The sequence below is a fragment of the Pinus tabuliformis genome, chromosome Q, assembly GCF_031772625.1.
Source record: "Pinus tabuliformis cultivar Carrire ecotype Pingquan chromosome Q, CPIR1, whole genome shotgun sequence".
Taxonomy (NCBI): domain Eukaryota; kingdom Viridiplantae; phylum Streptophyta; class Pinopsida; order Pinales; family Pinaceae; genus Pinus; species Pinus tabuliformis.
In genome coordinates this window covers 1,104,683,048-1,104,755,136 of record NC_142296.1, presented here as the reverse complement: position 1 = coordinate 1,104,755,136, position 72,089 = coordinate 1,104,683,048, and the positions used below count along the sequence as shown (strand labels likewise).

The 72,089-nt window shown below is 33.2% G+C and overlaps 2 pseudogenes; both read right to left on the bottom strand.

Moving 5' to 3' along the window:
* Positions 1 to 25,565: 25,565 nt before the first annotated feature.
* On the bottom strand, positions 25,566 to 26,435 carry LOC149223364 (glucan endo-1,3-beta-glucosidase-like; annotated as a pseudogene).
* Positions 26,436 to 41,128: 14,693 nt separating this feature from the next.
* LOC149223363 (glucan endo-1,3-beta-glucosidase 12-like) lies at positions 41,129 to 55,519 on the bottom strand (annotated as a pseudogene).
* Positions 55,520 to 72,089: the final 16,570 nt, after the last annotated feature.

Below are 72,089 nucleotides of genomic sequence, written 5' to 3'. Positions count from 1 at the left end.
TTCCCTGGACTCTTTCTTTTGCTATCTGGCTTCCCAGGATGCTCTGATGGATTTGAAACCCCCCCATTGTTCTAGAATTCGTTCTGAGGAGGCCAGGCCTGAGTTATTTTCTACAGAGGTATGGTTTATTAATCTCCTTCCGCTTAACTGTTACTCTATTCAGATGTAAAAACAAGTGTTTATTCCTGTCTCTGTATTGTTTTTATTTTGCATGCTCTAATGTCGTTCTTGTTGTGATGGAAGGTTGGCCCCTTGGAATGGAAGATTCGCCTTGACATTGAGGCAAACCCTCCTCCTGGTTTCATCATCCTCAACTAGTTCCAGGTAATCTGAATCTTTCTATTTCTATTTAGAATGAGGTTTTTGTTTGTAGGAATGGACCTTCCAGTTATTAAGACTGTTAAGGAGATCTTTTAAGTGTTTCTCTGAGACCACGGGAGTCATATCTCCTCTAATAGCTTGTTTGTTTGGTTCCAGAAGTTAATATGATGCATTTTGGTATTGTGAGGTGATCTACAACTTCAGTTGAGTGTGGAGTTTTCTATTTGAAATGTATTAGCTCCTGCGTTACCAAACCTGATAATGGAAAGCCTAATACCATGCTTTAAATTTCATAAGTTGTTTTGTATTATATTACCACGCTATTTTTGACTTCTATTCTGAGTTTTTAACTGAGCACAAAGTTCTTTCTTTTAAAAGTCGAGGGTCGTCCTTCCTCAATTCATCCAAGGGTTTACTCCATACTCTATTTGGAAATATTGTGGCTTGAATTATGTAAGGTTTTTACATAGTTTTAGCTCCTTGAATGGTAAATGCTCAGTGTTTTATATTACGAATATACTGCTTAAATGCCCTCTATTGAGGCTCGTATTACTATCTTAACGATGCCTGTATTACAGTAAAAAAAAACTCGCAGAGGTTTCTACCTCTGCTTTACATAATCAAGTTTGTTTGCTTATTAAGTTTTGTTGTTCTTATGTCGTATCTATTCGGAATTAGTTATATGTCTGCTCTATTCACAAAGTTCATATGTATGTCTATTTTCATGGAGTAAAGTTGCTGGAACAGTTTATTGTCTACTGTTAGCTATGAATGCTCAACTATTTCATAATGTTTACCAATTCTTTTATTCAATAGATGAATTTAAAAGTTGATCTTGAATTGGAAAAAAAATAGGAAAACTATCTTTCTAGTTACTGTGATATTTCTTCTTTTTACAGAACATTTCTATCTTCTTGTGATCAGTTTTTTTTTTTTACATTAAATATCTATCATAACCTTTCTATTTAGAGAGAGTACTTATCCTATCCTTTCTCAAGGTTTACTTGTCTTCTAGTTTACTTCTGAAATCTTCTGATATTTGTATTACAATTTCTTCCTAGGAAAATAGTAAGGGTTTTTTTTTCTCAGAATCTTTATTTTCTTTAGTCCATTATAAAGAATTCTAATGACATATTATAAAGAACTCTAATAACATTTTTCAGAAGTAAGAGACATTCCTATACTTTTGCATATTAAATGACCATTATATCCTTTTAGCCAATTCCCTAGCTACATATTCTTAGATTCAGTGCATAATTTATATAATAACTCTGTACTTATCTGGATTACGCTACCTAGAACCAAATGATATAATATTAGCACTTGATTTCCTCCCTGCCGTGAGATTACCTACTCTGGTAAATCTTCCCCTTCGTGCTACTCCTTACCGTCGGAGTTCTCTGTCTCCTAGAGACTTCAAAGTTTACTGGCTATCTAGTCTTAACCAGACATAGCCATTCAAGACTGTCTGACCTTTCAGCACAACTCTCTTCTTCTTGATCTCAGATCCCCATCCTCTTGATCATTTTTTGTAAAAATACTCTAGGATTTAGTTTTGGAACAGATAACTGTTTCCATAACTAATTACCTAGTAAAAGAATAATATTTACCATAACTGAAAAATGTTATCCTTCAATAACTGAATTCCAAAATAGTTTATAATTCAAATAACAATAGTTTGTTTGGTTGCAGTAAAATTAAAATAAATATTTACATTAATGGGGGATATTACACTAGTACTATGGCTCATCAATACCACATGCCCAAAAACCATCTCTCATTTCACAATCAAAATATTTTATAAATATTTTTTATTTATTTATTTTTATTACATTTTTGTGTGGAGAGACACTCTCGAACCAAGTATAGAGGATATGTTGTAATGCCTCTCCAACTAAGTATGGAATATATTTTGTAATGAATCTTCAACTATGTATGGAAGAGATGTTGTAATGTCTTGTATGTTATGTTATCTAACATTTTGACTTGGTCAAATTACATAATAATAATTTTTATTATTATTTATAATTATTAATTAAAAAAATTGACTCACTAAAAAATTATTAATTATTAATAATTAAACCAACCTAGATCCATCATAACCCCAGATCAAGCTCCCAGAGGGATCAAAACTCTTGAGGTGCAAACCTTTCCTCAAGTTTTGCACTCCGAAAAGTGGGATCAAACCTCTCTAGGTGCAAACCTTTCCTCAAGTTTTGCACTCAAAAAATAAGTTTGCACCTCGAGAGATTTGATACCTCGACACTTGATAGATCCAGAATTAAGATGGATCTAGGATGGTATATTAAATATAATGAAAATGGAATTGGTGAATAGAGGATAATTGTTATGCAACATACTAGAATATTGTAAGTGGAAACATACCTTGGTATATTAAATATAATGAAAATGGAACTGGTTTTTGTACAACATATTTGATTACATTTGTGAATAGAGGATAATTGTTATACAATATACTAGAATATTGTAAGTGGAAGCATACCTTGTTTCATACTGAATAAATGCTATATAATTGTAGTCTAATTATGTTATATTTTGGAGGTTTCTTGGGCATGTTTTCTTGGGCATAATTGAGACACGTATATCGATTGGTCATATTTGTATATAAATTGTTGAATGCTTCAGATTTTCCTTGTAAGTTAATTTTCATACCCTAGATCTACCTATGTTGTTTTCATAACTACAAGTAACCCCCTATTTGTACAATTTTAAGCTCCAATTTCTTTCTCTAAAAGTTGTTAATACTTTGGAAAATTTTGTTTCACTGCTTTCTTTCCTTTTTTAAAGCAGCAATGTTGCATAGAACTATTATATCCAACTTCTTCTTATAGCAAAAACTTTTCATCATTGTTTATCTCCTGCTCTATCTCTTAGATTAGTCCCTTTTTTTACCTTGGGTTTCTTAGATTTGGGATTTAAGTTAAGGTATCTTTGAATCTTCTTCAATCGCTCTTAAAGGAGCATTATCAATGGGTAATATTGATAAGTATCTCACAAACCAAAGTATATAACTTTTATCTACCATTGTTTTGTAATACTCCTTTATACTACTTTAATAGATCCACATGATTTTTTTTTTTTTATTGTAAACATAGTTTGCATCACTTTGGAGGTGTTTTTTCTGAGGTATTTCAAAAGCAAGACCTTGGCACTTTGGACTGTGGTGAGAGGCTCAAGCCTTGATAGATCTTCAATAGTTTGTGAATTCTCTTTCTTTATCTAGGTAGCTTCTTTCTATCCATCAACTCTTTCCTTTTGTATTTCAATTTGTGTTTCTTCTTTCATAGTTATACTTCCATTTTTTCATTAAATTTTTTAGCTATAAAAAAACCTTGAGAGCTAAGAGAAGTATTTGTAGAAGTAACCAATTCTAAGGAAACATTAAACAAGAGCTCATAAACATCTTAAGTGATTTCCTTATTTCCTCACTATTTCCATTTTTGGTTTGAGGTTTCATTCAAGAACATAGTGGTGACTCCAATCTCTTTCCACTCCCTTATGGTGGTGGTTGGATCAATTATGTTATATTCTACCCTTGGATTTTACTATATTTCCCCTTTTGCTATAAAAATATGAGAAACTTGGGACATGCATGCTTTAAATGAATTATAACATGTTAGGCATGATGCTAGAAAACTTTATTCTCATAGTTGAATTGTTTAATCTAATCAGAGCCATTGCATTTTGGTATGATTAAAAAAAAAAAAAAAACTATTTTTCTAATTTAACTTTACATAAAGGAAATCACCATTATATATACCCTTTTTGGTGTACTTGACATTATATTTAAAAATTTTCATCAAAGAAAACTCAATGCATAAGATCATGTGCAGTCCATAAATAAAGGGGTAAATTAGATAAATGCACCCATACAACAATGGTAGTTATAGTCATGGTTGTTGGATTGGATTATGTGAACATAGGTGTGATGAAAATTATGACTTTTCGCATAAACCATGGCACCTCTAGTAAGGAAATATGACATAGGGCCATTAAAATTCATTATGAAAAAAACCTTTAAAACATAGAAAATGGTTAAAATTTATGGACCATATGAAGAACTATGATGAAAGGCTACAACCCATTATTTGTGTAGATGCAAGCATAAGTTTTGTAATGAATAATGTATTCAATAAACCCCTATACCTATAATTTTAGCACTTAATTAACATTGAAAACCCCCATATATGGAGCCCAAGGAAAGGAAGAATTCCAAAAGAGGGAATTAAGTTAATTTCAAAAGGGATTTCCTTATTTACTCACTCATTCATGATGTATTGTCTTATCCAGAAGTATGTATCTAGTTGGTTTCCAATAAATAAGAGATGTTATTAATGAACAAGAATCCCCTCCTTAAACCTAGGTTTGTAGTTGTGAACCAATAATAGGCTAAATTAGTAATAGAAAAGCGATAGTGTTTTGATTTGGCATTCTACAAATATTGAAAAATATGTGGCCCATCGAAACTTGAGTTTGGACATTGTTAATCAAATAAACAAATGTGTGCCTTCACCCTTGTGAGGTCCACCCACATTCCCACCCCTACCACAACAAGGGTGGAAGTGCGAGTGAAGATATTCATTTAATGATGATGACGATGAGGGTGGATAGTGAAGGAGAGGGTGAGAGATGGATATATACAATGTCCTTACATATGCTAATTACAACTATCATTTTAATATAATTTTTTAAGTTTGTACATGGATAGAAAAGGCAACTCAGGTCTATGATTGATGGAGAAAATGGTACGATTTGAGAGATCAATTCACATATTAACTGGCCTAAATCCATCTTAACTTCGGATCTATTAAGCACAGAGAGGGATCAAATCTCTTGAGGTGCAAACTTCTTTTTTTAGTGCAAAACTTGAGGAAAAATTTGCACCTTGAGAAATTTGATACCTCTTGAAGCTTGATAAATCTAGAGTTAAGATGGATCTAGGATTGTTTAATTATTAATAATTAATAATTATAATTCTTAATGTTCTTTTTCTAATTTTAATTTTATTTTTATGTAATTTCCCTGAGTTAATTTTTTTAATTGATAATTATAATTATAATTAACAAATTTTTATCTTTATTTTTATGTAACTCAACCCACTCAAAATGTTTAGATAACATAACATGTAAGACATCACAACATCTCTTCCATACTAGGCTTAGAGTGTCTCTTGACAAAAAAAATGTAATAAAACCAAATTAAAAAAATATCTATAAAATATTTTGATTGTGAAATGAGAGAGCTTTTGGGCATGTGGTATTGACGAACCATAGTATTGGCCCATGTTATTATAACAAAGCTTATTTACAAGTTAATAATATCCATGGTAAAGTTAAGATGAATATCCATGGTTAAAAATCTTGTTATATTGTAAGTATTAAGTTTTTACGTGCTAATTAATGAAATTTAAATATTGCTACAAAATTATTGTTTTAATTTATATGGTAAAATGGATAGTAATTTATAGTTACTATTTATATCTTTTATATTCTAATGTAATAGAGGGATTTGTGAAAGGAAGACACATTCTCGACAATGTCATTCAAGTCCAGGAAGCTCTACACTCCAGCCGCTCATGCAAAGAACAAGGTATGCTCATAAAACTTGACATGTGCAATGCATTTGACAGAGTTAAATGTTCCTTGTTGTACAGGGTCCTTTTATCCTTTGGTTTCAGTCAGGACTTCATCAATCTTATCAAGGCATGTCTGGAGAAGATTGGATTGCACCCATGATAAATGGTAGACCTGCTAATTTCTTTTTAGCCACCAGGGGCTTGAGACAAGGCTGTCCCCTTTCACCCTATCTTTACATTCTGATGGCAGACTCCTTGAGCAGAAAACTGACTTTGGAAAAACAAAAGGGTTGTCTACTAGGGATCAGAATTGTGAAAGGCATAAACCCTGTGAACCATGCACTTTTCGCCGATGATTCACTATTGCTTGGAGGGGCCTCCCCAAGAGTAGCTAAATCCTTCAGAACCATACTCCAGAAATATTGCAACATCTCGGGAGCACTGGTAAGTGAGAGGAAAAGTGTTGTGTATGGGTGGAACACAAAGCAACATAAGATTGAGACAAGTGCAAATGATCTGGGGTACACAGGACATGCAGAATGGGAAAAAATAAAATATTTGGGCCTTCTAATAACACTTGGCTCCAACAGAAATTACCTGTGGGAGGAAGTTATCTCAAAATTTAAAAGGAAGATCATTGCATGGGGAGGATTCTGGCTAACCTCAGGGAGAAAATTAACGCTCATCAAATCAATCCTCTCGGCTCTACCCACATTCCAAGCGTCTCTCATGCTGGCTCCAAAACTAATCTCAGATCAAATCTCCAGACTCATGCGCAATTTCTTGTGGAATGGTGGGAGAGGAAACACCAACAGATTTCACTTAGTAAGCTGGGATATGGTGAAACATCCGCTGGCAGAAGGTGGACTTCAAATCCGTGACCCTTTCCATGCAAATTTAGCTCTAGGCTGTAAGTTACTATGGCAGATGTAGAGCCTTCTCATCCAGTTAGTCAGATCTTCAAATTGAAATATCTTAAAAATCAGTCATTAAAAACATACAGCATGGAGAAATCCCAAAAAGGAACGCAGGTCTGGAAACTGTGTAACAGAGGTATTGATTTTTTTAGATCCCACTTGTATCGAATCCCCGGTAATGGCAAAAATACAAAGCTATGGAGAGATAGTGTTATGGGACATCGCCCTCTAGCAGAAAACCATGAGATTACAGAGGTAAGAGTCTGGCTACAGTCAAAAGGTATAAGGAAAATCGAGGACATCTATAGCTGGGACAAAAAAGGGAACTGGCAATATTGGACTTTCCCCAGAATCCCTGAACATTTAAACGCTTAGCTAGACGTTCTTCAAGCCGCAATCTCTCACTTTGCCCCGGTTAACACAGAAGACGAAGACGTTTGGGGCTGGGGTAAGAACGAGGTATACACAGCTAGCCAAGGATATTATCAGATGCAGAGCAAAAAGGATTCACCACACCCAGAATCTGTGTGGAAGCAGATTTGGGACAGCTTCGGCATTCCCAAAATCAACTTCTTCTTCTGGACACTGTTCCACAACAAAATTCTGACTGGAGACAATTTGTGTAAGAAGAACATAGCTGGACCACATAGATGCGTCCTCTGCAAAAGAGCCTCGGAAACTGCAAATCATCTGTTTTTAACTTGCGAATTTGCAAAGGCGGTCTGGACTTTCTTCCTCACCGGGCTGAATGTGTCTCCTCCAACTCAAAGCATGATTGACACCATGTTCTCCTCTTGGAATGACAGATATCCCTTCAGCATAGTCAACACCTCAATTTGGGAAAAGGTGTGGATAGTTGTTCCAAAGTATGTCTGCTGGAAACTTTGGTTAGCTCGGAACGAAATAATATTTAACAACACAGAATTTCCCGCAGCAAAAGTGGCGGAACAAGTAAAGAACCTCCTCTTAGAAACTCTGAACCACTCCTCAGTCAAAGACAACAACTCCTTGCGAACCGAAGAAAGGGTGTGGTTGGATGCTTATACAGGAGAGGCCAGTCTTCCAGCACTCAACCGCCCAATGCACAAAGGAAAATGGCAGATCTGAGAATTAGAGGATAGCTTCCAGCAGTGGTGGAAATCACAGGGCAAGTGCACCATTTTTTTCGATGGAGCCTCAAAAGGCAATCTAGGGAGGTCTCGAGCAGGAGGGGCGATCTTCTTTCAGAATGGGAAAAAAGACAACTTCAGTTGGGGTCTTGGAATGAAAACCAACAATCAAGCTGAAATTCTCAGCCTCTTGAAAGCCTGCCAAATGGCCAGAAAAGGAAATCCATAAGAAATTCTAATCTTTGGTGACTGAGAACTGCTGATAAAAACGATGGTAAACAAGAAAAGGCTCAAGGATTTGGTGCTAAACAAACAACTTTGAAGAGTGACCAGAATTCTTAAAGATTTTCCATCGGTTCAATTCTTCCACATTCTCATAGGATTAAACAAGGAAGCAGACAGATTGGCGAATATTGGATGCACTTTACAGGACGGAATGATCAGCATAAATGCAGAAACAACGACCATGGCAATCATCCCCTAAGCAGAAGGAGAGCCAATGTAAATTCTAAAAATTGTAATGGTTGTTTAGGCTCTACCCAACCTGTTATCTATCAATAAAACATAACCGTTTCAGTTATATATATATATATATATATATATATATATATATATATATATATATATATATTTATAAAATATTTTGATTTTGAGGTGAGAGACAATTGTGGTATTTATGAGTCATGGTATTGGCCCATAGTATTGCAATACAATCTATTTACAAGTTAATAATATCTATGGTAACATAGGTGTGAATATCCATGATTAAAAATATTATTATATTTTATATGATTATTAATTAAATTTAAATATGGCTACATAATTATTATTTTAATTTATAATAATTATTATTTTAATTTATAGAGTAAAATGGATCTTAACTTATAGCTACAACTTGTATGTTATATATTTTAATGTGATATGCATATTATTATTTTCTTTTACCTAAAAATTTATTCATAATTTTATTAATAAAAAAACTTACAATATAACAAATTGAATTTTATTATTTTTATTACATTTAGTATTTTACAAATACTACAACATCTAGCCATACTCAGTTTTATATTACTTTTAACTTTTTATTATTATTTAGTTTAGTGGACATGTACAAATATTTACATGCTTACATTACACTTACACATTTCTCTTACACCTACACATCTCCCTATAAAGTATCTCTCAACTCAAAAACACATTTTAATAACAAGTAAACTTTATAAAATTTAAAATTATAAACGATAACATTACCATGAGGTTACACCTTCCAATTATACAAACTTTAATTTTGGAATGCCACAATTTTATAAAATAATAACTATTGTAGTTCAACACTAGATATATAGAAAATATAAAACAGTAAAACAACATAAATTGACATAATTATACGAATATTAATAAATTTTTTTTCCCTTAATGACACTTTCTTATTCCACTTATTCTTATTAGCATACTACATCGTATAAAAGGAACAAAAGATAGTGTCCAAAACAAAGGGATTTGATAGAGAAATCCTATTTGTAACGTAAGAACAAAGAATTTCCCAATAAAATTGTAATCATGATAAGCAAGTTAGAAAAAAAATAAAATGAAATCCCACCTCTAACCCAAATGTTACATTTAAGAAACTAAACAAACTAAACTCCGGTTAAGTCAAGGATAACAATATTAGTTAAATGAATAAGTTTTTCCAAGGCTAGGGTAGGATATACCTTGGGGAAATGAAAACAAATTACCAAAGCCGAAGGTGCGATATGCTGCCAAGGGTAAAATATTGGTAAACGAAAGACAACGTTTGTTGTTGTGTGTGGCCTTATTTTGTTAATGACTCGGTCAACAACCCTTCCTACCTAGATATGCACTTGATTGGGACACTTTAGATTAAGATTATAACCTACTTCAAAATTAGAATAAAATGATAAATAAAGGGACAAATAATATAAAAATGAAATATAAACATGAGTTAAAAGATAGTGGTAAAGAAAAATAATATTTATTATAAAAGTAAGACGGGTGAAGTATCTGTTTTCTTTGAACGAATGGAAAAATAGTAATGGCTCATGGGACCAATAATATATAAATGAAATATAAATATGAGTTAAAAGACCGTGGTAAAGAAAAATAATATTTATTAAGAAAAGTAAGTAGATAAAGTGTTTTTTTTTTAATATATGGAAAAGTAGTAACTGTTCCGGAATCAAAAGCATTTGGTAGGAAAGGTATTTAATATTAGTGAATGTTTTTTGTTTTTGTTTTGTCTTTATATAATGATGTAAAGACACATTGCAATTTAAAAATAATATCAATAATAGCCTGGAGTATGAAAGCATTTTTTCTCGTAATAAAGGAAAATGTCGAGATTTTCTCGTACAAACAATAACTTGTAAGATTTGGGGAACTTGAACAGGAGGAAGGAAAGGTTGTGCAAGCACATCTTGAGAGCTATAGTTTGAAAAATAATAAATAAGAAGATTTTCAATGGATTGTGGTCATTTTGAGTTGTAAGACGGGGCTTGGGCTTAAAGGAAGCATTGTGAGCCTTGTTGCCTTGCTATTGTTTAGGAGTGGATATTTAGGTATGTTTTGGTTAGTGTTGGTTTTACTTTTTTTAAAGGACTATTACATATAGTTTGCTTGAGGTCACAAAGAATGAGATAATGAGATTATCTTTGAGGAAGTTGGAAGGGTTTTAAATTTTGAAATTTTAGGTTAGGTCTAATGAGGTTGGCTAAGTTTTTAGCCTGGAGAAATTTATAAGTTTATATATATATATATATATATTCTTTTAAATTAAAAATAATATTTCAAAATAGAAAGGGTCTCAATTATTATTGATAAGAAGAGAAAAAGTTTCGATAATATTTTTTTTTTTCTTTCTTTCTTTTAAATTTTTGAACAACTATCTAGTTGTGTTTAAAGGTGATTTTTAAAACCTAATATGAAGGAAAACGTGTAATTTCTTTCATGTTCAATATGTAGTTGACACATGACATTTCAAAAAGATCTTAATATGAAGAAATTATTTCAATACTCCTCATAAATAAAATATTTCAATGACCTTGAAAAAGAGAATCAATGTTAATCTTAAATAAAATTTAAATGATTAAAAAATATTCAAATAATATTTATATGAAATACCCCGGATGCGGGTGCCACGAGCGCGGAGATGGGAACGCCACCTGGTCACCATGGGCGGTACCAAGAATAAGATGGGCATTCACTGCAATCTGCCGTCAGGGATTGCAAGCGTGGGTGCTGTTGAGAGAAGGGACGGCAATTTATTGCCTGGTCCGGATTACAGCTACGGTTTCTGTGTGCAGTTATGGCATGCGAGGGTCGAGACGTCGCAGAGGAGCATAAGTATGATGAAGGTAAGGAATGTTATGCATTGGATCGTTTACAGTTTGTGGAATTGGGAGTATGGTTGTCAGCTCCCAGAGGTTCGGCTCAAGGCGCCCCCTTTGCATTTGAAGTTGGGAGCAAGTCTGCAAGCGTGGGCGACGGGTGTGTTTCTGTTCACCCTGCTCTGTTTCGCTCTCCGGTTTCCAACGCCATCATGGTCAAGCCCCGACAGCGCCTTATCAGCCGTCGAGGCTCTGGCAGAGGCGGAACTTCACGCCCCTCCGTCGATAATGCCTCTTCTCGCTGTTGCCGCTGTTTATGTCACCGAGTTGCAGAAGCTAATCCCTTGCAATCGAGCCAGTTCATGGATTCTGGCAATCCTGATGCGGGCTCTAATCCTCTTCCGGCATTTGGAACCGCGATTTTCTCCTTTAACAACTCCCAGGCCAATTCGCGTATTAATGCCCATGTCTCTGTCCTTTTTCTGGAAGAACCGGTGGAGGAGGTCGGGGAGCAGCCCCGCCCACAGCTTCATCAGGCTGAGAGCTCCAGGGCTGCTGAGGGAATGCCAGAAGACCGCCCAAAGCCAGACATCGACCCTCCTGCGACTCAGGAAGTGCCTTCGTCAGAGAAAGCCAAGGTCGATTGGGGCCCCTCCCCGGAAGGTATGTGCTGGATATATGAAGAGGAGCCGGACGATTAGTCGTCCGCTCGCTCAGTCTCTTCCTTTCATACGATGCTCTAGTTTTGCTATGAAACGTCATGTAAGCCGCTATGGCAGCCGGTATGTTTTGAATGTCTCTGTTTTGTATGCGAATTCTACTATTCAGTGTGTCTCCACGCCCCTGCGAGGGAGTTTGATGAAGATTCTCCTTTTCTCTTCCACGCCCTTGAATGGAATGACTACTTCTGCCCTCACTGCTCCTCAAATGTTTAAAGCCCCTGCGTGGGCATTCTATCTCGATGGTAACGCCCCTGCGTGGGTGTCTGGTCTCAAGGATGCTGCCCCTGCGCGGGTGATTTGTTTTCATGTTAAGGCCCCTGCGTGGGTAATCAATCTAGTGATGTGGACCCTGTATGGGTGGATTTTTTAGCACTGTAAGTCCAGAGTGCCATCCCCGGCCTCTGGCATATGACTTCATGTCTGTAACTGTTTTTCTTTTAATGTAAATAATAGCATAGCATAGTATTAACGAGAAAAAAAATATATATATATTTATATGAAATAAAAATTGGCCACGAGCCTAGAATAGATGATGATGCGGTGTATTGTTAAGTCACTCCATGATGTAAAGGTGGGATCCTTGAGTGATTTTGATGACTTAGATGCCCTTAGATTGCGGTTTCTCAAGCCAAAAATTAAACCCGTAGTTATTTCTAAACAACTTAACAAACAAACAAAAATAAAATAAAAAAATAAACATTAATTCATTTTTAAATTACTTTCAAATTTAACTACATAATTCATGTTAATAAAAACATATCCTTCCTTTATCTTTATAAATTAAAATATATATCTTAATAATAGATTCTAGAGTTAAAATATGTATTACACTAAATTAATGTAAAACTTTTGAGGATGTGTAAGTATGATATAGTTATTGTTGTCCTTTATTGTTTCTGATTTAATCACATATAGCTTGGTTGAGATGGCAGGGAATTGGATTACATTCCAGAAGGTTGAAGACTTTTAAATTTTGGGTGAGGCTGGGTAGGGAATCAGATTAGGAAGTTTCGAAATTTTGAAATTTTAGATTAGCCCTGATAAGGTCTCAGAAAATTGATAGTGTCCAAAATTGACAATTGAATGTATGTTCACGTACGGGGAGATTCCATTTGAGTGCATTTTCATCAACTTGTGCTATATTTTCAAAAGGCACATTAACTTGTGCTATATTTTCAAAAGGCACATCTCTCACTGGCTTCAACTTCTCTCCCTTTTCCTATAAAAACCATGATTACGATTAATATAGATTAATAACCCACTTGGATTTTTTTGGTTCGGAGAAAGTAATTTATTTTTATCTTTTTAAAATAATAATTTAAAATATAAAATATTTTAATTAATTTTATAGGTAGGAAGTAATTTTTAACATAATTATTTATTTGAACAATTTTCTAGTTTAATAATATTACAGAGATATGGCATGTTAAATAATTATTTTTTATTTGCATTATTTTTGCAACATAAGAGCAGTATGTTACAAATTAATTATACAAAATAATATCAAAAACACATACAACATAAAACATTATTAGGGTTCTCAATTAAAGAGGGATGCAAACAAAATGGTTTAGAATTTCACATTTTTTTCTTTGTTTGTGAGATTCTTTCTAGGTTTCCTTCCTCTCCTTAAAGGCATTATGACCAAAGGAGAAAGCAATATTTTCTTATTTTCTTCCTCTATGATAGTGGCTAATGCTATAGAATCTATAAATATCATCAAAATAGAACTAGATCCCATTATTTTCTTTCTCTCTCTCTCTCTTTTTTAACTTCTTTTTCCATATGAGAATTTCTCATGAGATGATTTAAATGGTTCTTTTCTAATTACTCATCCTACTAGGAAATTGGACTTGCATCAATGGTGGAGTTTAGGATACCTTGTCCAGTGTTGGTGTTGGGATGGAGTGTCTTACAGCAAGGAAAATGGACTTGAAGAATGAAGAGGTGGGTTATTTGACTTACTCATGATAAGTGGATTCTTGTATGAGTATTTTTATTTCTAATTATTTTTGTTGCATAATCTTAGTTTTATTCCTCTTCTTTATTTTCTCCTTCCTTTTTGTGTTTTTATGGGTGTTGATTTACTTACTTTGAGATTTCAAAATTGTTTGATATTTTTATTTTTAAGGTTTATGTGGTGTGTTATTTTACATATAAATCTTCTAAAGTATGCATAATAATCATTTAATATAATAAAAGTTGCATGTAATGTAGTCCATGTTGAACAAATTTAAACATAAAAATGTTTTGATGAACCTAAGAGAGGGCATAAGTTGATCTTGTACAATATGCACAAGATTTCAAAATGAAGAGAGTAAGACATAATGCTCACTATTTAATTTGTACAATATGCACAAAATTGCAAAATGAAGAGAGTAAGACATAATGCTCAATATTTAATTTGTACAATATGCACAAAACTGCAAAATGAAGAGAGTAAGACATAATTCTCACTATTTAATTTATATATCATGTTCAAATATATTTTAACATAATTAAAATTTATTAGTTTTAATAATTATTTCTGGTAAAAACTCGTATATTTAATAATATATTCAATTTATTCATGTTCACAATACTTTGACTATACAATTTGATTTTTAAAATCCACCCTACATAATATCTAGGAGAAAATATAATTACAAATTATATATTTTCATGATCAATTATAGTAAAAAATTCAAACCAGTCATTAAAAAAAATAATAGGAACCACAAATATGATAGCATAGTTAGAATATCCAACTACAGTTCAACGGGTCATTTTGAACGCCTCTTCAATGAGAAAAAACATGAATGTTTGACAACTTTAATTTAATAATTTAGAAAGTTCCAAATATATCTTTGTCAATATCCGACCACGTCGATAAAAACTTCGATTATATTACTAGAAAGGAATGCGGAATATTCATAAATGCATCTATAATCATTTAAATACATAATGATGTAAGAATAAATCTGCATTTATTAGCACTGGACAAGCAAGCTAGAACATTGAAAATTAATATCTATATATGAATATATTTTTTCATAAGAAAGAAAAATCTCTTATATTCACTAGTAATGAACATATAGGTTACATTAATATAATGAATATATAGGTTAAATTATGTAGTATGTGATTCCAAGCTTGTTTCCATAATTTAACGAAATAATGTAACATAGTCTTTTCAACCAAAATACAAAAGAATTAGGGTCTATCAAGTCATTTTATATTCTCCTATAAGTTATCAAAACATTTTTTTTCAAACTAAAAGTATATTTATATTTCATATGAGGAATACACATGTTCTAGTTTTCAAGAAACTATTTACTCTCAACAACAAGGATTGAAATCATTAAATTAAAGTTCATCATGTCACTAGTGGGAATTGAACATGGGTGGGGAGGATCCTAATTGTTCCTCCAAACCACCCGAGATAAACCCAATTGAAACCATAAGCCATCAAAACTTTACATCAACCCACTAGATCAACATAAAGAGTGTAAAGCACATAAAAAGGAGAAGGTCAAAGATGGAATTCCATAGACTGATGTTCCACTCTAGTTAGAAATTCAGTGATCCCAAAGTAGCGAATGGGAAGCTTTAGGCCCTCTTTTGAAAGTGTGTTTGATTTAGTGTTAAGCTCTCTGAGAATGTGGTTGAAAGATAGTCATTTATAAGAATGCATTGCCTCCTGAATGTCCAACAGTAGAGACTGAGAAAAAACTTTATCCACCTCAATTTTCTTATTGTCCTAATGAATTACTTTGGAGTCTCTCAACACTTGAAATTTTGTGGTATTTTTGAGGGAAGCAACCGAGAAAGAGTTCTTAGGGAGAGAAATTAAACATGATTGTTTGTGCCACACCCAAGAGAAAGTTTAACATGCAAATAATGAGTGTTATTTATTTGTAGGACTACCTTGAATCAATAGAAAGAAGGGTGGCTCTGAGAAACTCCATCAAAGTAGCCCCATGGAGTACAATGATTAATATTTGGTGGAATCAACCTTCTAGTCTTCTTTCACTTGGGACTAGTCTTGAATTCCATTTGGAGTTTGGTAATCAATCTTGTTGTTATGTCAACTGGAATGTGTTTGGATCTAAGAACACAATTATTTTGAGCCCACCAAATCCTGTAAGCAAATAGATAAATAAATTCTTCAATCTATTCAACAACATATTGCTTTACCCATTCCTTCTAGAATTCTAAGAAGCTTAGCTATGAACAACTAATTTGGATCCTAGGGTTAAGACATCACATTATCTACAACTTATGTTGAATATGAACAAGAGACAAAGATATATGTGATACTTTCATTAGAAACTTTGCATAAAGGTCAATGAATTGGGCCAATCCAACCCCTCTTTAGTTCATTGTTCCACGTAAGGAGTTCCTTTTAAAATGCTAACCAAAAGGTATCTTTTTTTATTTAAGGGGGACATTGAGCTTCCATACTCTATATCACCACCATTTCATCTATGTTGAGAAAAAGGATTCTACATATGTTGAAAATCCTAGCTTTGCTATGAATTAACCATTGTTTGGGTTTTTTGTTCATACGAGATCGTCTTCAACTCCATCATGAAGTTTGATGTAATTTGAAGTAAGGAGGCCAATAAAGGACTCCCTTTCTAAATATTTAGGGCTAAAAAACCCTAGAAGCTATAGATTTCCATCCCACACGTCCCCATAACTCGGGTGATTATGTTTTAATGTTTGACAGATAAAATATCTCTACTTGTTATAAATGAGCTATAATACTATTTAATAAGTAAAAATCATCACCAACCCCCACCCAAGTATCCATACCTAGAGGAACCTTTCGACCATTATTAATGTGCTAGGCTGTCCAAGATCCAATTAAAGGAAAGTGAGAACTAAGGATTTCCATACTATCTATCCCTTGGTAGATTTTTGATGCTTCCTAAACTATTCTTCAAAAGAGATATTTGGAAGATATTTTTCTTCAAAACTCTTTCCCATAGTGAGGTGTTGAGTGAGGCGTAAGAGGTTATGGGTTCTAGTGCTTTGAAAAAATGAAAAATTCTTTTGATTACCCAACCCCAAAATTTCATTTGGAGCACAATATTGTCCCATTTGATTACAGGCATTCCAACTGAATTTCCATATCTAAACCGAAAGGAAGTTAAAGATGAGAATTTAAATTTTGGTTAAAATACCTTTTGGATTATGAACAATAGATAACCACTATACTAGGATACTTTCGATAATTGCCTTCATAAGAAAATGTGTATATAATTACCATAAAACTATCACTATATTTTCAAATTCATATGGAAACACATAGAGACACTACAACAAAAATTTAATACACAAATCACATCTATACATTCCTTGATACAAAAAATAAAAAAAACGTGCATATATATTTATTCTTCATTTCAACTGGTGATAAAATGTAAAAGGTAGAAGCCAAAGACAAACAAAAATGCAAAGTTTTAGTTTGACAGAAGCCAAAGGTACACACAATTATATAGTTAAAGAGTGGAATTAACTATGGATAATAAAATGATTAATTATGTATTTCGATTGACGATCAAAGATTAAAAAATTCACAAATATACAAGATCATTGATCTGCTATTTCTTTTCAAATGGCCATATTATTTTGGTTCTCTTCATAATAGATAAATTTGTAGTAGTTTCATGAAAAACGCCTATCACCTTTGTTTGTCTAGGTTTTGATTCAACCTTGTGACCTTATTGCATCTAGAGGTGCATTCTACAACCAAGTATGAAGGCGATGTGTGATTCCATCTGTGCTCAATGTGGAGTTGACATGTGTCCTTTTTAAAGTAAAAACAAAATTCTTTCTAATTAAAAAATAAATGCCTGCTATAATAAAAATAATGATATACATATTTGGTCAGATTTAATTAAAAGTATTATAAAACATCAATAATCCCATCCTTAGTGTGTTTCCTCCATCCTTGATATTACAACCTAGTCTAAAAGAGATATGTGAAGTAACATAGTTTTATATTAATTTTAAAAGGAGATAAAATCATTACATCTAAAAATAAATCTTATATTTTTGCTTTTTACTATGTGAGGAAGATTTATAATTTTTTAAAATATTTGAATATATGATTTTGATAAATTAGTTGAATATCCAAATGAATTAATTTATTTCCATATATATATATATATATATAAGTTATTAAAGTAAAACAACTTAACTATTTCTTAATAAGATATATATTTACAATTCATTTAATTTTTAATATAAAATCAATATGTAGCATTTAAAAAATATTAATAATAATAAAAGTTTCATTGAAATTGATTATTACTCATTCAACATCAATTATTTATATATTACATAAAAGGAGTGAAAAAAATAAAAGATTATAGTGAAAACATTTTATGAGTATGTTGCTCAAAACTAGTATGGATGAATTTGAAATTTAGTTCTACCAAGATACTAGAGGAATCAAATGTCTCTAAGTACTCAAGTTTTGCACTCAAAAAGAGGTTTGTATGTGCTTGGTAGATCTAGAGTTAAGAGTGATCTATGCTTGTGCTTAGACAAGACAAGGAGCATGGACACTTGAACTTTTGTAGTAGTGTATGAACACCTACATGGTTCGAACCTACATCTTAAGTGCCACAATGTAGTTTGTGGTTTCTTCCAAGAAAACATTCATGTCTAGAAATTGATTTCCTGGAATAAGAAACCTTAGGTTTTGCATATGTGAATCCATGATGTCTCCTTCCTTTCTATGTGACTAGATGAAAATATATGACCCATATGACTCTCTTGTTAGCCAAATGATGGGAATTTTTCTAGCAATAGTTATTTTGCAGGTTGTAAGTCTTGCATATATTTACAATAAAAAGAACTTAAAAAGCTTGGAACTTTGTAAGTCTATAGGGAAGCACTGATATAATGAGACATAAGGAGAGGTGTAACCAGGGTTAGATTTATTGGGAAATCGAGTAAAGCACTTCTCCCAAATAGATGGAAAACACAAATTGGCATGCTTGTGAGGATATTAGCTACTACCATACATCATTCCTCTATTGGATTAGCCTCAATAGTGTCAATTCCTATGAGTAAGTTAAGGTAGGGTGAAATACTAAGAATGGGTCTTGTGTAGTTAGAAAAAGTGAGAAGGATGTGGAATTCTCAATCTCTTGATAGGAATCATGAAATGACCAACACCGTTATCTCTAACTTTTCCTATGAATAGCACTCACATCCTAGATTTTATGTGTGAGACATTTATATAGATGTACAGATAACATTATATCTTGGCAAGACTACAATAGAACCCTAAATTTATTGTCCTATCAGGTGTTATAAAAATAAATTTTTTAATTATAAAAAATATATTATTTATTTTTAAAGTTAACCACTACATTTTATATAAATCAAAGCTAAATTAAGAAATGCTCTAAGGAAACTTAGTCCCTATTTAGAAGTTAGAAAAAAATATAATGAGTATTTAAACCTAATATGGCTAAGTACACTTTTTCAAAAACTAATTATTACTCATGATTAAAGAGAAATTATATTTAAATCTTATAATAAGAAAGTTTATATGAATAGATAGAAATTGTAAATTAAGTATTGACATCATTGTAATAATTACATCTATTTATACTATCTCATATATATTAGCTATTAATATTGGAAAACTTCAAAATAAGCATAACATACATATATTATTGTATTTAATATTGCCAAAAGCTCTTGACAAGATCATTAACTTTACTGAAAATACAATTCAATAACTCTTTTCCATTAACTATAATTTTTATTTTTAAATTTTAGTTTTATTGCCTTTTAATTTTGGCTCTTCTATTTGTGGACCTTTCTATATTACCAATTCAATAATTCTCATTAATATTAATATATATTTGTTAAGTAAAGGTATGCTGAGTGATTAAGACAATACGTTAGCTCCCTCTCCACTTGAGTTCAATTCCCTAAAAATCATATGCTAAACCTTTTCTAATGAGAGGTTAATTAATATAATATTATATATTAGTTTTATACTATATTATAAAGGTGTAACTTTGCTTGTGGTTAATATGGGAGTTACCAATAGTAATATATATTTAATTAATATAACATTAAATAATATTATATATTAGTGTTATATTATATTATAAAGGTGTAACTCTGTTTGTGGTCAATATGGGGCCTACAAATAGTAATATATGTTTAATTAATATAATATTAAAATAATATTATATATTAGTGCTATATTATATTATAAAGGTGACAATTTTGCTTAGAAGATAATGGTTTTTTCACATAATTTTGAGTAAATTCGATGGAAGTTTTTGAAAATCCAAGTTAGAACATTTCAAAATTAATTTTAGGTGCTCCAATCTATATGCAATTAATATAATATTAAATAATATTATATAATAGTGCTATACTATATTATAAAGGTGTAACTCTATTTGTGGTCAATATGGGGCCTACAAATAGTAATATATATTTAATTAATTTAATATTAAAATAATATTATATACTAGTGCTATATTATATTATAAAGGTGACAATTTTGCCTAGAAAATAATGGTTTTTTGGCATGATTTTGAGGAAATTCAATGGAAAATTTTGGAAATCCAAGTTAGAATGTTTGAAAATTAATTTTAGGTGCTCTGAGGGTTCTTGAGCATGCTTCCCAAACTCAGATTTTTTGAAAAAAATCATCCAATTATGATGAGAAAATTGTCATCAACCATAAATTGTTCCCTGCTTAGACAAGTCCTAAAGGAATTAATATATGAGTTAATGTGATATAATATATACAAGCAATAAACATGCATATCATTCTAACTATATAATACAATATATACTAGCTTACATCCACTTTAGTCCAGATCTACCAAGCATTGAGAGGGATCAATCTTTATCTTGAGTTGCAAACCTCTTTTAGAGCGAAAAGAGATTTGATCCCTCTAGGCCCTTGGTAGATTCAAAGTTAAGATGGATCTAGGCTGATTTAATTATTAGCCTTTAAATAGGCGACATTAGAGAAGACTACCATGGGAAAAAACCATGAGCTTGATAATTTTATGTTTTTATTTTATTTTATTTTGTTTTATTTTGACTAACTTGAAATGTTAAACATTACAACATCTCTACCATACTGGACTAGACAGTGCAACACAACTAGGTAAGCCATATACATTAAATGGTTGATACATGTCAATACACTTACCTCTCATGATACATATCACATTACCAAAATTTAAATAAATACAATTTTATTATTATTAATATAAAGAGAACTAATATATGAGTTAAACATATATACATTTAAAAAAACATGTTACAAGATTCACCCCACTTTCCCATGGAGATTGATAACCCATAGATAGGTTTTGTTACAATACCATTGGTCAATACCATGATTTACTAACACAAAAAACCCAAAAAAGCATTTCATGTGCATGTGACATTTTTTTAATTAATCAATTTCTTAAAAGGGAAAAAAGAGAACAACTACTTTGGAGATAAATCTCAACCTTTGATTTGTTTATAATGCTTAGATTATTATTGAATATCTTGTGGAGTTAAATCCCTACCATTTATCTAATAATTATTAATAATTAAATAAAAACTTTGGAAGTCCTATTTCAAAATAGACACGCCTACCAAATAAAAACTTTTAATAATTACTATATATTATTATAATAGTTATTATTATAATATAACTATTATAAGATATATTTGTTATATAATTATAGTTGTATTGCAGTATATATATATATTTTTATTAGTTAAAGTAATATATAATTTTAATTAATATTATAGCATTATTTTGTATATTATATAGTTATTAATTTTTATGATATATATATATATATATATATTAAGATATTCTAATATATAGATACTCTAAATATTTTAATAATATTATTATTTTATATCTTCGTTGAATTATAAATTAGTTGATTAATATTATTTGAATTAATATTATAATGTATAATGATATTTTGTATATTAATATTAGTTAATTAAAATTATATATTAATAGTTAACATAGAGTTATTAATTTTTATTATAATTAGCAATCATATAAGTTAAATAGTTGGTATATGTTTATATATCAATTCATAATAAGTATCAACATACTTATTTTTTAACTTCGTTTAAAATTATTACTATTATTGATAAAAAATTATATATAAGTTAAACATGTATATATTTTAAAATAAAACATGCAATTTTTTGGGAGGCATTTTTAATATGTAAATAGGTTTTGTTATAATATTATACCACATGTCTAGACAATCATAACTCATCGTATGATATTTTTTAATTAGTAAATTTAATTAAAAAGGGAAAAAAGCATAATTATTTTGGAAATAAATCTTTGTCTTTGATTTGTGTATACTAGTAAGAATATTTTACATTATTTTATGGAGATTATATTCCTATCATCCATCTAATAATATTGATAATTAATTAAAATTGTGGAAGCCTATTCCAAAATAGACATACCTATTGACATAAATAAATATTATAAATTTAAATTAATTAGATATAATTGTATTAAATAATATTGTGATAAATAAAAAATTTAATGTTTTTTTGTTTGTTTTTCAAAATTAGTTAAGTTATTTAAACATTTTGATTTGAACAATTAAAATGAAAATTAAAATTAAATAAACTATATATATATATATATAACTTCACGTCTCGCTCTAGATCACTTGAACTAGCTCATATATATATATATATATATATATATATATATATATATATATATATATATATATATATATATATATATATATATATATATATCTATATATATATATATATATATATATATATATATATATATATATATCAAATAACTTCATGAGCTAGACATGAAGTTATTTCATATATATATATATATATATATATATATATGAGCTAGTTCAAGTGATCTAGAGCGAGACATGAAGTTATTTGATATTGTTGCTACTTGTTGTTGATCATAAGTTCTAGTCTCTTGGATTAGGGCCTATAGTTTACCCACTTTACCATCTATTAAAGTACTTTGGGATTTAATTACCAAAGAGATGTTGTAAGATTAAGTTATGTAAACATAATAAAAATAAAAATAAAAATAAAATAAATAAAAAGTTATTAATTATAATATTAGTTATTAATAATTAAACCAACCTAGTTCTATTTTAATTTCTCAAGTACAAACATTTTTTCAAGTTTTTCACTCAACAAAAAGTTTGCACCTTGAGAGATTTGATCATTCTCTAAACATGATAAATTCATAATTAAGATAGATCTAGACAACAATAAATGGATGCTATAAACTTAATTTTTGAAATAAACTATTTTTTTTGTTTAACAGGAATGAGTATTTTTCACCATAGTTACCAAATTTGGTCTTACTACCCAAAAAAAAGTTAATACGTCAATTTGAAGTTCTATACAGTGCACAATAAGGCTTAACATTTTGTATTATACAAAATAATAATAATAGATGTTGTTATTATATGTTATAAACTGGAAATTGCACCAAATGTTGTAAAGGAAACGTCGTAAGGCAGTGGCGTTGGAAAGAGTAGCATTAAAAATGAAAGTGTGACCTGAACTTCCAGAGAAAAAAATCCTATGCAGTTAATACTCAAAACCAATTCAACAATTTGAAAGATACAAAAGATTAAGAACTGTGTCTCTCTATTGTATAAGTGAAATACAAAAGAAAAGGAAAAATATACAAAAAAGTAGTGAACTGAAACCAAAATGCATATGGGCCAACATTATTGCAATCAGCACCATGTCATCATAGAGTTGGAATCCGAGTGTTTTGTAAGATTTAATTTTCCACTTACAGAAAAGGAGAAAAAAATCTAAAAAACCGTAACAGTTGAAGACCATACATGTTATTTTAGCAAACATGAAGTAATCAAAACTACAACACCTACTCGAATAGAGAGATTCTTCATATGAATCAGATAATTGATCATGTCCAAGAGAAATTAGGGAATATGGAGTCAAAGTGTCAATATGAGAGCACTATTTGCTACTTTTTAACATTTGAGCTATATGTGTTGATAATGTGCATTCACATATCTCTTACACTTTATAATATAGTTACACATTATAAGAGAGTTGTGACACATGAAGCCTAACAATACATGGTATTGACAATATTTCAATGTGGTGGTATGATCATATTGTGTCTGCCATCATCACCTGCAATACAATTTTTTTCTTCAGTTATGATATCTATACAGAGGAATCTAAATTCTATTCTCTTAACTCCAATTGTATTGAGCATTTTTTTAATTTAAACAAAAAAAAAACTACAAAATTTTCACTATTTATGATCTATGCTAGTATTTTTATATATTTATTAATAGTTTTATCTTTTTAAGACATTTGATATTGAATTAATAGTTTTATCTTTTTAAGACATTTGATATTGAATTATGTTCAATTTGAGATTTTATGTGTTTATTTTACAATCACATCTCATACACCACAACCTTTATGAACACATTGCTTTTCTCTCCACAATTAAATTTATTGCATTCTTCTAATTTCAAAGCACCTTAATATTAGTGCACATATATGCAGTCTCAAGTGTTACCTCAACTGGTTGGATCATTTACCCAAGGCATGTTGCTGACGGGGACATCTTGATTCATGGGTGAAACCCAATTAAGTTGTAACTAACAGTGGCTATTGTGGGTGGTGGTTTAACCATTCACACTATGAATGTTCAAGGGATGAGTAAGGGATCTTATGTTTGTACCCTAAAACTTGTGGTCCTCTCCCATAAATTTCCTTTGGTTGGAATTGAATTCCTATCTGAATCTTTTGGATTAGTTGGAGAGGACAAATTTTTTTCATGTGGTTTCAAATTTTCTTCCCAACCCAATTGCGTGGCACTCAATTCTCAAAAACTGGCATCTTCTCTAGTCTTAGTCTACCAAAAAGGTACATTTCTATTTTATAATGTTCTCAATCTTTTCTTGCCAATGTTCTTCATATTCCGATCTAACTTATTTCAGAATTCTCATTTGATGTCAAACAACTCTCCATTAAATAATTTGTGACTTGAGATTGTTATTAAGGCTATGCATAACATGTACCATATGTTGTTGTTGCTTGTATAGTCGTGTCATTTCAAACCATTTTTCTGGACAAAGGACTAGCTTTTACAATCACTGATATCCAAGAGGAAGGGATAAGATTGAATTACTAAAATTACATTTCCAGTTTTATTCGATGCTCATTCTTGAGGATAGTGACAGGATTCATAGCCTAAACCGAAAAACATGAGATCTAACTGATCAGACCCTCGTTTTAATATTTTATATTAAAAATTTTAGTGACCTGCAAGCTGGTATCTTGATAGCAATTTTGGTTTAAGAATTTGAACTATGCATCATCAAAGTGACTATATAGCATAAATTGGAATATAGAAGAATAATTCCATGTCCAATTCCCAATCTATGGAAATTTGATGTATTGAATCAGATTAAATATGAATCACAGAAAAAAATAATGCATCATACATTTCAAGTAGCTAAAAATAAGGAAAAATAAAAGGAAGACATTCCCTAGATGAGCAAATGAGTGGAATCCTTACTTGGATCAATAAATGTCACTAGACCAGTGCCTTTGAAATCAAAATTCCAGTAGTTTCTACTGTGAATATGAAAGTAACTATTCATTGCATATAAATCATGGGCATGAATGATATTTGGATTATAGCAAGGTCCACCCTGACGAATTGAAGCACAATATGCACCACCCAACCCACAAGAAAAATCCAAAGACTCCTTAAGAATAGATGGATCCGAAATTGGTTTGGCAATGCAATAAACAACACTTCAAAGGGCTCCCCTTGAACCTTTTGTTGGTCTTGAGAATAAAGAAATTGATCTGGGTTGTGGGCTTGCAAAGGAGAATATGGTGGAGGAGAAGATGCACACCAATCACAACTCAAATATACATCATATCCATCCAGGTTTAGCAGCCCAAAGTTCCTTCCAGTGGTTGGACCTGGGTTATGGTTCTAATTAAAATTTGCAAAAATAATAAAGCTCTCAATGACTATTAGGCCTCATTGGAGTTCCTGCATTGGAAGTAACATGTTTGATGAATTTGGTGTTATAGTTTCTAGCATTCTTAGGATTCACTCCTATATCATCTGTGTCTCCTTTGGAAGGCCAACCGGTCTCAAAGACAGTTACAGGGATAGTGTCATTGTGACCCAAAGAAGCCATAACAGAGTAAATGGAATCAATTTGAGCATCTAACATATTGTTATAGGTGAACCCTTTTGGATCTGAAACCCCTGGAGACCGCCCAAACAACACATAGTCCAATGAAACTTCTTTGGGATTGTCTCTGTATGCAAAATAAGGATATGCATTCACCATGAATGAAACACCTGTATCATCCAAGAATTGGAGGAGAGGATTCATAAATCGTAACAAACCAGTAGAAGATGTGGAGGCTAGAGGAAAGGAACTTGAAAGGATATCTATACTATGTGGAGTAGATACCTTAATCTTGTCATCCAAGCCTAAAGAAACCAAACCAGAATGAATGTTTTGTATTGCAGGCACTAGAGCAGAGTCTAATGACCCATCACTATTTGTAAGGACCTCATTCCCTATGGTGATAAGAACTATTAAGGTTGAAGGTTAGTAAGGAGCAATCCTTTGAGCCACCCAAGCCTGGCCTGTAGTTGGGTTTTCACTTATCATCAAGACCCACAACAACTGTAATGCCTATGATGGAAAATATTTTCAATATAAACAGATCTGAGTTGTAGATCTTGACTCTATTGACAATGGTGTTTCCAAGCATCTTGGCTACCTCCTCCGGTGATGGAAAATTATTCTCTTCTTTCCATAGTTTACACCAATTCCACGGTTTGGATATGTTGATGCCTCCATCTCATTTTCCCCTACAAGGTGTAATACCAAACAACATAAAACCATAAACCAAATGAACCCTGTCCTAGAAAAATAATTAAGTTATTTTTTCAACTCTGAGTTCCACGTATTACAAAATTTAGTGCTCTTTGCTGGGAGCTCTTTCAAGTTCGCAATGCGGACACCGATTAAATAACGGACCTGATAAATGATGAAAGTTTAGGGTTATAAAGAATGCTAAGGGGGATATATATATATATATATATATATATATATATATATATTATTCTCCCTTAGGATTCTTTATAACCTATATATCTATATATATATATATATATATATATAGCACTTACAGTATGAGTTGTCCCAAATTGTTACCAGAGCCTTGGAATCAAAGGCAAATGCAACCCTTTGAAAAGTTCTATGGAAAACCTAAAGGAAATAAGTAATACCACTCTGCAATAAATGCCTAATATACAATACAAAATTTACAATGAAATCATGATTCTTTCTCGAACAAAAAATTCAAACCGCAATGGCAGAGCTCAAGTGAGACCAATGACGAGCCGAAAAGAAAAAAACGTTGTTGTGGGGAGGATTTAATAACCCTTCCTTCCAACTACTTTCTTCTGATCAAATGGTTGATCATCTCCCAATCATCTAACATATAATCTAATGGCACAGAGTGATGACAGGTAGCGGAGAGGGGAGTTCTTATAAGAGGAAACGCCTTATGACGTAATTATAATATAATAAAAAATTAAAGTATTTATAACTAGTATAATCACATTAAAAATATTAATGTGGTTGATATAGCTGAAGGCTTTATTAATATAACAAAAAAAAACTATTGCAACTGAAAAATGGATTACTAATGTACATACTTCCGTGATTAACCATGTATAAAAAGGTTATGGGTCAACTTTAACTTGAGAAAGAAAAAGGATTACACATCCTACTGTAAAATGGACCATTTTGCTAAATAAAAGTTTCTTATATATTAATTTCTCCATCTAATTAGAATATGAACTTATTAGAATTGGAATAATCTCAAATCCTTAGGAAATTGGTGGGGGCAGAGCCATGTGGCACGAACGAATCTAATTAGCATATGAACTTATTAGAGTTGAAATAATCTCAAATCCCTAGGAAATTGGTGGGAAGGGAGCCACGTGGCAGAATGAAGTGATTAGAATTGAAATAATTGAAATCCCTAGGAAATTGGTGGGAAGGGAGCAACTTGGCAGAATTTCATTTTTTAAATTTATTAAAATTCAGTGCAATCGAACAACCTTTGTAACACACTACATTTGTTGATGAGCATTAATAATAAGCATATGTTGAGCATATTCCCTTAAAAAAAATCAAGAAATCTTCATCCACCTTAAGTTGAAATAAGAAACCTTTGAAAAACATGATATGAGACCAAATTTGAGGATGGTGAAAATTTATATTTTATCCATATTTTAAATAAATATAACATTTTTTATTTATTAAATTAAAATTTTGTGTCTAATATTAATATAGATATATTTATTTCAAAATTATTATATATTTAAAAAATAATTTTTATAATTTCTTTTTAATTAAATATAATTTTTATTTAAAATTAAAATAAATTCATTTGTAATCTAGTAAACTAAAATAACATTTAAAAAAATAAAGACATGAATTAGAGTGCATGGAGTGAGGAGAAGGGACCTAAGAGGTCTTAGGTAGATTGCTTCCACGAAGAGAAAAAATTAATTTGTAATATTTGTTAGGTATATTGTGTATGATAAAAAGGTTTTATATGTTTGAATGGCTGATAATATAAATTCAATATATTATTTAAATTAATTGTACTGTTTTTTTAATTAGTGATTTTGTTTTTCACCAATTACTATTATTTTTAAATACTACCTTGAAACATACGATGATGTGGACTTTTATATATCATTTATCATAATATATTTTTAATGGAATTTAAAAGAACAATTACCATGCAAACAATTTTTTATAACCAATCCATTATCCAAAGATTTAAGTAAAAGGATAAGTTCCCAACTATCTCATAGTTAATATTGGAAAATTTTAAAATAAGTAATATACATACATTATTGTATTTAATATTGTCAAAAGATCTTGAGATCATTAACTTTAATGAAAAAACAATTTAAAAACTCTTTTTCATTAATTATAATTTTTATTTTTATTTTTAAATTTTAACTTTATTGTCTTTTAATTTTGACTCACCTATTTGTGGATCTTTCTCTATTACCAATTCAATAATTCTTATTAATATTAATATATATTTGTTAAGTAAGGGTAGGCCGAGTGATTAAGACACGATGTTAACTCCCTCGGCACCTAAGTTCAATTCCTTAAAAATAACATGTAGATTAATTAATATAATATTAAATAATATTATATACTAGTGCTATACTATATTAGCGTAACCCTATTTGTGGTCAATATGTGACCGACGAATAGTAATATATATTTAATTAATATAATATTATATATTAGTGCTATATTATGTTATAAAGGTGACCATTTTCCCTAGAAAATAATGGTTTTTTGACAAGATTTTGAGGAAATCTGATGGAAAGTTTTGCAAGTCGAAATTAAAATGTTTCAAGATTAATTTTAGGTGTTCTAAGGGTTCTTGAGCATGCTTCCAAAACTCAGATTTTTTGAAAAAAAATCAATGAGAAAATTGTCATTCATGATAAATTGTTGCCTGTTTAGACAAGTCCTAAAAGAATTAATATATGAGTTATTATGATATAATATATATCAGCAATAAACATGCCGATAAATCTAACTGATGTAGGAGGTTGATGAAAATGAGGTGGTAGTTTGTAATTAGACTACTGGTTAACTTTGTAACCAATTAGCTGCGCTTAAATAGATTCTGTACATGGTTTCCCCCTGAGGGTCCCTCTTATCTGACTAATCACTATCGGTCCCTCATTGACTTTCCCTTTTTTCAAGCACTTCAATCCATGCCGTTGATCTCACTTCCGCAGATCCAACGGATATCTCGTCGTCCGCTCACCAACTAACCCGAACGATCTCTACTGTCGATGTGACCCATCCAATCGAACGGCTTTCGTGCAATCTCGCACGGATTCTTGCACGACCAATATCAAGTCGGGAACGCGTGGAAAAGCGGTTTTATCGTGCTACGTGTCGACCGCTAAAGGTAATCGCGTGAAATTTCCCAATACCATTTACAACCTTTAGAGCATGGGAGATATCCCTTCCCACTTATGAAATACAACCCACATGCTTAATTCATACTTTAAGAAAGGTGCTTTAAGGAAAGGTTTAGTGCTTAAGTACCATATTAACCCTTAATATGGATCGATTGATATTTATAAATAAAATGTATAAACATAGGAAAATACTCAATTAGGGTCCAGAACGCTGATACACAGTCACAAGAGAATTTCTGCACTAGAATAGTGCATCCACCACACTTGATCAATTATTCAACAAAATGGAAATTACAGAGTCTTGGCCCTCTCGGCTTGATTACAACAGTTTTTCTGACCTCTTTTCAATCTCAAACCCTATCTCTGTCACTCAAACTCTCGCTTACTCACTCTATCTCGATCATCTAACCTCATTACATTCTTTTTTATTTTATGAATCAAATCCTACCCTAACTGCATTAACAACTCGATCCCTATTTTTATCATTCTAGCAATCAAATCCCTATTTTCAAGATTTGATACACACCTCTACTAACAACTTATCTCTTAGTCTAAAAATAATACAATAATCCAATTATTACAATAATTAAAGTAAAGACAAATTCGAGAGATCCAACCCTCTCCACTAAAGCTGATTTTGACCACTTAGGTCAATGAAATTCATCTCTTGTTAGCCACAACATGTGAACATACAATCACATTGCTGGCTAAGTGTGGATGCTCCTGCATTAGATTCCTGTGGAAGAAAAGAATTCTTCATCAAACCTTCAAGATTGACTCCATACTTCTGTAATTTTGCTATTGTTAACCAATTGACATCTTCCATTGGTTGTCCCTTCCATTTGACTAGATACTAAAAATACACCTGTCCTCTGGTTCTTTTGGATACTCTTTTCTCCAAAACAGCTTCCACCTCTTTCTTGTCTGCCTTTGGTATTTGTTCTTCCCAGTTTAAAGTTTGAACTTCATCTTCTGTAGGTTCCTTTTGTAGCTCTGTCTCTGTCTCTTTGTATGGATGCAAATATGTAACATTGAAGATAGGTGATATTCCAATTCCTTTTGTCAATTCAATTTCATAAGCAATAGTTGAAAACTTCCTCACAATTCTGTATGGTCCTATCTTTTTCATTTTTAAATTATTGCAAGTCCCAACATGAAATCTTTCTTTTCTTAAGTATACCATCACCAGATCCCCCACTTGGAATTCTTTCTCTCTTCTTTTCATATCAGCTCTCTGTTTGTATTTTCCACTACTTTCCTGCAATCTACTTTTGACATCTTCTTGTAGTTTCTGCATCTGCTCTGCAAACTCTTCAGCTTTTACACTTCTTGTCTCCTGTTTACCCAAATTTCTGAGCTCATACACACCTCTTGGATTCATTCCAAAAACAATCTGAAATGGACTCATCCCGGTACTTTGGTTTGGAGTGTCATTATAAGCAAACTTAGCTTGAGCAAGTGCTAAATCCCACTGCTTAGGATTGTTATACACTAAACTTCTCAATACGTTTCCCAAGCTTCTGTTTACCACTTTGGTCTGTCCATCTGTTTGAGGGTGATATGCTGAACTGAAACTAAGGTTGGCACCTAGTTTCTTCCAAAGAGTTCTCTAGAAATTCCCAACAAACTTTGTATCCCTATCAGACACAATACTTACAGGAAATCCATGTAACCTTATAACTTCTGAAAAAAACAGATTAGCAATATGTGTTGCATCACTAATCTTTTGACATGCAATAAAATGTGCCATTTTAGAAAATCTATCTACCACAACATAAATGGAATCATTCCCTCTTTGATTTCTAGGTAGTCCCAAAACAAAATCCATACTAATTACATCCCATGGTCGGTCTGGTATTGGCAATGGCTGGTACAATCCTGTATTTTGGCTTCTCCCTTAGCATGCTGACATATCCTGCACTTCTCAACAAATTTCTTAACATTAGTTTACATCTTTGGCCAATAGTAAAAGGAATTTACCTGAGCAAAGGTTTTGTCTTGTCCAAAGTGACCAAATAATCCTCCACTATGATTATGTTTTCCGTCATAGAACATTTGGGAATATACAATTTGTTACCTTTAAACAATAAACCTCCTTGGATAAGATAATCCAACCACTGGCATCTATTATGAACTGTCGGATTTTGTACATCTGCATAAATATCTTTAAATTCTGCATCATCTTTATACATATCAACCATTTCCTCAAATCCTACAACGCCAACTCTTAATTCTTGCACAACGAATTTTACCCTGCTTAAAGCATCAACAACTTTGTTCAACTTGCCACTTGTATGTTTTATTACAAAAGTGAAACTCTGTAAAAACTCTACCCACTTGGCATGTTTTTGGTTCAATTTTGGCTGGTTATTTATGAACTGTAATGCATGATTGTCAGAATACAATACAAACTCTTTTGGTAGAAAATAATGTCTCCAATTTTTTAAAGCTTGCACAATAGCATAAAATTATTTATCATAAGAATAATACTTCTTCTTAGCTTCATTTAGTTTCTCACTAAAGTATGCTATTGGTCTCTGTTCCTAACTCAAAACTGCTCCAATTGCAACTCCACTAACATCAGTTTCAACTTGGAAAACTTTCCCAAAATCAGGTAAAGCTAAAACTGGTTTCTTTGTAATTTTCTTCTTCAACAACTTAAAATTTCGGTCTGCTACTTCTATCCACTTGAATGGTTGATTAGTATATTTGATTGTTTCAATAATTGGTGCACAAATCTGACTAAAACTTCTGATAAATTTTCTATAAAAACTTGCAAGACCATGAAAGCTTCTTACCTCAAATATGTTTCTTGGAGTAGGCTAGTTCCAAATTGCTTGGACTTTCTCTGGATCGATTTCCAAACCTTCTTTACAAACTACAAATCCCAAATAGATTAATTATTATTTCATGAAGCTATATTTCTTCAGATTTATCAACAGTTTCTCTTTCTACAGAGTTCTTAAAACCAACTTAAGATGCTCCACATGTTCTTCTTTGCTTCTACTAAAAACTAAAATATCAACAAGATAAACAATGACAAACTTGCCTGCATATTCCTTCAAGACTTCATTCATTAATCTCATGAATGTGCTTGGTGCATTAGTGAGTCTAAAAGGCATCACTAACCATTCATACAACCCACTATTTGTTTTAAATGCAGTCTTCCATTCATCTCCTTCTCTAATCCTTATTTAATCATATCCACTCTTCAAATCTATTCTAGAAAAATACTTTGACCCACTTAAACAATCCATCAAATCATCCATGCATGGTAAAGGAAATCTATACCTAATAGTAATCTTTTTTATGGCTCTGGAATCTATACACATATGCCATTCACCACCTTTCTTTGGATTGAGTACTGTTGGTACAACACATGGACTAATACTTTCTCTGATTAATCCCTTATCCATCATTTCCTGTACTTGTCTTCCAACTTCTACATTTTCTTGAGGAGTTAACTTGTATGCTGCGTTGTTTGGCAAACTTGCTTCAGGTATTAGATCAATATGATGACTAATACTCCTGATTGGTGGTAATGTATTTGGAAACTCATCCAGAATAATATCAACAAAATCATTCAATAGAGTTTTGATTTCTTCAGATAAATCATCTAAGTTTGTGGAATTTAAAATTACCTTAGGTCTCCTTATGACAACAAAATGTATCTATTCATCCTTCTTGACTTCTTGCAACAACTCTTTCCCGCTCATCAGCATAACACTGTTTCCAGGCACTTCTTTGCCTACTTCATCCTTCAATGGTAGCAGTGTGTGTTTATTTCCATCCTTCTCCAGAGTGTAAGTATTTCTTCTCCCGTCATGAATAGATTTCCGATCAAACTGCCAAGGTCTTCCCAGCAACACATGACATACATCCATTGGCATTACATCACACAATATCACATCCTTATAACCACCAATCTGTATCTCTACCTTGCATTGTTTTATCACAATAAGCTGATGTCCTTTTTGTAGCCATGATACTTTGTAAGGAGTAGGTGTACTGTTTTCACTAGTCCTAGCTTGTCCACCATTTCTATAGAAACAAGGTTATCAGAGCTTCCACTATCAATTATCGGTTTACAACATTTTCCTTTGGACTTGCATGTAGTTCTGAATAAACTCTTCCTCTGAGATGGTTCTCCTATATTTTTCTCTACCTTAAGCAATACCCTTTTCAACAAAAAGGATTCTCCTACTTCAGGTGATTCTTCCTTGTTTGCAATTTGAGGTTTTTCTTCCTTTGCCTTAGCCACATTCACATTCCTCTGATTTGTTACTTTATTATGAGGAGAGTCCCATGATCGATGTCCCCATTCTCCACATGTGGAGCACTGAATGTCTCTTCCTCGGCCTCTCCCTCTTGGTGCAAATCTTCCTCTACTAAAGTCTCCTCTCTATGGTAGTCTACTACTTTAACTTCCTACTTCACTCTGATGGTGCTGAAATCTTGGTCTGGTAGTTCCCCTACCTCTTGCTGAACTTTTCCCTTTGTTCCTTTGATTTTGCTTCCTCAACATCTTCTCTTTTGCCTTCAAAGATGCTTGATAGGCATCTTCAATTGTCTTCAGACTCAACAAGCTGATTTCATCCTGTATGTCATATCTCAACCCATTTATGTATTTGGCTACCTTTTCTACATCATCCTCTGCCTATCCTGCTCTAATGCTTAGCTTATAAAACTCTTCTATGTATTCTTTGACAGTCATTCCTTTTTGCCTAAAATTTGGTAACTATCTGAAAAGATTTAACTGATAATATTTTGGCATGAATTTACCTTTCAACCTACTCACCATTTTATCCCATTGTTTGATCTTAGACTTCCCTTTTCTTGCTCTGGATGTTTGTAGTTCATCCCACCAGATAGCTGCATGACCCTTCAATCTGGTAACTACAAATTTCACCTTCTTTTTATCATCAACCTCCTCATAGTCAAAATACTTGTCTAATGAACTAATCCAGTCCATCAATTCTTCTATATTGAGATTCCCGTCATACAAAGGTATTTCCACCTTTGGTCTTCCACTTGCTTTGGCCAATATCTTGATAACTTTGGTAGCTTCACTTTCATCCTCTTCTTCTTCCTCAGAAGATTCTTCTGCAGCACTAGCATCTCCTTCATTAGGTGCTCTCCTCTGAGCAGTCTCCATTGTCTCCATCCTTGTACGCAGATTCCAGATCTCATCCAACAGAACTGCATTCGCTACAGGTCTCCCCCGACCTATGCCTCCTTCTCTCCTCGGTGGCATGTTTACTGTAGCAAAACTTAATCTCTGGGCTCTGATACCAAATGATGTTGGAGGTTGACGAAAATGAGATGGTAGTATGTAATTAGACTACTGGTTAACTTTGTAACCAATCAGCTGCGCTTAAACAGATTCTCTACGTGGTTTTCCCCCTGAGGGTCCCTCTTATTTGACCAATCACTGTTGATCCCTCATTGACTTTCCCTTTTGTCAAGCACTTCAATCTGCGCCGTCGATCTCACTTCCCCATATCCAATGGATATTGCGTCATCTGCTCACCAGCTAACCCGGATGATCTCCACGGTCGATGTGACCTATCCAATCGAATGGTTGTCGTGCAATCTCGCGCGGATTCTTGCACGACCGATATCAAGTCAGGAGCGCACGAGAAAAGTGGTTTTCTCATGCTACGTGTCAACCGCTAAAGGTAATCGCTTGAAATTTCCCAGTACCATTTGCAACCTTTAGGGCGTGCAATATACTGCTTCCCACTTATGAAATACAGCCCACGTGCTTAATTCATACTTTAAGAAAGGTTCTTTAAGGAAATTTTTAGCACTTAAGTACCATATTAACCCTTAATATGAATTTACTGAGATTTATAAATAAAATGTATAAGCAGAGGAAAATAATCGATTAGGGTCCAAAATGCCAATACATAGTCATAAGAGAATTTCTGCACCAGAATAATGCATCCACACCACACTTGATCAATTATTCAACAAAATGGAAATCACAGAGTCTTGGCCCTCTCAACTCGATTACAACAGTTTTTCTGACCTCTGTTTCAATCTCAAACCCTATCTCTGTCACTCAAACTCTTGCTTACTCACTCTATCTCGATCATCTAACCTCTCTATCATTACATTCTTTTTTATTTTATGAATCAAATCCTACCCTAACTACATTAACAACTCGATCCCTATTTTTATCAATCTAACAATCAAATCCCTATTTTCAAGCTCTGATACACACCTATACTAACAAATTATCTCTTAGTCTAAAAATAATACAGTAATCCAATTATTAAAATAGTTAAAGTAAAGACAAATTCAAGAGATCCAACTCTCTCCACTAAAACTGATTTTGACCACTCAGGTCAATGAAATTCATCTCTTGTTAGCCACAACATGTGAACATACAATCACATTGCTGGCTAAGTCCAAATGCTCGTACATCACTAACTATATAATATAATATACCCAGCTTACATCCAATTATTGAGAGGGATCAAATCTCTATCTTGAGGTGCTAACCTCTTTTAGAGCGAAAAGAGATTTGATCCCTGTAGGCCCTTGGTAGATTCAAAGTTAAGGTGGATCTAGGCTGGTTAAATTATTAGCCTTTAAATAAGCCACATTATAGAAGAGTACCATGGCAAAAAACCACGGGTCGATAGTTTTATGTTTTTATTTTATTTAATTTTGGTTTTATTTTGACTAACTCAAAATGTTAAACATTACAACATCTCTACAATTCTGGACTGTGTAACACAACTGGGTTAGCCATATACATTAAATGGTTGATACATGTCAATACACTTACCTCTCATGATACATCTCACATTACCAAAAATTAAATAAATATAATTTTATTATTATTAATTTAAAAAGAATTAATATACGTGTTAAACATATATACATTTAAAAAAAACATTACAAGATTCACTCCACTTTCCCATGGAGATTCATAACCTATAGATTGGTTTCATTATAATACTATTGGTCAATACCATGGTTTACTAACACAACAAACCCAAAAAATCATTTCATGTTCGTGTGTCATTATTTTAATTAATCAATTTCTTAAAAGGGCAAAAAGAGAACAACTACATTGGAGATAGATCTCAACTTTTGATTTGTTTAAAGTACTAAGAATATTCTTGAATATCTTGTGGAGTTAAATCCCTACCATTTACCTAATAATTATTGATAATTAAATCAAAACTTTGGAAATCCTATTTCAAAATAAACATGCCTACCAATTAAAAACTATTAATAATTACTATATATTATAATTATTATTAATACATCTATATATTATTATAAGGTGTGTTTGATATATATATATATATATATATATATATATATATATATATATATATATATATATATATATATATATAAAGAGTAATATATAATTGTAATTAATATTATAGCATTATTTTGTATATACTATTTTGCCCTATCATATATATATATATATATATATATATATATATATATAAAGATATTATAATATATAGTTAATCTAAATATTTTATTAATATTATTATTTTATATCTTTATTGAATTACAAATTAGTTGATTAATATTATTAGAACTAATATTATAATGTGTAATGATATTTTATATGTTAATATTAGTTAATTAAAATTATATATCAATGATGTATACTAATAGTTAATATAGAGTTATTAAATTTTATTATAACCAACAATCATATAAATTAAATAGTTGGTATATGTTTATATGTATCAATTCATAATAAGTATCAAAATACTTGCTTTATGATACCTCTCGCCATATATCTAAGGTTGCTAAAATTAAAAAATACTAAATTTTAACTTTGTTAAAAATTATTACTATTATTATTATTATTGATAAAAAAATGAATATATAAGTTAAACATGTAAATATTTTAAAATAAAACATATACTTTTTGTTTGTTTGTTTGATTTTGAATATGTAAATAGGTTTTGTTACAATATTATGGGTCATGAATACCACATACTACAATCATAACTCATCATATGATAATTTTTAATTAGTAAATTTAATTAAAAGGGAAAAAAAAGCATAATTATTTTGGAAATAAATATGTCTTTGATTTGTGTATACTAATAAGAATAATTTACATTATTTTATGGAGGTTGTATTCCTATTATCCATATAATAATATTGATAATTTAATTAAAATTGTAGAAGCCCTGTTCCAAAATAGACATACCTATTGACATAAATATATTATCAAAATATATATATATATATATATATATATATATATATATATATATATATATATATAAAGTTCTTTGATATTGTACTTTGCTATTTAATTATCGAAGAGATGTTGTAAGAGTATGTTATGTAAACATTTTGACTCGGCCAAACTACATAAAAATAAAAGTAAAATAAATAAAAAGTTATTAATTATAATATTAGTTATTAATAATTAAATCAACCTAGTTCTATTTTAATTTCTCAAGTACAAACATTTTTTCAAGTTTTGCACTCAACAAAGAGTTTGCACCTTGAGAGATTTGATCGCTCTCTACACACGATAAATTCGGAATTAAGATAGATATAGACAACAATAAATGGATTTCTATAACCTTTATTTTTGATACAAACTATTTTTTTTAACAAGAATGAGTAATTTTCACCATAGTTACCAAATTCGGTCTTACTGCCCCAAAAAAAAGTCAATACATCAATTCGAAGTTCAATATAGTGCACAATGAGGCTTAACATTTTGTATTATACAAAATAATAATAATAGATGTTGTTATATATGTTATAAACTAGAAATTGCACCAAATTTTGCAAAGGAAACACCTTAAGGCAGTGGTGTAGGAAAGAGTAACATTAAAAATGAATGTGTGACCTGCAACATCTGGAGCAAAAATCCTGGATGCAGTTAATACTCAAAACCGATTCAACAATTTGAAAGATACAAAAGATTAAGAACTATGTTTCTCTGTCGTATAAGTGAAATACAAAAGAAAAGGAAAAAATACAAAAAAGTAGTGAATTGAAACCAAAATGCATATGGGACAACATTATTGTAGTGTGCACCATGTCATCATAGAGTTGGAATCTGAGTGTTTTGCAAGATTTCGTTTTCCACTTACAGAAAAGGAGCAAAAAATATTAAAAACCATAAGAGTTCAAGACCATACATGTTACTTCAACAAACGTGAAGTAATTAAAACTGTAACAACTACTCAAATAGAGAGATTCTTCATATGAATCGGATAATTGATCGTGTCAAAGAGAAATCAGGGCATATGGAGTCAAAGTGTCAATATGAGGGCACTGTTTGCTAATTTTTAACATTTGAGCTATAGATGTTGATAATGCACATTCACATATCTTTTACACTTTATAATAGAGTTACACATTATAATAGAGTTGTGACACATGAAGCCCAACAATACAGGGTATTCACAATATTTCCATGTGGTGGTATGATCAAATTGTGCACCATCATCACCTGCAATACAACTTTTTTCTTCAGTTCTGATATCGATACAGAGGCGTCTAAAGTGAGGTTTTCAGTGCATTGAATTTAAAATAGATGCTAAAGCAAAAGACATCAGAGCCATCTAAATTGAGGTTGTGGGTGCATTGAATTTAAAATAGATGTTAGCATAAAATTTGTGAGTTTAGAATAGATACAGGAGTATAGATGATAGATTAACATATGCTCATCTTAACTCCAATTTTATTGATAATTTTTTTAATTTAAACAAAAAAAACAACTAGAAACTTTTCACTATCTATGATCTATCCTAGTATTTTTATATATTTATAGTCGTTTTCTCTTTTTAAGACATTTGATATTGAATTCTGTTCAGTTTGAGATTTTATGTGTTTATTTTACAGTCACATCTCATACACCACAATCTATATGAACACACTACTTTTCTCTCCACAACTAAAGTTATTGCACTCATCTAATTTCAAAGCACCTTAATATTAGTGCACATATATGCAATCTCAAGTGTTACCTCAACTGGTTGGACCATTTTACCAAAGTATGTTGCTGATGGGGAGATCTGGATTCATGGATGAAATCCAGTGAAGTTGTAACTAGCAGTGGCTATTATGGATGGTGGTTTAACCATTCACCCTATGAATGTTCCAGGGATGAGTAAGGGATCTTATGTTTGTACCTTAAAACTTGTGGTCCTCTCCCGTAAATTTCCTTTGGTTGGAATTGAATTCCTATCTGAATCTTTTGGATTAGTTGGAGAGGACAAAATTTTTTCATCTGGTTTCAGATTTTCTTCCCAACCCAATTACGAGGCACTCAATTCTCGTAAAATGGCATCTTCTCTAGTCTGAGTCTGCCAAAAAGGTACATTTCTATTTTCTAATGTTCTCAATATTTTCTTGCTAGCGTTCTACATATTCTGATCTAAATTATTTTCATAACTCTCATTTTATGTCAAACAACTCTCCATTGAATAATTTGTGACCTAATATTGTTGATTAAGGTTATGCATAGCATGTACCATATGTTGTTGTTTCTTGTATAACGATGGCATTTTAGTCCATTGTTTTGGAAAAAGAACTGGCTTTTACAATCACTGATATCCAAGAGGAAGGGATAATATTGAGTTACTGAAAGCACCATTCGAGTTTTATTTGATGCTCATTCTTGAGGATAGTGACAAGATTCATATCCTAAACCAAAAGTACGTGAGATCTAACCAACCAGAAATTCATTTTAATAGTTTATATTGAAAATTTTAGTGACCTGGAAGTTGGTATCTTGATAGAAATTTTGGTTTAAGAATTTGAACTATGCATTATCAGAGTGATTATAGTGCATAAATTGGAATATAGAAGAAAAATTCCTTGTCCAATTCCCAATCTATGGAAATTTTATGTATTGAATCATATTAAATATGAATCACAAAAACAAATAATGCATCATACATTTCAAGTAGCCAAAAAAAAGGAAAAAGTAAAGGAAGACATTCCCTAGAAGAGAAAATGAGTGGAATCCTTATTTAGATCAATAAATGTGACTAGACCAATGCCTTTGAAATCATAATGCTAGTAGTTTCTACCGTGAATCTGATAGTAACTATTCATTACCAATGAAGCATGGGCATAAATGGTATTTGGATTATAGCAAGGTCCACGCTGAGGAATTGAAACACAATATGCACCACCCAACCCACAAGAAAAATCCAAAGACTCCCTAAGAACAGATGGATCGAAACTTGGTTTGGCAATGCAATAAATAAGACTGCCAAGGCCTCCCCTTGAACCTTTGGTAGTCATGAGAATAAAGAAATCGAGCTATATGGTGGGCTTGAAAAAGGTGAATATGGTGGAGGAGGAGATGCACACCAACCACAACTCAAATATACATCATATCCATCCAGGTTTAGCAGTGCAAAGTTCCTCTCAGTGGTTGGCCCTGGCTTACAGTTCTAATTAAAAATTGAAAAAAAATAATAAAGTTCTCTATGACTATTAGGCCTCATTGGATTTCCTGCATTGGAAGTAACATGTTTGATGACTTTGGTGTTATAGTTTTTAGCATTCTTAAGATTCATTCATATATGATATGTGTCTCCTTTGGAAGGCCAATCGATCTTAAAGACATTTACAGGGATAGTGTCATTGTGACCCAAAGAGGCCATAACAGAGTAAATGGAATCAATTTGAGCATCTAGCCTACTGTTATAGGTGAACCCTTTTAGATATCAAACCCGTGGATAATGCCCAAACAACAAATAATCTAATGAACTTCTTTGGGATTGTCTATGTATGCATGTTGGGTCCCTATAATACTAGTGATTACCCCATTACTATTGTAGTTATACCCCTTATTAATATTGTTGTGCCCCTATTGCCCCCATATTGTTATTACTGTGCCCCATAGAATCCCTCTATTGTTATTTTTGTGGCTTTATATTATTATTGTTAGGTCGGCTGGATTATATTGTGACTCCTTAGACTCCTATATATAGAAAGGAGGTTTTGTCATTTGAATCATCCAAGAATTGTTCATTTATGTAATGTAAATGAGGTTGCCCCCTCGAAGAGGCTGAATTATAAGGCGTTGATCTATCTTTTCTATCTTTCCTTGAGCTAGTTTCATAACATTTGGTATCAGAGCTTTGGATTCTAGGGTTTCGCTGCTCCAAACAGGTCATCGTGGAATTTTCGCTATAACTTTTTTTCTGTGATGTTTCAAAAGTCGCAAAAAAAACCCATTTGAGAAGAAATCACGCTGAACCTTGGGTCCAAATTTCAGAGCTTTTTGCGCGATATTTGCGGAGATATGATCTGTGGAAGTTGGTATTTTTGCAGACTCCTGAATTACATTCAAAACAGGTGACCTGGGGAAAATCATCATAACTTTCTCTCTAGGGATCGTATTGAAATTTCGTAAGAAGGCACAAAAAGAGGACGGACTGTAGTTTCTTGTATGCATGTTTCAGATCCAAAGGTCAAAACAATGACTCGTGGCACGTCGTATAAGTTCGCTCTACTGAACTAGTCTATAAGTAAGTCACTATGGGAGATTTCACATAACTCTTCCTTGGAGAATCCAATTTGGGTCAAACTTGTGGCATTGGAAAGAGGACACAGAGGGCTACCGCAGGTCACAAATTTAGAACTAGATGATTGGAAAGTACAGAGATACATCAGAGGCAATATTGAGCTCCTACAAAGTGAAAAAAGGTGTGTAGATTTTCTTAAATTTTTGCTTAAGCTTGGTTTGAAAATTTATTTTGAAGGAATTCAAAGGGCATAGTAGAGCATTATTATCAGTAACTGATGCCCCAAGGAAAGAAAATGCAAACACCTAGTAAGGAACCTGAAAGCTCTAGCATGACTCATGAAGAAGAGGAAGAAATGCAACATGATATATCAAAATTACAAGACCAAGTGCAACAACTGTCCCTTGCACAAAAAGGAATAGAATCTAAGATGGATGGTTTAAAGAAAGATGTAGAAGCTAAGATGGATGGTTTAAAGAAAGGTGTAGAAGCTAAGATGGACTGTTTAAAGAAAGGCGTAGAAGCTAAGATGATTGACGTGGAAGATAAGATGGATGATTTGAAGATAGATTTGAAGACAGACATGGACGAATTGAAGATAAATATGAATAAGTTGCTACAAGAAATGGTCCCTAAGGGTGAAAGGGTACTAAAGGAAACTCATGATGAGAACAAAAGAAATGTTAATCATGATTCCATAGACGCTAATGTTGGATCGAAGACTCACCATATTCCAAAAATCGATATGAGGAAGTTTGATGGCAAGGATCCTGCCACATGGATATTACAGATGGAGCAATTCTTCGATCTCAATAATGTGAAAAACACACAAAAGGTACGTATGGCAACTTTATATTTGGAACCAAATCAATTTGTATGGTATCAATGGCTTTGCTCTCGTAAACCATTTATCACTTGGGCAATTTTTACGGAAGAAATGATAGCACATTATGAGGATACAAAAAGCAACACTTTTTTTAGCCAATTGATAAGTCTCAAACAAAAGGGTTCAATAATGGAGCACATTGAGGAGTTCCAAAAATTGAACATAAGGGTAAAAGATATTCCAGAGGAGCATAGGATTGATGTGTTCATAGGGTCTTTAAAGGATAATATCCAACATGATGTTCGCCTTTGGGAACCTGATTCATTAGAGAAGGCATTCAGGTTAGCAAGAAAAATGGAAAGCAAAATTATGGCAACCAGGAAGCATACCACTCACAACTATAAAGACGGAAGTGTTGTTGCCCCTAGTCTTCCACAACCTATAAGGTTGACACCACAACAATTGGAAGAAAAAAGAGCAAAAGGGCTTTGTTACAGTTGTGATAGCAAATACACTAAAGGTCATAAGTGTGCTGAGAAGAAATTATTCTACATAGATTGTGAAGAGGAAGAAGAAAAGGAGCAAGAAAGGTCAAAAGAAGAGGATATACTCCAGAAACAAAGCCTAGATGAAGAACAAATAAATCCGACCATATCTTGTAATGCATTGGTGGGAATTACCACTCCTCAAACCATCAAGATAGAAGGACAAATCAAGAAGAAAAAGGTAATAGTGTTGATTGATTCAGGAAGCAACCACAATTTTATTCATTGTAAGGTAGCAAAAGAATTGAATTGCTTCCTATATCCAACACCAGAGTGTCAAGTGATGATTGCAAATGGAGGAACAATAAATTGCTCTGGAAAGTGCCATAATATCAAGCTATCCATGGGAGAATATGTATTGACTAGCCCAATGCTTTCCATTCCAATGGGAGGTGCTGATGTTGTACTAGGAGTCCAATGGCTACAATCCCTGGGTACAATAGCTTTTAATTTTCAAGAACTTTTCATCAAATTTTCTACGGAAGGAAAGGAAGTTGAATTAAGGGGTATTGCAGGGAAACCAGGAAAGATAATCAGCTCTAATGGTATGACAAAGCTTCTAAAAAAGGAGCAAAGAGGTGTAATTGCACAATTATGCTCGCTAGATGTTTCCACATCGGAATCATCTATTTCTCCAGATCTCCAAAAAGTCCTGGACAATCATTCCAAGGTATTTGAGACTCCCAAAGGTCTCCCACCTATGCGTGATCATGATCATGCTATTCATTTGATTCCAGGAAGTGTTCCTCCAAACATCAGGCCGTACAGATATCCCTATGTCCAAAAGAGTGAAATTGAACGTATGGTTGCAGAAATGCTAGAGGCTGGTATAATTCAACCAAGTCAAAGTTCTTTCTCTGCTCCAGTAGTATTGGTGCACAAGAAGGATGGATCATGGCGCATGTGTCCGGATTATAGGGAGCTCAACAAGCTCACTATTAAAGATAAGTTCCCCATTCCTGTCATTGATGAATTACTGGATGAATTGCATGGATCAATTTACTTCACCAAGTTGGATCTTCGTTCAGGATATCATCAAATCAGAATGAAGACTGAAGACATTCCAAAAATAGCATTTAGAACTCATGAGGGTCATTATGAATTTTTGGTCATGCCTTTTGGCCTTACCAATGCACCTTCAACATTTCAAGGTTTGATGAATTCAATTTTCAAACCATTCCTTAGAAAATTTGTGTTAGTATTTTTTGATGATATACTAATCTACAGCAAGTCTTGGAAGGATCATGTTGAACATGTTGACAAGGTGCTACAACTATTGAAGGAGAAACAATTATATGCAAAAAGATCCAAATGTTTCTTTGGAGTCCAGGAGGTGGAATATTTGGGTCATATTGTATCTCATGAAGGAGTTAAGGTAGACCCTAGCAAAATTAAAGCCATTAAGGAATGGAAAATCCCCACATCCATAAAGCATCTGCGAGGATTTCTCGGGTTGACAGGGTATTATCGCAAGTTTGTTAAGAATTATGGGAGAATAGCAGCACCTCTAACAACATTATTGAAGAAAGATGCATTTTCATGGACTTTGGAAGCAACAAAGGCCTTTGAACATCTTAAAGAGGCAATGTGCCAAGCACCGGTCTTAGCTACACCGGACTTCACAAAAACCTTTATTGTGGAATGTGATGCTTCAGGAAATGGAATTGGTGCTGTTCTAATGCAAGATGAAAGACCCATTGCTTTTGAAAGTCGTCCAATCAAGGGAAAGTTTTTAAGCAAAGCTATTTATGAGAAGGAAATGTTGGCAATACTCCATGCACTTAAGAAATGGCGACCCTACCTAATGGGAAGACACTTCAAGGTAAAAACGGATCATGATAGCCTTAAATACTTTTTAGAACAAAGATTATCCTCTGAAGAGCAACAAAAGTGGGTCACAAAGATGTTGGGTTATGACTTTGAAATCATCTACAAAAAAGGGAAGCAAAATGTGGTGGCAGATGCACTCTCAAGAAAGGATGAGGATGTGGAAGCATTGTTGTGTGCCATTTCTATTATCCAACCAAATTGGATAAACGAAGCAAGGGAGGAATGGAAGAATGACAAAGAAGTGTGGGCACTTATTCGAAAGTTACAACAAGATTCGAGTACGTCTGGTACATTTAGCTGGAAAAATGATTCGTTATGGTACATTTAGCTGAAAAAATGATTCGTTATGGTACAAAGATCACTTATACCTCTGTAAGAATTCCCAGCTAAAACAAAAGATTCTTATGGAATTGCACACTTCTCCCTTAGGAGGGCACTCAGGATTTTTAAAAACTTACCACAGGGTTAAGAAGGAATTTTTTTAGGATGGCCTTAAATCAGATATTCAAAAGTTTGTGGCTGAATGTTTGGTTTTCCAACAAAATAAAGTTGAAACAATTAAGACACCGGGTCTATTACAACCTTTATCCATTCCAAGCCAACGTTGGGAGGAGGTTTCAATGGATTTTATCACAGGTTTACCCAAGTCTGAGGGAAAGAGTGTCATCATGGTGGTAGTTGACAGACTTACCAAGTATGCACACTTTTGTGCATTATCACATCCATTTAAAGCCAGTACAGTTTCTACTGCATTTATGGAAACAATTCAAAAGCTACATGGAAACCCAAAGATTATTGTAAGTGACAGAGATCCCATTTTCACTGGAAATTTTTGGACAGAATTATTTTCTTGTCTTGGTACTCAGTTAGCTCATAGCTCATCTTATCATCCTCAATCTGATGGGCAAACTGAGATAGTAAACAAATGTTTGGAAGGATATCTTCGTTGCTTTGTATCTGATAAACAAACACAATGGGTCAAATGGTTGCCTCTGGCTGAATGGTGGTATAACACTTCCTTCCATACAGCAACAAAAATGACCCCATTTATGGCACTTTATGGGTATCAACCACCATCCATCACATCATATTTAAGAGAAAATTCTAAGGTTCAGGCAGTGGAACATCACATCGAACATCAACAACAAGTCCTCCAACTCTTAAAGGATAACCTCGTGTTGGCACAGAATAGAATGAAACAACAGGCAAATCAACATCGCAGTGAAAGAAGTTTTGATGTAGGTGATTGGGTATTCCTACGGCTACAACCATATAAGCAAATGTCCCTCAAGCAAGCTAAGAAGGATAATAAATTATCACCAAAGTATTATGGTCCGTACAAGGTGTTGCAAAAGATTGGTACTATGGCATACAAATTGGAGCTTCCTGCAGCTTCTCGATTGCACCCAGTTTTCCATGTTTGATGTTTAAAGAAGGTTATAGGCGACAAGCTCCTAGTTCAAACAATATTTACAGAACTTGACGAGGAAGGAAAAATTATATTGGAACCGGAAGCAGTCACAGAAACAAGAACTCGACAGCTACGAAATCGTTCAATTTCAGAGTATCTTATCAAGTGGAAGAACTTACCCGCTGAAGATTCCACATGGGAGGATGAGAATTTTATGCAGAAGTATCCAGAACTACTCAAGCGTTGAGGACAACACTTTTTTGAAGGAGAGGGGCATGTTGGGTCCCTATAATACTAGTGATTACCCCATTACTATTGTAGTTATACCCCTTATTAATATTGTTGTGCCCCTATTGCCCCCATATTGTTATTACTGTGCCCCATAGAATCCATCTATTGTTATTTTGTGGCTTTATATTATTATTGTTAGGTCGGCTGGATTATATTGTTACTCCTTAGACTCCTATATATAGAAAGGAGGTTTTGTCATTTGAATCATCCAAGAATTGTTCATTTATGTAATGTAAAGGAGGTTGCCCCCTCGAAGAGGCTGAATTATAAGGCGTTGATCTATCTTTTCTATCTTTTCTTAAGCTAGTTTCATAACAATGCAAAATAAGGATATGCATTCACCATGAATGGAGCACCTGTATCATCCAAGAATTTGAGGAGATGCTTCAGAATTCTTACCAAACCAGTAGAAAATGTGGAGGCCAGAGGAAAGGAACTTGAAAGGATAACAATACTATGTGGAGTAGATACCTTAATCTTGTCGTCTAAGCCTAAAGCAACCAAACCAAAATGATTGTTATGTATATCAGGCACTAGAGTAGAGTGTAACAACCCATCACTATTTGTAAGGACCTCATTCCCTATGGTGATCATAATTATTAAGGTTGAAGGGTAGTAAGGAGCAATCCTTTGAGCCACCCAAGCCTAGATTGCAGTTGGGCTTTCACTTATCCTCAAGACCCACAACAACTACAATTCCTATGTTGGAAAATTCTTGCAATATAGAGGGATCTGAGTTGTAGATCTTGATTCTATTGACAATGGTGTTTCCAAGCATCTTGGCTACCTCCTCCGGTGATGGAAAATTGTTCTCTTCCATTCCATAGTTTAAACCGATTCTAGGGTTTGGCTATGGTGATGCCTCTCACTCATTTCCCCCTACAATGTGTAATACCAAACAACATACAACCATAACCTAAATTAACCCTATCCTGGAAAAATACTTAAGTCATTTCCTTCAACTATGAGTTCCATGTATTACAAAATTCAGTGCTCTTTGCTGGGAGCTCTTTCAAGTTCACAATGCAGCCACCGATTAAACAACGAACTTGAGAAATGATGAAATTTTAGGGTTAGAAAGAATCCTAAGGGAGAAGAAATTATATATAGAACTTATAGTATGATTTGGCCCAAATTACTACCTGTTCCTTCGAATCGAAAGCAACTACAACCCTTTGAAACTTTCTATGGAAAACCTAAAGGAAATAAGTAATACCACTCTGCAACGAATGCCTAAGATACAATACAAAAGTCACAATGAGATCTTGATTCTTACTTGGCCAAAGAAATCAACCCGTAGTGGTAGAGCTCAAGTGAGACCGACGATGAGCTAGAAAGAAAAAAATGTTGTGGGGAGGGTTTAATAACCCTTCCTTCCAACTACTTTCTTCTAATCGAAGGGTTGATCATTTCCCAATTGTCTAACATATAATATAATGGCACATAGTGATGATAGGTACCGGAGAGGGGAGTTCTTATAAGAGGGAAAGCCTTACGACGTAATTATAATATAATAAAAAATTGAAGTATTTAAAACTAGTATAACCACATTAAAAATATTAATGTGGTTAATATAGCTGAAGGCTTTATAAATATAACAAAAAAAACTACTGCAACATGAAAAATGGCTTACTAATGTACACATTTCCTTGATTAACCATGTATAAAAAGGTTACGGGTCAACTTTAACTTGAGAAAAAAAAAGAATTACACATTTTATTGTAAAATGGACCATTTTACTAAATAAAATTTGCTTATATATTAATTTCCCCTTATAATTAGAATATGAACTTATTAGAATTGGAATTATCTCAAATCCTTAGGAAATTGGTGGGCACGGAGCCATGTGGCATGAAAAGATCTAATTAGAATATGAACTTATTACAATTGAAATAATCTCAAATCCCTAGGAAATTGGTGGGAAGGGAGCCACATGTGGTGGAATTTAATTTTTTAAATTTATTAAAAGTCAATGTAGTCTAACAACCTTTATAACACACTACATTTGTTGATAAGCATTAAGACTAAGCATATGTTGAGCATATTCCCTTGAAAAAAATCAAGAGATCTTCATCCACCTTAACTTGAAATAAGAAATCTTTGAAAAAATAATATGAGAGGTAATTTGAGAATGTTGAAGATTTAAATTTTATCCATATTTTAAATAAATATAACATTTTATTATTTATTATATTAAAATTTTGTATTAATATAGATATAGATATATTTACTTCAAAGTTATTATATATTTATTTTTTTTTTTTTATAATTAAATTTAATTTTTATTTAAAATTAAAATAAATTCATTTATAATCTAGTAAACTAAAATAACATTTAAAAAAGAAAAGACATGAATTAGAGAGAATGGAGTAAGGAGAAGGGTACCTGAGAGGTGTTAGGTGGATAACTTCCTCGAAGAGAAAAAATAATTTGTAATATTTGTTAGGTATATTGTGTATTATGAAGAGGCTTTGTTTGTTTAAATGGTTAATAATATAAATTTAATATATTATTTAATTTAAATGTGGGCTTAAAACATATGATGGTGTGGATTTTCATCTACCATTTATCATAATATAATTCTAATTGAATTTAAAAAAAAATTATTATGTAAATACTTTTTTTATAACCAATCCATTATCCAAAGATCTGAGTAAAAGGATAAGCTCCCAACTTATTAAATTATTATGGAAAAACTACTCCTGAAAGGCTAATCATATTTTTGCATTCAATATAACGCATGTAATTTTACGTACTTTCAAGACTAACAACCAGAACTTTCATGATTTCTCTGAATGAGCGTTAAGAGATGAACATGTTTTTCAGTAATGTCAGCGAGCTCTGCTCTTGCCGAAGCCAATTGTGATTGTAGCTCTGCCTTTGTGGAAAACTACGATTTAGCTTTTCTATTTGTCTTTTGAGATCATTGATTACACCTACACAACCATGTGTAGGATCTCGTAATCTTTGTCTTGCATCATACACCATGTTGGATATTGCCTCACCTCGCTTCTTTCTGGAAGGTCTTATAACACCAGAACAAATTATCTGTTAAATAGAAAAATTGGTGGTCATAATAGATTATCAGTTAAATAGAAAAATTGGTGAGAGCTGCGTAAGATTTGCAAGCAGTTAGGCGTTTTGTGCTTGTATTGACAACCATATCTGATTTTAAAAACACAAATCAAAATTAAGAAACCATATACATATACATATACGTATATTACCCTACATCTATCAATAATTCTGTATTTCCACTGTCCTCGACTAATTTTGCATTTCAACTATTCTCTATTTTGTTTCATTCGAGCAATGGAACATGCGTATAGTAATTTGATAGCATGGCCATTTATAGTAATTTGATAGCATGGCCATTTCTGAACACTCTGTGTATGCAAAGAAACTTCTCGGGATTGTCAGCCAAAAAATATGGAGAAAGCAAGCATCTCTCTGAACATTTCTTTCTGTTGATCTTGCAAGCGATGCACAGGAATGTCGACGGCGTCCCCGGCTTCCCAACAGCTTGAAATGTTTATGGATGCAAGGTAGTGTGAGTTTTCATTATCTTCTTATTCATATAGTATTACAGAGTCATGGCGACGATGTTATTATCCATGGGGAAATCTCAAATAGGCCCTCGTTCTTTGGCTCCAGAATCTGGGGTAGAAAACCCATGATAACCCCAATACGCACTATCTCCATCTCCATCCTGAAAGCCCCCCGCCCGGCCAACATCCCAGAATTTCACTGATTACTGAATGTTCTTCTTTCCCACGGAAGAAGGCGACCGCCCACCATGTTAAATCGAGGCCAAAGAAGCACCAACCCTACGACAAGAATAGGAGAAGCCCCACCAAATACTCTCCCCTTCCTAGCCCACCTCCTCAAACTGTCAATTGCAGTAGTTATTACTTCACCTGACAATACAGAAAAAGAAAAAGGAGTGGAAGAAGAAGCTCTTCCTGCAGTTGCAACTCGAACTCCTGTTGTGGTTGATACACTCCAGAGGGGTGTACAATAACTACCTTTTACTGAAATATTCTCCACCGATAATCCAAGGACTTAACTACCTTTTAGTGAAATATTCTCCACCGATAATCCAACAACTGAACATGATTAGATCTTCTAACAATTAATCCAGCTATGCACAATAGCACACAGTGGCACATGAGGGGAGTTCTTTCCCTTACGACGTTGGTTTGGTTTGATTAATGAATAATTAACAATAACGAATTTATATTTCTAAAGAATGTTTGTACACATTTAATATATTACTTCAATATATTACTTCATTCAGAACAGAAAAAATACTTGATAATGTGGAATTTATATAGTTCATTATGATGTGGAATTTGCTGAGAAATTCGCTCTATATTGAATAATATATATTTTATGGTGTAATTGGGTGTATAAATGAATACAAAAATCTTAAAACTTGTTATCCTACTTGTTATTTTAAATGTAAAACTAAACTATTTGGTCTAATATACAATTTTATTTGCAATATTTATAATTGAAACGGTTTTCAAAGAGCTTTTTATAATTTTCAATGTTATAATTTGTCCATTTCAATGATTTAAAATATTGGAAAAACAGTATATTTAAATATATATAAGAGGTGTACTTCAAATTTTTTGTTCGAATTTAGTAACTATGCTTTTCACTTAAGGAATCACGTGGAATCCTTAACTTCGTATATATAGCTGCCATTATTTCACCCAATAAAAAACTATTTCATAAATACCAAAAAAAACCCAATTATAACTGGTTTTTAAAAACTTAAACCCACTCAAATAAAAAATACTAAACATAGGCCGTACTCGATAAAAAAAACTACTTTCGGCAAAGACTTTGTAAAACTCTGGATTTTCAATGTTACCAATAAAGAAGACTATATAGTGATTAATTGCTTTTGTAATTAAATGAGGTTATTAATTACACCATGGTTGTTGAGTGCTTCTGTCATTGGTTAGTTGGGGTCATTTCACAGGGGTTCATTTTGATTTTTGGTTACAACGTCACTAAACTATAATTGTGATTATACTTCTGTAGTTAGTGGTATGGTTCAACTAAACCCCAATCGGGAAGATGTTAAAAGAAAGTTTTGTCACGTTCATGAGTACCAATGGGAAGACGTTAATAGGTTTCTGGATGGTCTGCAGAGAATAACTCGTCCATGTAAGTTGCAGGCCATTGGAGCCGAACATTCTGTCACCCTGTCTCTGCATTCTCTGCCTTGTATTTATTAGGTCCCATGTGGTCATGCCAAATAAAGTTAATGCAGCAGAGGTTTAATGCTTTTACTAACATTAAAGACAAAATATTTACGTGAATCTACGTCTCTATTTCGGAATTGGAGTGCTAGATGGTAGATTCTTTAAATTGCAGGGTTGATCTGTACCTTCAAGTTATACATTCTAAAAGATTTGGATTATAAATCGTGTAATTAATGAATGATTAGCTATTATTTATTTAGAGTTTTAAAGTTGCCTTTAATAAAAAAAATTAGAATTTATCTAATTTATGGTTATATATTAAATATAATGAAAATGGAATTGGTCTTTGTACATCCTATCCTATCACATTGGTATTACTTGGTATATAGTAATAGTTGTTATATAACTTATTGGTAGTGAGTGGGAACCTACATTGTTTTAAATGTTTATTTGTTTTATGTTTTGAAAGGTTTTTGAGTATGCTTGTTTGTTAAATTTGAATAAAATTTAATAAAAAAAATTGTTGAAATCATAGGTTTGATAGGTAAACTCTACATAATATGAGCGTCTAAAGGGTTTTTTTCAGGTTGGTGAACTCATTTTTTGTATTAAAAAATGAACCTTAAACAATACAAAAAAACATGATTTGATCAAAATTTGTTTCCCTAGATTCCACTAAAAGCTCTAAAATGTAGAATAGTTAGACAACAACATAAAATATGTTTCAAAATAAGATTGTTCATCACCACTCCACTACTAGATTATAAAGATTATGATTAATGATTCAATGAATGATTAAATATTATCCTAGCTATATAAAATACATGTTTGGTAAACATCATAAAGACACTTACCTCATGATACACATGGCAAAGATATTAAAAATTGGCATAAACTAACTAATAGACAAATTGACTTTTTGGCCCGAATCCAACAATACAATTTCTAGTGAGATTGTGATTTCTTATTGTTTAAAATATATATTTGAATGTATAAATGGATTCAACATCTTTAAAAACCCTTAGGCACTCAAATATTTGTAAATTAAACAACTTAAACTTATGATTTCTAAAAATATGTACCTACTTTTTAACAAAATTGATTAGAAAAAATGCTCGAAAAATATTAGTTAGACTATTAATTAAATTATAACTTTATTTTAAATTATTATTATTAATTATAAAAAAAATAATATATAATATATATGCATTTGTAAAATCTCTTCTTTCTAGATAAACAACTCAACCAATATACCCAAAATAAAATATCACAACAAATAAATTCAACCAATATAAGATATCTCTTTATTAACACCAATGTAAAATTCCTTCTGGCTAAACCAATAGCTCAACTGCCATACCACAAGCAAAAATACCATGTGGCAAACAAACTCAGCCAATATATTATGATATGTTCTATTAATCTGGCATAGAATTACAAGATAGAGAAACCTATTGAGTTACAAAAATAGATTTCTAGATGCCCATAAATAGTCATGGCTAATGACAGAATTTGATAGGAAAATAAGAGATGATGACAACACTGAAATGTCCCCTTACACTGTTGTAAGTTTCTATACTAAAGAAGATTTGATGGCTGGTTTGACCCTCCCTGTTGATGCCATGACCCAAAAAATTATGGCTTCAACTACTGAAAAAGAAAGACATTGGATAGAACAACAAAAATTTGAGTTGAAACTGCCCACAAAAAGACTCAACTTGTTGATAATAACAGGTACAGTCTCCTCAAGTAATCTTATGGTTTGGCAATGAGTGAATCAACTCCCTTTTTCCCACATGATCTACAGATGGAAAATACAACCTCCCCAAAATTCCATGGTCTCTGGCTCTACCCATGACCTAGTGTTGTTGCTGCTAAAACACCCTCCAAAGTTTTGCCCTACACCAATTGTCAAAGCTTAATTTGATATTGTATATTGTCGTCGTAAACATTAAGACTTATCACATGAGTTTTCTCTGAGTATTTTGTTCCATTCGCATGTTAAGTGTCGCACGTTGTACATAAGCTTGTTTTGGTGGTTTCATGGGGTAATATTTGTGTAAATGAGTTGGTCTTACCATGCAAAAATGTGTCACACTCATTTCCAAAGGTTCAAGCACTGTCGCACAAGTGTCTTCACAGTCGTCACAAAGTGTATCTTTTGTGTCACACTTGTGGTAAGTTGTCAAAAAGTTGTCGCACTTAGATAAGTATGTTGTTTATGTGTTATGGACGATCTATGTTGTGTCTTCAATTGTTTTAAGTGTGTGATCATAGTCAAGTCAAGTATCACTATTCACATTAGCTTCATTGATCCTGGAACCTTAGAAAAATTCAGAAACTTCCCAAACAAGAAACTTAGCCTCATCCAACCCTCTTGAACTACGCATTGCACAGTCCCAAACCTCAAGCAGCAACCTTGGCTCTTGCCACTGCGCAATGCACAGTTCCTGTCTCCCAGCACAATCTCAGTGCTCAAGCCTAACTCTTAAGCTCCAAAATTGTGCAATCCTGCCCTCTAGTCAGGCTTGAACTACAAATTGAGTAGTCTCAGTCCTCAAGCCTAACCCTTGAGCTCGTGAATTGCACAATTCACAATCACTCGGCCCCCTTGTCCTTCCAGCACTGCGCAGTGGGAAACTTCAATCATCAAGCCCTCATCCTGACTCTTTGAGCTCCCTAACTGTGCAATCATCATGCTCATTCCAGCCTGAACTACCCATTGCACAATCTCAAGGATCAAGCCTGACACCCGATTGTTTGAGCTGCAAAATTGCGTAATCACTAAGCCTCTCCCACAACCTGCCATCTAGTTCCAGCTCTGTCAGTGGATCATCATGCAACATCTTAGACTAATGTTTTATGAGGCTGATGTCATCTTATCTTGAGTGAATTGCAAATGCGGGCACTCTATTATGCTATGTCAAGATAATCAAGAAGGAGATGTAGAAGGGGAACATGCTAGAAGTCACCTTTGTAACTGAATATGCAAGTTGGTCAATCAGGAGAAAGAAAAGGGACATCAGTTTACGACCATAGCTTAACACCTAATATCACTGAAGACTCCTCATCTCTAGCCATATGGAGGTGGACAAAAGATCATTCTCAAGAAGATGCATAGCAAGAAGAAACAAGAATGAATTGACATTTCCATGTCATCATTGTCATGTCATGAGTCATCATATGCCACATCATTTTTGCGGATTATGTAAATTATTATTTTAAAATGTATTGTGAAGTGGAAGTCCAAAGGACATGTACAAAATATGAAGAGTCATGTAAAGTCAAAAAGTCATAGGAAGTCAAATAGTCATGAGGGTAGTCAAAGAGTCACAAGGGAGGTGAATCATCACCCCATTGGTTATATACACCCTCATTGTATGGCCAAAACACTTTTCACCTTGGCTCCTCCCACAAGGCATAAGAGAGACAAGCTAGTTCTTTTGGGGAACAAGTAGTGGCTCCAACGCTCCACTATTGGAGCTAGTGGTGTTTGATGTATACATGTGTGTTGGGACTTTTAATTAATATATAAAGCATGATGGCCAGCATGTTCTTCATTCATGGATTATGAATATTTGTAAGAATGTTTATGATTCACGTTTGTTCTCACCTGTGCTAAAGTAGTTGAACAATTTCATTTGTTGTAGTGCTTATCATATTGAGAATGTGTTGTAATGGTTGCAATGGTCGTCGCATCTTTGTGGACTGTTCCGTTAGATGTTAGATGGATGTTTCCTGTTTCTGTGTGTCTCTATTAGGGTGGTACTATTACCTCTCTTTTAGAAGCTCACTTTCTTCTCCCCTCCACAGTAGAACAACCTTGACACACCTACAACTGAACACTCACTAGGCACACTTGCTTTTGGAAGGCACACATGAATTCCTCTCTCTTGTTAATATTTAGAGCCAAGGAAAACCTTTAATAAAAAGGTAAATGGGTCGTATTATGGATGGGTCTCCTATCCCAAACGGTGTGAGCTCTAATTCGGACCACATATCGTGGAGACCCCCTTGAATGTTCGCAAGTCCAAGACTGTCAACATTTATGGTGCTAGAAGGAGGGAAACATGATTTTTATGGTTGATAACCTCACCCACCCTCATCATACTTCTTTCGGTCAAGGAAATAATATTCCTAGCACCTCCCCTACTCCTATTCCTGAAGCTAGCGGATCTTCTCAGGTTGGTCTTGAACAAAATTGTGAAATCTCTTACGAGCACATCTAGGCCATATGGCCTGTAACTGTAAGTTTTCAAATGTTATTGGATTGATTCTTGGAGTAAACAATCTTCCTTATTTTCCAAAGAAGAACACAACCAATCCTACTAGGATAGTGGTTTCGACAGTCGAAGATCTAGTTCTCACCACCCTTGAAGAGTTAGCAGCGACTGTAGAAAGCACAGAGTAACCAAATAAACCTCCATCTTTTAATGAAGGTGATAGAGGTAATGTGGTACCCTTAGACAACAATTTTGTGGGTTAGGAGGTGACGAAGAATTTCCCTCAGATTCTGAATAAGAGGAGGAGCACAGAGACAAATACATGGTAGAACAAGATCTGGATTAGATGTCTGAGCCCCCACTTTCTCTACCAAGTGTTTTACACAAGTTTCCGAGGCACCGGAGAAAGTTGCTAACAAGTACGACCCTGAAAAATTAGTGAATGAGGACCATTCAGATAACTTATACTTGCATCTGCAAATGTTTGAGGTACATTATGATGATATTGCATGTAGACTTTTTCCTTGTATGTTAGATGGAAAAACAACTGCATGGTACCAAAGTCTTCCTCCAAATTGAATCCAGAATTGGAAGGGGTTTAAAAAGTTTTTCCTTGAAAATTTTGTCAATGACAAAACCCCTGCCATGTTATTGAAAGAGCTGGGAAATCTAAAGATGGAGCAGAAAGAAAAAGTTAAAGATTTTAATCAGAGGTTCAATTGGATATTAAACAAATTTTGTGTGAATACAAAAACTCATGAAACCATCACAATTGATTATTATGTGTTTGTCTTACCAAAAAGCATCATGAAGTTTTTTAAGAGAACTATGAAGCAAACATTGGCTGAAAATTACAAATAATCCATTGCATTTGAAAAGGACTTGTGAGAAATTGGAGTCATTGTTGACAATGAACCATCAAAAGGCTCCAAAGACACGGGTAAAATGTCTCAGGTCTCCTTAGCTAAGGCCAAGGATAAAGATGCTATTGATATTGAAATATTGACTTGGACCATCAAGTCTATGTCCAATGAGATGGAAAAGTTAAAACATATTTCAAGCGAGACCACCGTCAATAACAAGCCCCATAAATTCAACATCTTGGGAAGGGCTGCCAACTCCAACAACAGTAGCAATTAGCCAGCCAAGTATGCACAAAGCTCAAAAATCATGCTGAATGTTGAGAGCATGGGAATGGATCAATATTGTTCATTTCATCAAGAATATCACTTAGAAAAGACATGCCTGTAATGGAATCACAACATGAACGCTATGGCTACACATATCATTGACACTCTACTTTTGAACGAAAAGACTGAGCCAATGGAAGAAAAGGAAGAAATTGTTGCGGCTGCAGAAACCACGAGTGCTGGGCATGTACCGAATATGTTCAATTGTGTATATGAAGCTAAAAAGAAAAATGTTGAAGAACTGGCACTAAGTGAGGACCTGACTCAAAAGAAAAATAATCCATATAAGTTGAGAAGCCAAGGGACGGTCCCTGAACAAGATTTGACAAGGCAAAAATTGAAAGAACATTTGTTAAGGAAGATCACACTGCCTATCAACTCAGATCATAACACTTAGAGCAAGTCTGGAAACACTAATACAAAAAAAAGTACTTTTGGCAACAACAAAAGCATGACTACCAGTCTGGAAGTATGAGACAAAGTTACTCCTCCAAACACTTCAGCGATGCTTTTCATACTTGATTATAATATAGTAGAAGACATGAAGAAAGTTGTTGGACACCTAATCCTCTAACAATTATGGTGTGGAAGATAAATAGTCAAAGGGAGTCCAAGAGACCTTGGAATATGGAATCCAATGGTCACTCCAATGTATTATAATATGTATATCATTGTGAATAGTAATGCATTCAATGCTGATCATTAAGATTCTTGTCTTCACCATGGTTGTCTTTAGCATGGTATCAGAGCGGGTTCCTTCCTGCCCTGCTCAAATTTGAATCACTAGTTTTATAATGTAGTGATTTTGGGATTTTCACTACCTTTGTGTAGAAATGTCCCTTTGTTAACTACTTCCTTGCCTGGTCTCTGTGTTTTTTATAGTCTTGAAATAGCAAAAATAGCCTGCGTAGTTAACACTTCATATAACGCTCATTGTACTATGCATTGAATGCCATTTTTTCTGCTATTATTTTCTGTCCAACGGTGTTGCAGTGAGCGTGGAGACCAAGCGGTGAGCGTGGAATAGTTTGAAAGTTGTGGAGGATTGAACACTGGTGCGCTCATGATTGACTGTCAAAGGCTCAAAATAAGGTAATATCGTTCCTCCTACGAGCACAGATTACACATTGTTGGCATGACTATGTTTTGGCAAATCTCGTGTCTGAGTCATACACCCCCCATGTTGCGACATCGTGTTGCTATCATGATTGTGTTGAAGTGATAGTGCTATTGTGACTGTGTTTGAAGTGATGTGTTGTGTGGCACTCTCCTCCATGATTGTTTCTCTTCCCAAGCTCCGATTATAATACATATAATGCCTCCATGTCCCTATATACTCTAGTTATAATACATATAACACATCCACATTATATAATATATTGTCCCGAATCTTGGTTAATACCTCCTCCATACCACATCGTATAATGCCTCCATTTTATCGTTATAATATATGTCATATATATGCTCCACCTCTCTACCATAGTTATGTAACATTCCCCGTTTATAACGCACGATATTTTCCTACAAATGCCGACCCTGATCTTTGATGAAATCAGTCAATTGGCCAGCATGAGAACAATCGAGTGCATTGCTTAAGAAATTTCACAGAGGTAGCAGAGGTCTGACCTCCAAGTCAAAGTCAACCCCAACTTTTTCGCAAGACCCCAACATTCTATTTTATATTATTAAAAGGGAGGATATGAAAGGAGGTTCACCACTTTCATCCATGGAATAAGAAGATCCATCACTATCATTGTAAGAGGAAAATGACAAGTGAATCCATCGAATGCCAAGCAAAGCATCATAGCTACAAAGCCCAATCCACTAACATCAAGTTTTTCATCAGTCTTTTCCTAAGCCTCTTGAAAAGGTGTGTCGAGGGCTTGGTAGATAGATTGTCACTGGCTTCATCTACTTGAGTACATCTATATTGATATACCTAATGGTTTGTCAGCGAATGGAATTATGGCTCCCAACATGACTCGCTTTAAATATTTCTATGACTAGTAGTTATATAATGACAACGCTTCCTGATTTGTTCTCTAATGAATTGCATAAACACATTGTGTGACCGAATGCATGCTACGTTGATGAATCAACAATAGCTACACAATACATTGAGAATGTGTCCCTTTGGCAACATAGTTTGTGAACGGGTAGATGAAAAATATAGTTTGAGTGGGTTTCCACTACTTGAAGGTAATTAATACTAAGAATACAATGTAGATGTAGTAGTACTAGGCTTGACACTACGTGAACATGTGAAAGAAAATATGGTATGATGGTTTGAGCGGACCATCTTTTTTTGTTAAAGTTGCTATGGTGTTCAACCACTTTAATTATTAGATTATATCTATCTTTGTCCCAATTTTACATAGCTCAGCAATAAAGAAGAGAACGAGAGTGCACGAAACTGAGTAGTAGAACAAACGAGGATTTCAACAGGTCATTACATCCTTTTCAAACCATCCATGCCCCTTCATCGACATTAACTCTCCACGAAGGATCCCACATTGCATGGGTCATTGTAGTGAAGGAGAAGTGTTATGTTCCACCATATAACGTGGTGCTGACTGTAATTGTTACGACTGTATATGGTGCATTATTCTGCTATGTGCGATGACAATTTATTTTGGGAATATTTATTTGAGGTGGCAAGTTGTATGGAAATTGACCTCGAAATATCGGTTCATTGGTTTATTTCTAGTGCCTTATTGAATAATTTATGCAACAGTGCATTGAATATATGCAGTAGTGCATTAAAGAGTAAATAGTTTAATCTTTTTTCTAACGTTGTTAGTGCTGGTTGGATAGATTTTCATGCATGGTCATGTGCATCTTAGTATATGCGTTAGCCATAATCCCATTAAAAATAAAGTGACATCATAGTGGAACCTTCTCTTGCTGGAAGTTGATGGAGTGTTGGTTACTTGAAGGAGTCTTCAATCAATAATGGGATTATCCTTCTCTTCAGTGGATCCTCCTCTTATCATTAGACACATTTAATTTTGAAAAAAGTTGCATTGTTAGATATTTGCGTTTATAATTACATTTGTCGTCATTTCTTGACTTGAATTGTTTGAACAATGACAAACATTCATGGATTATTGGAGTTATTGGGAACTATAATCATGTCCACTACTTAAACCATATTCGAAATCAACAAAACCACTCTTGTTGACATTCAAACATGTCTAAAACGTACACAGGAAAAGGTAGAATTTTTGGAGTTTGAATCTCAACTTCAACAAGAAGAATTACATCAGTGGAGTCATCATTCTGAACTTGTTTCTGTTTAGAACATTGAAACAGACTCCCATAAGAAACAAGTCAATAGTGTTACAGTTGATTCAGATCCAGTGCCCAATGAAGTAGCAAAGTTACATGCAGATGCAAAACTTCAATCTGCACTTTCTAAACCCATCATCAGACCTTGGGAAGATCTTATCCATAATAAGCACATAATTGGTCTTGTATATGACAAGGATGTATCCTTTTGTATTCCAGATTACTCAAATCCCATCTAGTTTCAGAGTGCTCGATTCCTTCATGACAGTTCACCTTCAGTTATTCCACATTCTGCTCTTCTACACCAACAACAATATATTGTGAAATGAAAACATTGTGACAGAGTTGGCCATGTGAAAGATCATTGTTTTTATCTTCATATGTGCAAGAATTGTGGTCAATGTAATAATTATTCATGTAGATGCTTCAAAAACAAGCCTCCTGCAATAACAAACATTCATCTTGGATGGATCACTTCTTGGCAATGGGCTTCAACAACCAAGAAGATATTTCAGTCATATGTCAGAATTTATTTTAGAGTATTGAAAAGTATTGCAGTTGATTTTTCTCCATCATGTCACCTTGTATATGACAAGGGGAGAAGTGATGGTCATTTACAAGTCCACATCAAGCAAGCCTGAGCCACAACCTACCATACCAGATTCAAAGTTGTAGCTGGAGACAAAGATGCCCCCGAACATGCCATTTGTTAGTGGTTAGCCTTAAACCATCTATGCAGGGTGAGACCTCCCTTTTGAGGCTAATATTATCCCTCTTCAAATAATTGGGGACACTTCCACTAGCAGATACTTTAGCTTCTTGCTAGTTTTGGAAAAGTTCTAGGAATGGCATTAAGCATTCTAGAGTTGGTGGTCTTCCTTAAACCACCGCATGTTGTAGACCTCCCATTTCCATGTCTCCCTCTCCAAAGAATTAGGGACACTTCCTCTAACATAATATTTCAGCTTCTTTCCAGACTTGGAAGAGTTCCAGGAACTGCACTAAGCATTCCAGTGTTAGTGGTTATCCTTAGACCAACCCCTTATACCAACATTTTAGAGAGAACATTCAACCTAGTAATGCCATGCATTTTTTCTTATTTTTTATTACAACTCTCTTCTTTGACTCATACATACCCCTTCGATTAAGGGGGGAATTTTGGACACCTAATGCTTGAAGGGTTATGGTGTGGAAGATAAACAGTCAAAGGGAGTCCAAGATACCTTGGAATATGGAATCCAACAATCACTCCAATGTATTATAAAATGTATATCATTGTGAATAGTAATGCATTCAATGCTGATCATTCAGATTCTTTTCTTCACTGTGGTTATATTTAAGAAAAGATCACATTAATATTTCAATATTTGAACTTACAACGATCATAAGGGTATTGATAAGTAGAGATTGGTCTAGAAAATTATAAGGGTATTTTGATACTAACTGATCACATTTATGGCTTCCGTATAAGGGCATGAACAACCAAATCTAGGTAGACTTAGAACCTTACATGAAACACACTATCACACCCTTCGAGGGAAAAATGAACCAATTGCTTTCACATATATGATATTTGGTAATTGCTTCTTGGAGACTGACTTAGGGTGATACCTTGCTCAACCTTCCCCAGTCCCACTAGACACACAGTTGGAAATCCCTCCTAGTCCAACTAGTGCAAATGATCTTTGTACAATAGATAGTAGTAATACTACTAGTGTAGGGCATAAATATTGTACATATGATGTTTGGAATTTGTTTTTTGATGGTTCAAAGGCACAAGAGGGTTCTAGCGCTAGTTGTGTTTTAGTAGACCTGCAATAGAGAAAACACCTCATCTCTAGCCGCTTGGAATTCAAGTACACTAACAACACTACAGAATATGAAGCACTCATCCTGGGCTTATAGAAGGCCATTGAACTCAATGTTGGATTTCTTAAAAGAGTAGGTGACTTTGAGATCGTCGCATAATAGGTACGGAACACTATACACTGCGTGTCACCTAATTTGAAAAGTTATCAACAAGAGGTATGGCATTTAATTTATCAATTCCAAGCTTTTAACATTGTATCAGTTCCTAGAATGCGTAACGCAGCTGCGGATGCATTAGAAAATGTTTCTACTAGGTTGCCACCACTTAGGGAAAATTTTTCTATTGAAATTGTTTATAAATCATCCATCCCTGATAATATCACTAATTTACATGTTTTTAATGATGACCAGTAGACACTGCATTTCATGGTGAACACTCATGTATTCAAAGATGAAACTATTGGCGAAGACGAGCAAGAAAAAACATTGCAAGATGCAGCTCAGGCGAACAAGGAGAATCCCATACTGAAGGGTGTGGTATCATTAGAAAAGATGTATGCCTTGCATAATCGCTTTAGAGGACCAATCAAAACCAAAACCCATAGTTCAACGTTGTCGCATGAATAAATTAATCTTGGAATGAAGAAATATCTGAAGTTTGTTAATCTCAGTACTTACTACACATCACAAGAGCAACAGGCCTTCGTCCACTTGTTTAAGAAGTACCGCGATGTTTTCGCATGGACATGCGATGAGTTCAAAACATATGAAATGATAATAATCCAACATGTTATCCCAATAAAGGAAGGGGCCAATCCTTTTCAGCAGAAGTTGTGAAAGGTGCATTCAATGCTTGATCCCTTGATTCAGAAGGAATTAAGGAAGTTGTTGGATGCTTGTATTATTTATAAAGTGTGAAATTCAACCTGGGTATCTAATTTAGTCTCAGTTAGGAAGAAGTCCGGGGAAACATGCTTTTACGTAGATTTCTGAAATCTTAACCGCACCTCAGACAAAGACAACTACCCTATGTCATCAATGGAATAGATATTGCAGACATAATCAAGGTGAAAAATGTTCTCTTTGCTTGGCAGTTATTTTGGATACAATCAGGTTCTGGTCTTAGAGCTTGACAAACTTAAGACTACCTTTTGCACAAAGTGGGGCACATTCATATTCAGATGAATGTCATTTAGGCTAGTTAATGGCAGTGAAACCTTTCAACGTGTATGGACATCACTTTTCACAGACTCATAGGTCAGAGCATAGTGGTGTATCTTGACAATGTCACAGTTTTTTCAAAGAAGAGGTCCGACCACCCACACCATTTGAAGCAAAACTTCGAGTGATGTCAAAAATATGGGATATCTCTTAATCCCAAGAAGAGTATTTTTGCAGTGTCTGAGGGTAACCTCTTTAGCCATATGATTGTGAAGAGTGGGATTAAAGTGGACCTTGAAAGGGTTAGAGCTATTATGTATATTCCCTTCCCAATGAAGAAGAATTCCATGTAGTCCTTCTTGGGGAAGATCAACTTTCTCTGCAAGTTCATCTGTGATTATACATAAATTGTTAAGCCTCTATAGGCGATGGTGAAGAAGGATGGAATTTAGAAGTGGGACAAAAGGGAAAAGGATGTGTTTTCCCGTATTAAGCAAGAAATCGCAGAAGCACTAGCCTTATACAACCCAAATTTCAACAAATATTTTCTTCTCTACATCGTTGCTTCTAATATTTATCTTGCCACTGTGCTTATGCAAAATGATGACCAGAATAATGAGCGGTCGATATCCTTTATGAGCGTCAGCTTACAAGGACCTGAACTCAACTATCCCTCGATCAATAAATAGGAATATAAACTCTATAAAGTGGTGAAGTACTTTCGACCCCATCTTTTGAAAAATCATTGTATTATCTTTTTCCCCACCCAACAGTTAGATCATTGTTTGTATAAAAAGAGCTGGGTGAGAGAAGCGAGAAATGGATGATTGGTTTAGAAAAGTATGAATTAGAATTCAAAATAATTCATACTATCAAGGGCCATGGTCTCTGTCAGCTAACAACAGAAGCAGTGAACACAACGGAAGATGATCCATCTAGATGGGAGAAGGAAATTGAGATGTATAATGTTGAGCGAGCTTCCCCCATTACTATCACAAAGTCTTGGTACACAACGGTGTGCTAGTATCTTGAGCACGACACTTTTCCCTCTCACTTATCCACATGACAAAAGAGGGCAATCAGATTGAAAGCATTATCTTACCAATTGGTGCATGGGGTGATTTTTTGAAAACACCATAATGGAGTATTGCTCAGATGCTTGGAAGCACATGATTTAGAGAAAGTGTTTGTAGTATACCTAGGGGGGATAGTATGGGGTACAGAGGGAGTTACCCAAGGGAATAATGTAATAATGGGATCTGTATGTTCTGGTGCAAAATTTGTAGAATCTAATTGCAAATCTGGTTTGTTTGCGAAAAAATACCCAATTTGAAAAAAAATCGGCCGAATCGGAGTCTAGATGAGGGAGATATCGCTGATTTAAAATTCAACTGTGTTGTAGACATTTTTTGGGGCGGCCAGTTTGTAGATCAGATTTGTACGTTCCGGTGCAAAATTTGTAGAATCTAAATGTAGATTTGGGTTTTTTGTGAAAAATTACCCAATTTGAAAAAAAAAATTGGCCGAATCGGAGTCCGGATTAGGGAGATATCGTTGATTTAAATCAGCTCTTTTTTTAGAAATTTTTGTGACGACGGGACAATTGCAGTGCAAATCTGAAATTCCAGTGCCTAGATCAGGATTTCTATCACAAGGGAAGCTGCAAAATGATCTTTCCATTTCCAAAAATAGGTCATAATAAAGATTCTAAACAATATTGACCGAACTGTGGCCACTTTGAATTTTCACCAAGTAAGTATTTTTTTTCAAAACCCTCTTCATGGCTTCTAACAAGGTTCTTATTTTTACAGGAAAAGATAATGGTCCTACTATTGAAGAATTCATAGAAAAAAAAATTTAATTATGGGAAAAATAGTGGAGAGTTTTAGTATGGCTTAGTATGAAAGAAGAGGCTGCCAAATGGTTGAAATCACTTGACAACAAGAAGTTGTACAACCTTTCCGATGAAGAATTTGAAAAACTCCTTTTAGACAAATGGTCTCATGCTGGAAAACCAGATAAGTAGAAACATATGGGGTTATTTTCTACTAGTATCTCCTTATTACACGTTCATGGATGTATTTAGAAGGAGAAGATCATTGTGTCTATAAATCCTAGTTGCAAGAAAAATTTTATAAATGTTAATTTGGCAAAAAGATTGCAAATCCCACCTAAACAAATGGAGCACACAAAGGTTGATAATGAGGATGTTCAAGTTTATAAAGATTTGAAGCTTTCTATGGATAGGTATGTGTTACATTGTGATTTTTATACTTCATCTATGGATAATATGGATGTTGTTTTGGGATATCCTTGGATGGAATCTGTGGGTACTGTCAATATTAATGTGCAGAAGAAATTCATGAAGCTCTGGTATAAAAAGAAGAAAATTACATTGCAAGATATTTCCATTAAGACCCAAGCAGAGACTAGGGAGGCATAAGCAAAAGGCTCTAATGACACTGACACATCGGATGATAAGCCTTTGTGGTCAACAACCAAACACAAACATCAAACCAGGTACCAGAAAAATAGGTAGAGTCCAAGGAGACTGAAGTAGAAAATGTTACAGGAACTGATATATCAAATGATGAATCCGTGGTTGAAGTAATGCTGGAAGATGAGAAACAACAACAGGTGCCACAACATATACCTGATACCAATCAGGCTCAATCAGGTGGTGAATTAAAGCAAGATACACCATTGGTTACAACTCCATCATATCACCACCCACATCACCCAACAAGAAAACAACCTACAAGATGGCAATGAATCAACAACAAGGACAACAACCCCCACATGACAGATAGAGAGGGGTGAAGATCCACCCACAAGACACCAACACAGAAGTGCCTCCAGGTTCAGCTTCCATCTCAAGCGAGCGAGGGACCAGCTAGATCGAGGGCTCACCTTTCTTTTGGATGGCTAGATGCACGTGCATGGTACCAGTGGACTACTCTTTTGAGTAGATCTTATTATTTGTGTTCTTCTTATGTTTCGGGGACGAAACATGTTTAAGGGGGGTGAAATGTAGTATACCTAGGGGGGATATTATGCGGTACAGAAAGAGGTAACCAAAGGAATAATGTAATAATGGGAGGGGCCATAGTAATAAATAAAGTGGTTAACCCGTATCATGTAAGGGACCACAAGTAGTTAGCAATAATGTAATAAGCCCATTGCATTACATAGATTGTATTGAGGGAACCATGGTAATGACCCATGGTATTGTTTGTATGAGGCCTATATAGAGGCTAGAGACTCCCCATTGAGAGGTCTCAAGGAATATTGTATGAACAAGCATATGGTTTGTGGAGTGTTCTCCTTCCTTAAGGAGTGAATGTATGGTGTTGCCCTACCTTAAGGGTTTGATCAATAAAGAAGCATTTCTATCTATTTCTATCTTATTATTTCTAGGTATATTTGTATTCTCATATATTTTTGGGTCAGATCTATAACAATGTTGTGTGATCTCCATGTTGGACTATCTGAGGGACACTTTTTGGGTGACACAATAGTGCACAAAGTTGTGCGGGGCAATTTTTATTTTCCCTGATTATTCAAAGATGCTCACACATATGCCCCCAAGTTTTTGGTCTATCAGAAGTGTGTTAGCGGAGGAAAGAAGTTAGTTGCTCCATTGCAGTAAAAGAACCATTTCAACAATGGGACCTAGATGTCATCACTGAGATTTTTCCACACTCATAGATGCAACACCGCTACATTTTCATTGTCACATACTACCTCATGTGATGGACAGAAGCGGTTCCACTCAGGAAAGTGAATGACCAGGAAGACATTAACTTCCTGAAGTAGAATATCATCTCTAGGTTTGGCATTCTGACTTCACTTATTTCTTACAATGCAATGCACTTCTCATCATTAATATTATATGATTTTTTACTAGAAAATGGTATTGTATTGAAACATTCAACTAATTACTATCTGCATGGAAATGGTCTTATTGAGTCCCAAAATAAGAACCTGATTCGCATCATTAAGAAGACTGTTTTCTCTAAAAAAGGAACTGACACTTTTCTTTGGTGAATTCCCTATGGGCTGACTAAGTCACATCTAAACCTTCTCTAAATATGCCTCCTTACTTCCTGGTGTATGGAAAAGAATCCATCCTAACCCCAAACATCTATTTTTCTACCCTTCAACTCTCACAAGAATCCCAGGGCAAGCCATGCTTATTGGTTTAGAGTAGGATAGACACCCTCCGCAAGCTGCAGGAAGAAAGAAAAAAATCAAAATAATAATTCTCTCCACCGTAGTCATATCAAGAGGTGGTTCGATGAGAAGTCTGTAGGGAAAAATGAATTCAGTGTGGGCAACCTAGTCCTGAAGTGGGACAAAGCCCACAAGGACAAAGGCAAACTTACTAAGTTCCAATCGTTGTGGATCAGACCATTCAATGTGCACGAAAATCTTTGCCAACACACATATCATCTTCAATCTTTAGATGGGAAGATTGACTCTCTTCCTATTAATGGACAAGATTTAAAACAATATTTTCATGAAGGTCTGGGGTTGTGCCTTTCCCTATATACATAGTTTGTTTTCTTGTTTTCTTGTTCGTTTGGTCTTTAGTTTTGTTTTTCATTCATATAAATAAATATCAAGTGTGAACAAGTTTTCTGGCTTCTTTGTGTGTGGTTGAGTTGAAAAGAGTCATGTGACACTACAACTTTTGGCTAACCTTCGGTCCTCCTTCTTTGTTTTGGTTACATTTTTTGGTCAATAATGTTCTGACGGAAAATATAATCCATTCGTGAGGAGAGTTTTGTGTCAAACCATGATACTTGTGTCTATTCTGGAAGCCTTATGTCCACACTTAGTTCTTTATGTTTCGGTGTTTTTACGCTTATCCAATAAAGTAGAGGAGGAAAAGGGAAAAAATCTAAATGAACAAACATAAATGAGAGGTATCTATATGATTGTCTGAAGTAACAACCTCTTCTTCTCTCAATAAGTCGGGATCCCTCTTCTGCCCATGAAATGAATAAGTGCCTATGCATATTACCTATATAAATATATAAATAAAGGTGAAAGAAGAGAAAGGCTTCCTGCACAAAGAGGTGAAGAATGCAACTTCGCCAGAGTATTGTTTAGGCTCGCTGGTAGACAATTAACGTTTGTATCTGCCAGGGTACTGGCCAAGACTGCTGGTAGCAGAGCAACTCTAGAGATGAAAAAACATACTATGAAAATCTAAAGCTAGAGAACTATACTACCATTTCCTGATTCGAAACATTGTGATATGGCTGATCTTATGTTTGTGTTCAGCCAAGAACACCGAGAAGGGACATAGGGAACTATGTTTATTCATAGGTTAATTGGGGAAACCAAAGTGATCTACATGATGAATCAATACTCCCTGAAGAACTAAGAGCCTGCACAAAAGAATCAACCTAGACAAAAAAGCTGAAATTCTACTGGTGTGTCGCCAAATGTTGTTGCTGCTAGAACACCCTCCAAAATTTTATCCTACACCAAATTTATTCCCGATTTATCCCATAATATATGGAGTTACTTAATCTTTAAATGAAAATAAATAAATTAGATAAATAATTTAATTAGTTAATTCCCACAATACTTCATATAATAATATTAATATAGTTTATTTTTTATTTAGTTTTAAATTTAAAAGAATATATTTCATATTTAGTTACATTTAAATAAATACATTTGGTAAACAGTTAACTTATTAACTAACTAATTAATTATCTAATTAATAAATATTTAATTTTAATCTTAATTTATCCAATGACAATTCATAAGATAATATAAATCTTTATATAATTTATTTAGTTTTAAAATAAAAAAGAGGAGGATAAATTAATTATTAGGTTTAAAGTTCTTAGTTTAAGTTCATAAAAATTATAGTTAAATATAAGTAGATATATTTGTTACATATAGATTTAAATGAAAACAAACATTTAACAAACTAACTAATTGATAAAATTTTCCCTATTTCTTGGTCTAGTCAATTGACTAGTTTATTGTAGCTGTTTCCTTCCTTGGTCAAAAGTAGCTGTTTTTTCTAGCCGTTGAATGATCAATCTTTCTATTTAACTTGTTGCCATGATATGGTTCTTCATCTTGTCCATTAACTTAATTTTTATTTTTATTTTTAAATTTTAGCCTTATTGCCTTTTAATTTTAACTCTTTCTCTATTACCAATTCAATAATTCTCATTAATATTAATATATATTTGTTAAATAAAAGTAGGTTGAGTGATTAAAACAAGACGTTAACTCCCTCTCCACTTGAGTTCAATTCCCTAAAAATAACATGTTAAAGCTGTTGCAATAACAAATTAATTAATATAATATTAAAATAATATTATATATTAATGTTATCCTATATTATAAAAGTGTAACTATGTTTGTAGTCAATATGGGACGTACGAATAGTAATATATATTTAATTAATATAATATTAATATAATATTATATATTAGTGCTGTACTGTATTATAAAGGTGTAACTCTGTTTGTGGTCAATATGTGACCGATCAATAGTAATATATATTTAATTAATATAACATTAAAATAATATTATATATTAATGCTATATTATATTATAAAGGTGTAACTCTGTTTGTGTTCAATATGAGATTTACGAATATTAATCTATATTTAATTAATATCATATTAAAATAATATTATATATTAGTGCTATACTATATTATAAAGGTGATTATTTTCCCTATAAAATAAAGGTTTTTTGGTTAAGATTTTGAAGAAATTGGGGAAATTTTTGGAAATCCAAGTTATAACATTTCAAAATTAATTTTAGGTGTTCCAAGGGTTCTTGAGTATGTTTCCAAAACTCATATTTTTTTTAAAAATTCATCCAATTATGATCAGAAAATTGTCATTCACTATAAATTGTTGCCTTCTTAGACAAGTCCTAAAAGAATTAATATTTGAGTTAATATGATATAATATATACAAACAATAAACATGCCTATCAACCTAACTATATAATATAATATATACTAGCTTACATCCATATTAACTCCAAATATACCAAGCATTGAGAGGGATCAAATCTCTATCTTGAGGTGCAAACCTCTTTTAGTTAAGATGGATAATTTTATGTTTTTATTTTATTTTATTTTGACTAACTCAAAATGTTAAACATTACAACATCTCTACCATTGAGAGTGCAACACAACTAGGTTAGTCATATACATTAAATGGTTGATACATGTCAATACCTTACCTCTCATGATACACCTCACATTACCAAAATTTAAATAAATACAATTTTATTATTATTAATTTAAAAGTAATTAAGATATGAGTTAAACATATCTACATTTAAAATAACACGTTACAAGATTCACCCCACTTTTCCATGGAGATTCATAACCTATAGATAGGTTTTGTGATAATACAATGGTTTACTAACACAACAAACCCAAAAAACCATTTCATGTCGTGTGACATTTTTTTAATTAATCAATTATTAAAAGGAAAAAAAGAGAACAACTACTTTGGAGATAAATCTCAACTTTTGATTTGTTTATAGTACTAAGAATATTCTTGAATATCTTGAGGAGTTAAATCCCTACCATTTACCTAATAATTATGGATACTTAAATTCCTATTTGAATTTGAAAATAAACACGCCTACCAATTAAAAACTATTAATAATTACTATACATATTATAATTATTATTAATATATCTATATAT